Source organism: Oryza glaberrima, chromosome 9 (genome assembly GCF_000147395.1).
Source record: "Oryza glaberrima chromosome 9, OglaRS2, whole genome shotgun sequence".
NCBI classification, from domain to species: Eukaryota; Viridiplantae; Streptophyta; class Magnoliopsida; order Poales; family Poaceae; genus Oryza; species Oryza glaberrima.
Window position 1 is genome coordinate 5,805,272 of NC_068334.1, and position 72,089 is coordinate 5,877,360.

The 72,089-nt window shown below is 43.2% G+C and overlaps 2 protein-coding genes across 3 annotated transcripts; both read right to left on the bottom strand.

The window, feature by feature from the left end:
• Window positions 1-15,535: 15,535 nt before the first annotated feature.
• Window positions 15,536-19,164, bottom strand: LOC127785358 (uncharacterized protein At3g52155, chloroplastic). Of its 2 annotated transcripts, none has more exons than XM_052312789.1 (5): window positions 18,756-19,164; window positions 17,669-17,768; window positions 16,997-17,176; window positions 16,773-16,890; window positions 15,536-15,756 (listed from the first exon to the last, which is right to left on the bottom strand). In XM_052312789.1, exons 1-5 carry the CDS (start codon window positions 19,051-19,053, stop codon window positions 15,700-15,702), a joined length of 753 nt encoding a protein of 250 aa, XP_052168749.1. In that variant the 5' UTR covers window positions 19,054-19,164; the 3' UTR covers window positions 15,536-15,699. The 2 variants fall into 2 exon arrangements, with proteins under 2 accessions (XP_052168749.1, XP_052168747.1); XM_052312787.1 differs by lacking the exon at window positions 15,536-15,756 and adding an exon at window positions 15,806-15,948.
• A 608-nt stretch (window positions 19,165-19,772) lies between these two features.
• LOC127785359 (ycf20-like protein) lies at window positions 19,773-22,137 on the bottom strand. Its single transcript, XM_052312790.1, has 2 exons — window positions 21,923-22,137; window positions 19,773-20,627 (listed from the first exon to the last, which is right to left on the bottom strand). The coding sequence occupies exons 1-2, from the start codon at window positions 22,069-22,071 to the stop codon at window positions 20,186-20,188; spliced, it is 591 nt and encodes a 196-aa protein (XP_052168750.1). The 5' UTR covers window positions 22,072-22,137; the 3' UTR covers window positions 19,773-20,185.
• Window positions 22,138-72,089: the final 49,952 nt, after the last annotated feature.

The following is a 72,089-nucleotide window of genomic DNA, read 5'->3' on the forward strand; positions in this document are numbered from 1 at the left end:
TGTTTTCTGATCGACGCTATCCTAGAGAACGTTGTGTTCTTGGTGGATAAGCATTCGGCTGTCACTTTTGGACAGCATACAGACTTAGGCCCTTTTTGTTCCTTTATGTAGTTTAGGATTCTTAAAAGCAGCTGTTGAGAATCTACAGAAATTAGGAAACTCAGCTTATGGTTTCTAGTTTATTTTCTAGATTATACAACTGAATTGTGTTGAGAAGTTTTTTTTTAGCTGGAGATTCTAGAAGAAGTTGCTATATGTTGCTTTTGAGCATCCACATCGTTTTGCTTGGGTGGAAATTTCTGGAATTGCATCGAAGAAACGGTAAGATTGGAGATATATAATTGGTTTCGATCGGCCAAATGGCAAGTGGATGGGCAAACAAGCGGGGGCAGACAGGCAGGGCATCAGGTTCACCGTTCCACTGGATTAGACCACCGGAAGAAGCAGTAGCTAGCGTGCTCCCGAGTTGTGGTGCTGTAATACAACTATAGTTGTAGTTACGGAATTTTTACCGAATGGTCTCACCATTAATTGTTTACTCTATGACTTCTTTTGTAGTTGTCAAAATTTTAATTTTTAAACTTAATTTTTTAAATCAATATTAGATATTCTCAATGTATCTTAATTTTTACATGGGTTTTTAAGTCGCCAAGTATATGAGTTGATTATGACAAGGACTTCGTTTTATCTTATCCATATCTGCACGGATTATAACAAGGGTTGAAAACGATTCCAAAAGTTTTTGGATTTCAGATCCATTTTTGAAGCATCGGTCTGAATATTTTTCACAAATTTTCAAAAAGGAAACGAATCTAAATTTTTTTCTCAAAAACATAACAAATATGGAAGTTTTTCCAGAGGATATTTATTGTCTGAAAAGTATAAAAAGTTGGACAAAGTAATCTGTGATCTATGATATTTATCGTTATGATATAAAAATTGGTATGGTTAGTTGCTAAAATTTGAAATTTTCAATATATTGTTTTTGAAAAAAAATTATAAATGGAAAAGAAAAAAAAAGGTACGGTTAGGGTTAGGTAGTTTTGTTTTTGGCAGATAGGGGTTTGTCCAAACCTTTTTATTTATATGCTTTATGGCACATGTCCCAAGGTAAAACATTTTTATTATTAAAAGAGTAAAATTCAAGGAACTGCAAATTTATTTGCCAAATTATCAAATGACTGCATACATACATGCTTCACCATGCATGTATCGATCACACATACATGTACAGCACCGTACATGCATGCATACCTGCACGCTACAGTACCTTGTGTACTGTAGCACCATATACTACTCCAACTTTACAATTCCCTTCACGAACACCGGCACTTGCACGCACACCTCGTGAAACCCGTTGCGAAGATCTCTCCCACACGATGTCCATCCACCGTATGCCATCTTGTATCCAACTTCGTCACCCGGTATCCTTGACCGTCTGGACCTCAACTCTGTGAAATCATTGTCATGTTTAATATTTGTGATGAACAATTGGCTATGCAAATGATTTAATCAAAGAATTGGTTTGAGTGTTTGTGTGAATGTTGGTGTGAGTGCGTGTGACTAATGTGGGTCAGGTTGTGATATTTGTGCCCAGAAACGGTTGTTTTGTCTAATTGTGTGCAGGTGACTTGAGGTCAGCCTTGGTCAATGGTGGGGACCAGGACTATGCTCAGGGAGGAGCAGAGGTCTATTGCGGTCTGGATACCATGTGAGAAGGTGACTAGAGTCTGGATTCTTGGAGGTCAACTTCGGTCAACGATAGGGATTGGGACTAAACTCATGGAGGAGTTTGTAGGATCGAATCACAAGAACTAAGCCAACCAGAGGGGGGGTGAATGGTTGGTATACCCAAAAACCGAAAACTTTTAGCGGAAATAAAAGTTACCCTCGAAATCGATGGAAGTCGGTCTCACCGAGATTGATCTGCCGGTCTGACCGAGTGGATGCCGTCGGTCTGACCGGTGTTGAATCTCCGGTCTGATCGCCGAAGTTGCCTGCCGCACCTGTCGCCGCTGCCGGTCTGACCGCCTCGCTCCCGCCGGTCTGACCGCCGCAATGCCGCCGGTCTGACCACCGGTGAGTTGCCGGTTAGACCGCCGAAACCCGGTGAAACACAAATCGAAGAACTCTTAAAGTGGATGACGACTTTATTACTTCTCTCTGTGTTTACAAAGTGCAACAACAGCACTCCTTACAAAAATTTCGACTAAACTTGAAACCCTAAACCAAAACTCAACTCTATTGTTCTCTAAAGCGATACAGGAAGCCTCACGCTCCCTCTCTATTTATACCACAAAAACCCCTACTCAAAATAGGTGTAGAACTCCTATACACAATAGGACTCCATTCTTTAGTTTCCATACGTTTTACAATTTCCAAACGTGCAGCAAACAACCGGCCGCACCAGAAATCCAAAACGGATTCGCTCCCAAGCTGACGTCCACGCGTGACCGTCTCCGACTCGCTGCCAGCTGGGCCCTCGCTTCTCCTGGGCCGACTTGGCATGCCGCCAACAGCCACCGAAGCCCACCGAGCCGCTCTCCTGCTGCTCGGCCAACCAGTCATGCACACATACATGCTTCACCATGCATGTATCGATCACACATACATGTACAGCACCGTACATGCATGCATACCTGCACGCTACAGTACCTTGTGTACTGTAGCACCATATACTACTCCAACTTTACAATTCCCTACGCGAACACCGGCACTTGCACGCACACCTCGTGAAGCCCGTTGCGAAGATCTCTCCCACACGATGTCCATCCACCGTATGCCATCTTGTATCCAACTTCGTCACCCGGTATCCTTGACCGTCTGGACCTCAACTCCTCCATGAGTTTAGTCCCGATCCCTATCGTTGACCGAAGTTGACCTCCAAGAATCCAGACTCTAGTCACCTTCTCACATGGTATCCAGACCGCAATAGACCTCTGCTCCTCCCTGAGCATAGTCCTGGTCCCTACCATTGACCAAGGCTGACCTCAAGTCACCTGCACACAATTAGACAAACAACCGTTTCTGGGCACAGATATCACAACCTGACCCACATTAGTCACACGCACTCACACCAACATTCACACAAACACTCAAACCAATTCTTTGATTAAATCATTTGCATAGCCAATTGTTCATCACAAATATTAAACATGACAATGATTTCACAATCTCCCCCTTGATGAACACATTGGCAAACTTATAAAAAATGTTTTGGTGTTTGGAAAAATAAAAACGAAAGTGGTAAAAAGCACACTTCATACAATTGTACACATCGTGCTCAAAAATCCAAAAGAAAACTTCTCCCCCTTTTTAAAAGAAAGAAATTTCCATGCTCTTTTCAACAACTCCTCCAAAAATTCAATTTACACATCGTGCTCAAAAATCCAAAAGAAAACTTCTCCCCCTTTTTAAAAGAAAGAAATTTCCATGCTCTTCTCAACAACTCCTCTAAAAATTCACCTTGCTTCTCCAAAAGTTTTCACAATTACTTCTCCCCCTTTTGACAATGATTTCATCAAGCATAGGAATTATGTTCATTAATGTTCAAGAGCTTAGCATACATATAGCATATCAAGTCATGTGTTGCAATAAAAAGAAGATAAACCCATCTATAAAATAACAAGCATGCATTAAAGTATAACCATGAACCAAAGATTTTACAAATAAGCTTGAATCAACAATAAAAAATTCATGATTTCAGACGATTTATAATGCAACATCTTAACAGGCACATAGGTTGAAGAATAAACACTAAACATAAATACCTATTGTATTTATCACTCTTTCTCAAATAACCTTTAGCACAAAATAACTAAGAGAATTTTTTTCACTTTTTCTTTTCTCGAGCCTTTTTGCTCATATTTTTTTTTCTCTTTTATTCCGGGTACGTCCCTGTCGTCAAGACTGTTTCCAGGGATTCGGCACCCATTATTTTGCTCACATCGAATACGTCCTTGTCGTCAAGACTGTTTCCAAGGATTCGGTATTCATTTTTTTATATTTTTTATTCTCTTTTTCACAATGAGCAATTAAAGGTATTTGAGGAATAACAAATCAATAAAGCATATATATAGAGCATTTATAAATCAAACCATATGCTAGCATCAACATTGCATATTTTCTTAATTCAAGTATAGAATTTATGTGTCATGCATCATCTCCCTTAAAAGCAAAATCTAAATCTCATGAAAAGACTAGAATACATACAAGCTATGCTAGAGACAAATAAACATTCAAAGTATTGCTGGCATGCACAAGAAAATACCATATGCATAAACAAAGCTCTCTTTTCTCAATTTTTTATCATATTATTGCTTGATAAAACCATGAGGTACAAACTCCCCCTCAAACCATGCCAAAAGGATGAATGACACCCAATTCACCACGAAGAAAAGCAAAGCGATTAGAATCCAAAGGTTTAGTGAAAATATCAGCAATTTGCAACTTGATGTCCAAAAACTGCAACTCAACATCTCCTTTCTCAACATGATCCCTCAAAAAATGAAAACGAATATCAATGTGCTTTGTGCGTGAGTGTTGAACAGGATTCTTAGCAATATTGATAGCACTAGTATTATCACAAAAGAGAGGTACTTTCTCAAAAGTAAGACCATAATCTTTCAAAGTAGATAAAAGCCAAAGAATCTGTGAACAACAACTAGCAGCAGCAACATATTCAGATTCAGCAGTTGATTGAGCAACACTAGATTGTTTCCTAGAAGACCATGCAATCAATGATGTACCAAGAAAATGACATGTTCCACTAGTACTTTTCCTATCAATTCTACAACCTCCAAAATCAGCATCCGAATATCCACTTAAGCATATAGAAGATGAAGTAGAATACCAAATTCCAAACTCAAGTGTATGATTCAAATACCTCATTATTCGCTTGACCGCTTGACGATGTGAAGCACGACGAGAAGCTTGAAAGCGTGCACACAAACACACAGCAAATTGTATGTCTGGCCTAGAAGCAGTTAGATACAACAAAGATCCAATCATACTTCTATACTCCTTTTGATCAACAGCTTCACCATCTTCATCAGGATCCAACACAGCTGTAGAACCAATTGGTGTTGAAATTGGCTTGCAATTCTCCATCTTGAACCGTCGCAAAAGATCCTTCGTATACTTCGTTTGATGCACAAAAGTACCTTGAGGTGTTTGCTTAATTTGCAATCCCAAAAAGTACGATAACTCACCCATCATGCTCATCTCAAATTCCCTGCGCATAGTCTCAGCAAAATCTACAACCACAGCGTGAGTCGAACAACCAAAGATAATATCATCCACATAAATCTGAACGAAAAGTTGATTATCACCATGCTTAAGAACAAAAAGCGTTTTGTCAACCTTTCCCATTGTAAAACCTTTCGCAAGCAAAAATTTCTTAAGCCTATCATACCATGCCCTAGGAGCTTGTTTCAAACCATACAAAGCTTTAGACAATTTAAAAACATGGTTGGGAAAATCAGGATTTTCAAAACCTGGTGGTTGTTTGACATAAACTTTCTCCTGTATAAAACCATTTAGAAAAGCACTTTTCACATCCATTTGATACAATTTAAAACCTTTTGAAGCAACAAAAGCCAACAAAAGTCTAATTGCCTCAATTCTAGCAATAGGAGCAAAAGTTTCATCAAAATCCAAACCCTCAACTTGAGTAAAACATTGAGCAACAAGTCTAGCTTTATTTCTCACAATCAAACCATCCTCATTTTGTTTATTTTTGAAAACCCACTTGGTTCCAATAATATTATGTCCAGAAGGTGGTTCAACTAAAGTCCAAACTTTGTTTCTCTCAAAATTTTTAAGTTCTTCATGCATGGCGTTAATCCACGATTCATCAGTTAATGCATGTGACACATCTTTGGGTTCAAAAGAAGCAACAAATACAGAATTTGCACAAACATCATGAGTCGTTACCTTAGACCTTGTAGTCCGCTCACCTATATTACCAATAATTTGTTCCGGCGGATGTCGTCGTTGAATATGCAAAGGAGCAGCAACTTCTGAAGTTGATCCATGTTCTGTTTTAGTACTAGTCGAAGTTGAATTCTCTGGAGGACCATCTCGATCAGCATCAACAGTACCCGAACCCGACGAACCTGGCCGGTCTGACCGCTCCTCATGAGCCGGTCTGACCGGAGGTGTGCCGGCGGTCTGACCGGCCTGGCGCCCGGTCTGACCGGCCGAGCCGACCTCGTCATCATCGTCGTAGTCGCTCTCATCTTCAAAAATACGACCATCCTCCCCCTGAACCTGTGACAGTGTACCTGCAATATCGGGTCTAGTACTAGGACTAGCCTCATCAAAAGAAACTTCGCAAGTCTCAACAATTTTGTTAGTCCCTAAAATAAGTACACGATAGCCACGAGTGTGTGCGGGGTAACCAAAAAACAATCCATCGGTAGAGCGTGCCTCAAACTTATTCAAATTTCCAGATTTCAAGACAAAGCACTTGCAACCAAAAACACGCAAATGTGAAACTTTGGGTTGACGACCAAATCGAAGTTCATAAGAAGTTTTTCCAAGTTTAGAACGCAAGAAAACTCGATTTGAAATATAGCAAGCAGTGTTAATCGCCTCGGCCCAAAATTTTCTAGGAGTTTTGTATTCATCCAACATCGTTCTAGCCATCTCAACCAAAACACGATTTTTTCTTTCAACAACACCGTTTTGTTGAGGAACACGAGAAGAAGAAAATTCATGTTCAAGACCTCTTTCGTTGCAAAATTGTTCAAATGAAACATTTTTAAACTCTCCACCATTATCACTTCGAATTCTTTTCAAAGAATCAGGAAATTCAAGCTCTAATCGAAGAAACAAACCACGAAAGTGTTGAAAAGCTTCGTCCTTAGTTGCCATAAAGAAAACCCAAGAATATCGAGAAAAATCGTCAACAATAACCAACACATACCACTTTCCTCCAACAGATTGCACTCTAGCTGGACCAACAGTGTCCATATGTAATAGCTGTCCCGGTGCATCCGTCATCACAGAAACAATAGGTGCATGTGAAGTAGAAACCATCTTAGCATGACGACACGGTGTACAAACCAAATCAAGATCTTTCTTAAGTTTAGGCAAACCACGAACAAGATCCAAACCACTTAACCTAGTGAGATGATCAAAACCAACATGTCCAAGTCTACGATGCCAAAACATCACATCTTTATCAAACTTAGCAACCAAACACGTTATCACAGGTGAAACAGGATTTTCAAAATCAGCTTTAAACACTCTTCCATAGCGAGAAATATTCAACACAGAATCACCACAAGAATCAAAAACTTTACTTCCAGTTTTCTTAAAGTGAACTTCAAAATTTTCATCAACAATTTGTGAAACTGAAAGTAAATTGTACTTTAAGTCCTCAACCAAAGCTACATTCTTCAATTCAAATTTTTCATTTACCTTCACCAAACCTGTAGCGACAACGGCACTAGTAGAAGCATCAGCAAAGACAATTGATTCAGTCTTGGATGCCTTTTTGAGGGAGGAGAACCAATTTTTATCACCGGTCATGTGCCGCGAACAACCGGAATCCACGATCCACACGTTCTCCTTCCTTGCCACAAAAGCCTACACAACAGCAGAAGTCGAAGCCTCAGTACTGGGGTTAGATGATAATAAAAATTTAGGAATCCAGTACTGAGACACACGACCAGAAGATCCAATAGGCATATATCCATGTGCAAAATCAATTTTAGAATTTTCAGAAAAATTCCTCCGAGGCCGGTCTGACCGAAGTACAGTGGCCGGTCTGACCGGAGGCCGGTCTGATCTCCTCTGTACCGCCGGTTTGACCGGTGTCCGGTCTAACCGCGGGACCCACTGCGGTCTGACCGGTTTCCTCGAGGGAAAACCAGATTTTTGCCACTTTGATTTTGCAAAAGCAATCTCTCTCTCCTTTTTCTGTTTATGAGCTAATCTGAAACAAAAATCAACAATATGTCCATCTTTTCCACAAAAAGAACAAGTATATTTTTCACGTTGTTTAGACACATTGTTAGAGCAAGAAGATTTAGCAACACAAGCAGAAACAGGAGGTTTTGCATGCACAACATTGGATTTTGAAGAAGATGCATTCATGGTAGACATGATACCAGCAGATTTAAACACAGTTTTATTAGTATCATGTTTAATCAAAATCTCACCACCTCTAGCACCAACACCTAACACAACAGGAGGATGTCTAGAGTGATGAGCATAAGGATCAAAACCTAAACCACGATTATTTGTGCTAACCTTTGATTGATCCAAAATCATGTTGAGGTTCTTTTTACCATCAGAAAATCTTAGTAAAGAATTTTTCAAATAAGAAACCTCTTTTTCCAAATTAGCACAATTTTCACAATCTACCATGACACCTTTGCTTTTACGACATTTGGGGCAAGAAAGCACTTCATTGTTTTTCCCAACATCTTCCATGTACTCAACACGACCTAAAGCATCTTTCAATTTCAACTTATTCAAATTACATGTTGAGCAATCCAAAACATCATGAGGATGTTTTAACTTTTTAGTAGAAATCATGTTAAACATCAAACTAGCATGAAAAGCAATTTGATATTTTTGCAACAATTTTTTAGTTAAAAACAACTCATCCAAAGTGCGTATGTGCAAAGCAAAACAACAAGCAAGAGAAGATCTATTTTTCAAATCATGTGCAGAATTAACATCTCTAATTTTTGAAATCTCATTCATTAAAACCTCACAATTTTCACAATCATCATTATTAGGAATAAGAGATTTTAACCTATCAATTTCATATTTAAGAGATTCAATGATAAATTCCTGTTTTTTATACATCTTCTCACACTTTTTATTTTTAGCACTGAAAATATTAATAGCTTCTTCAAAAGCACTCACCTCATTATCTTCATACTCTGTGTCAGATTCACCACGCGCCATGAAGCAAACATCGGAGACATTCTTTCCCTTATCATCATCTCCACTTTCACCATCTACATCACTTAGTGGCTCAAAAGCGGCGCAAACTTGTTGAAAAGCCTTCCTAAGATTCTCCATCTTCCTCCCTTGGTTAGAACCCTTTGACTTGTTGTAGTTGTTGGGCTTGTTGTTGTTGGTCTTCTTACCATCTTTGTCTTCTCTTTTGCCTCTCCCAAGCTTAGGACAATGCGAACGAAGATGATCAATTGAACCACATTCAAAGCAACGATTTGGACCACCTCTTTTCCTGTTCCTGGCATTATTCATAGCTCGAGCAATTCTGTTAGCGACCAAAGCCAAATCCTCCTCCTCAATTTGTTCGAGTTGATCATCGGATGTGGCATTAAAAGCAGCAAGAAAAGAAGGCATAGATGAAGAAGCATCAACAACCAAAGAAGAAGAAGAAACCAAAGCACTCGATTTAGAATCAACTTTGCGAGAAAGAATATTCATCTCATGTGTTTTCAATTTAGTATAAAGTGAATCCAAAGTCAAAGTAGACATGTTAACAGACTCCTGAATAGATGTAACTTTCATCTCCCAAATAGACATGTCGAGACCATTCAAAAAGTGACGAGAAATCTCAGACTGTGGATAATTATCATCATAAGAAGAATCAACAGATCTAAGATCACTCAAAATTTTATTAAATCTAGAAAGATAGTCATCCAAAGCCTCTCCAGATTTCATCTCAAATTTAATGTACTCCTTTTTAAAAAGATCTCGACGAAGCTCTTTAATATTATTTGTTCCTTGATGAAAGTTTTTCAAAGCATTCCAAATCTCATGAGCAGTTTCAAGATATGCAACACGATCATAATCAGAACGAGAAATCCCACTCAAAAGAATATTACGAGCTTTGCAATTATTTTCAAACTCAGTTTTTAAAGCATCAGTATTAATGGCTTCAGGAATCACATAAGGATGAGAAACTTTCCTCCAAATATCATAATTTTCAGCCATAAGGTAAGATTGCATCTTACTACACCAATGAGAAAAATCAGTTCCATCGAAAATATGAGGCTTAGTTGAAAACCTAGCGGGAGTAGCCATGGCAAAAACTTTAGATCGATAAAAATCCAAGAAGAAAACGAGGCTCTGATACCACTTGTAGGATCGAATCACAAGAACTAAGCCAACCAGAGGGGGGGTGAATGGTTGGTATACCCAAAAACCGAAAACTTTTAGCGGAAATAAAAGTTACCCTCGAAATCGATGGAAGTCGGTCTCACCGAGATTGATCTGCCGGTCTGACCGAGTGGATGCCGCCGGTCTGACCGGTGTTGAATCTCCGGTCTGATCGCTGAAGTTGCCTGCCGCACCTGTCGCCGCCGCCGGTCTGACCGCCTCGCTCCCGCCGGTCTGACCGCCGCAATGCCGCCGGTCTGACCACCGGTGAGTTGCCGGTTAGACCGCCGAAACCCGGTGAAACACAAATCGAAGAACTCTTAAAGTGGATGACGACTTTATTACTTCTCTCTGTGTTTACAAAGTGAACAACAGCACTCCTTACAAAAATTTCGACTAAACTTGAAACCCTAAACCAAAACTCAACTCTATTGTTCTCTAAAGCGATACAGGAAGCCTCACGCTCCCTCTCTATTTATACCACAAAAACCCCTACTCAAAATAGGTGTAGAACTCCTATACACAATAGGACTCCATTCTTTAGTTTCCATACGTTTTACAATTTCCAAACGTGCAGCAAACAACCGGCCGCACCAGAAATCCAAAACGGATTCGCTCCCAAGCTGACGTCCACGCGTGACCGTCTCCGACTCGCTGCCAGCTGGGCCCTCGCTTCTCCTGGGCCGACTTGGCATGCCGCCAACAGCCACCGAAGCCCACCGAGCCGCTCTCCTGCTGCTCGGCCAACCAGTCATGCACACATACATGCTTCACCATGCATGTATCGATCACACATACATGTACAGCACCGTACATGCATGCATACCTGCACGCTACAGTACCTTGTGTACTGTAGCACCATATACTACTCCAACTTTACAATTCCCTACGCGAACACCGGCACTTCCACGCACACCTCGTGAAGCCCGTTACGAAGATCTCTCCCACACGATGTCCATCCACCGTATGCCATCTTGTATCCAACTTCGTCACCCGGTATCCTTGACCGTCTAGACCTCAACTCCTCCATGAGTTTAGTCCCGATCCCTATCGTTGACCGAAGTTGACCTCCAAGAATCCAGACTCTAGTCACCTTCTCACATGGTATCCAGACCGCAATAGACCTCTGCTCCTCCCTGAGCATAGTCCTGGTCCCTACCATTGACCAAGGCTGACCTCAAGTCACCTGCACACAATTAGACAAAACAACCGTTTCTGGGCACAGATATCACAACCTGACCCACATTAGTCACACGCACTCACACCAACATTCACACAAACACTCAAACCAATTCTTTGATTAAATCATTTGCATAGCCAATTGTTCATCACAAATATTAAACATGACAATGATTTCACACAATATTAGCCAGCAATTTCACATCGATGTAATTTTAGTAAATACAATTATCATGAAAATACAATCTTATTATCCCCGAAAGGAGGAGGCATCGCTTCTCCCAACCACAGCATTACAGCAAGATGGCAGGGGAGGGAATAAGGGGAGGGGAATGGAGAAGTGCCGCTGCCGGACTGCTCGCTAATGTTCCATCAGATGATCATGTCAGTAATGTTGGGAGTAACAAAAATACAGTTATGTGATAATTGTATTCATTAATGTTGCATTTACACGAAATTGCTCGCTAACATTTCATTTATTTAATTGATAGTTTAGGAAATAAAGTTGCAGTTACTTGAAATTAAAACAAGAGCTTGTTGCTTAAAAAAGTTGTACCAATTTTTGGTAAATTCAATGCTAATTAGTATTTTTATCAATATGTACTTTTATATCTGTTTTTTTTTTAATCAGAGCGGTCCAGCATGCTTGGGCATGAAGAAGCTTCTGGAAACGATAAGATCGATCAGCTAGCAACTGTAGCTTTTGGTAGGCCCCAGGGAAGCAAGTGTGGACATGAAATGATCAGGTTCAATGAAGGAAGGAATCCTGCCAATAACTTCTCCCTGCCTCTCTCAAAAAGTGAAAAAAAAGAACATAAATATCTTTGCCTGATCTCGGCCATCTTGGGAGAAAAGAAATCTGGTAAATATGGAGGGGACAAAGGCAAGCTGTAACGCAAAATAGAACCACTTGTAAGAGTGGACTAGAGATCATCTATAGTCCCGGTTCAAGCCGTGTCAGATATTGTCAGGGCGCCGAGCATCTTTAGTCCCGGTTGGTGTTACCCACCGGGACTAAAGATCGAAACATTTAGTCCTGGTGGGTAACACCAACCGGGCTATATTTGGGATCCTTTATATATGGGTCTTCTTCTCCCTCCAGCCCGAGCATGCTTCAAAATTTCTTGAGGAGGGAGAGGTGCTGCCAAAATTTCTTGTGAATTTGTTTTGGTGATAATATATAAATTTAAGGTGTCTAAACGGTTAGCAACTTATTCCTCCAATGTTTTTTGCTTAGCATTTATATTTAGAGATATGTTTTGCATACATTATTGCCTCTAGAAACTTAGATGAAAGATGATGAGAGAGAAAACTTGTGTAGGGAAGAAAGAATATAGAAATTTTGTTTATTTAGAATTTTATAAAAATTTGTGATAAAAGAGATGAGAAGGAAAAATATACAAAATTAATCTAAAAGAATAGAAAACAAAGTTAATTTAAAATTAAAATAAGTACAACACATTAAATATTTGTTTACAACTTCAAAAATAATTAAAACATCAATAATATGTGGGATTATTTTATAATTATTGTATGAATAATTATATATAATTATTGTATGAATAATTATATATAATTATTGTATGATTGTTTAATTGGTTTGACTTTCGTGGATTATTTTTTATGATTTTTGTGCATTTCATGTAAATGGATCGGCAATGGATGTACAAAGCGGACCGACGGTCGAAAGAGTTTATTGACGGCGAGCATTATTTTTTGAGAGTGGCCAATGTTAACAAGCATAAGGGTTTTATCTGTTGCCCATTGAACGTGCTGATGAAGCCTAGAGGGTGGGGGGGTGAATAGGCTGTCCCTGAAAACTTAAAAACAAATCGCAGCGGTAAAATTCAAACAGACCCGGAACTTCCTAGTAAGGAACTCCGGAACTTCCGGCCTGCCAGACCCGGAACTTCCGGTGTTCTTAGGACAGGAACTTCCGGGTTACAGATGAAAGATGAAATTCAAATTTCGAAACAGGAGACTAAGCCAATCTTCTCAAGATGATGCACATGTATTCTAAGCAGGAAATAGATCACAGAATCATCCACAGAAACATCACAGAAAGAGGCGAGCGATTTTTTCCCGAAGTTCGGATCTTGCGATCCTACTCTCTGTTGAGGAGCTCCAAAGAGCTGGGTCTCAATTAACCCCTTGCCTCACTTGTGCAAAAACCCCAGAGGAAATCCACAGCCTTCAACCCCAAACACCCCTAGGCAAATTTCTAGAATTGAGTGACCACCAAGATCCAACTCAACCTACTTCTAGAAATCCGCCACAAGTGTGGGTTGCTCTACTTGGAAAGCCTCTAGAATCTCAGCACAAGAACTTCACTAACTTACCTCGTTCCCTTTCGGAGGAGAGGAGATCCTTCACAAACTTACCCTGGACATCCACAATATGCAACGGATTTTCGCGGGCGACACCTAACCGTCTAGGAGATCATCTCCAAGAGTTATAAGCACCGAGATGACAGCCCACGAGATACTCCAAGTGCTCACCCAAGATCCTAGTCTTCACACATCTCCAAATCTTCCTCTCTCCCTCTCAATCTCTCAATCTCACAAGAATTAGGCTCTAGATTGAGTGAAGAAGGCAAAAAACACTTGGGAGAGGTTAGCAACAGCTCTAGGTTCGAAAAGTGAAAGTGGAATGGTCAAAGAACGAGCTGGAAACGAGTTGTATATGTATAACAGCTAGGTGACGTCATCTAGCCGTTACTCACAATTTTGAACTGGAAACTAGATAGGAAGTTCCGGACCTAGAAGACAGGAACTTCCGGACTACACTTAGGAAAAATCTTTTTCACAAGACCGAAACTTCCGGACCTGGAAGACAGGAAGTTTCGGACTTGCACTTTTGGACATATGGAGTATTTGCAAAAATAACTCCTAGGGAAACTTGACACTTGGTTCACACTAAGAGCACTTGAGATATCTCAGAGCATCACCTGGAACCCCTCTTAATAGTACGGTTTTTCCTAAAAACTCGATTGCAATAAATAAACTATCCTATGCACTTCTCGAGTTCCGGTCCGCTTTGATTTTATACTTTTGGGGGCTCTCCAAGCATCCATCTTCCACACCTTGGACTAATGCACCTGAAAGTTACTTAATGAACTCATTAGTCCCTTAACCACATTTGTCATTAATCACTAAAACCCACTAGGGGGATTAATGCACTTTCACCCATGAAATAAGTGCAAAAACCAGAAGGAGTATTCTGCATTAAGAACCATTCATTTCCACTTGTTTGAGTCGGAGTTCATGACTAGCTATAATTGTTGGACCTCGCTCGGAGAGCTAGGGGTTCAAATGGAAGAAGATGAAGTAGAAGACGAGAACATTTCGGATTGGGCTCAGTACGATAATTGGGGGTTTATATTTGAAGATAAAATTATATCAAAATTCCAGTGAGGTGAACATAATGAGTGGCATCTACATGAATTACCCCAAGAAGTGCCTCAAGGCCTACCACCGTAGGTCCAGGGGTGCCTGCCTTCCCACACCACCCCCACGCCCGACTGTCATCGCTGCCCTTGGTCGATCGCCTCCGCACGCTCCTTTGTTCCCCTAGATTCACTCACCGCGCTGGCGCCATACCAAAGGTGGAAGAGGAGGTGACATGGCTAGAGGAACGGCGCCTGGAGGCCATGCATCGCCGCCTGGCTCTCTCCCTGGTGCCCACCACCGACCACCTTGGAGAAAAAGAGGAGAAGAAAAGAGAAGTGGAAGGAAGAAAAGGTTTTACGTGGATGTGGAGCGCCAACGCCGCCGCTCTAGCTCCCGCCCTGCAGCTAGCCGCTGCCACTTCGGCCTCACCCACCGCCACCGCTCTACTTCCTGCTCCCCACGGACGGCCAAAGGGAAAGATAAAGGGAGAGAAAGAGAGGGAGATAAGGGAGAGGGAGGGAGGGAGGGAGGAGGGAAGGAGAGAGGACATGTGAACCCCACATGTCAGTGGATCCCACAATATTGTTTGTGTGAATGACAAATGATCTCATGTATATTCTTTTAATTCTAATGCCACATAAGCATCACGTGGAACGAAGATAAGATCAACACCTCCATGTAGGTGCTAGTAAGCTAAACCGTGTTTCAAAACCACTGAGAAAGATAAATTACATTGGTTTTAATAATTGGGTTTTAATAATTGGGTGATCAGATTCGGTGACTAGTCAAGGTAGCCAAAGTGAACTTATACCTATAAGATAGAACCAAGCATTTTTTTGGCCGCTCTATAAACTTGGCTTTATCAGATACAGTACTGGTATTTAATGCATCTAGAGGTTTTCATTTATCTCATCTATCTATTCATGTTATTCCTTCGGTGAGATCTAACGATTGTTACAACTTATACAAGAGGAAAAATGACCAAATGAGGATTAAGAAAACAGCTACAAAAATGGCATCTATCTTTAGTTACAACGATTTATGGCTTTACAATGCCATGAAGCTTCCATCCCCCAAGCCCAGCCAGCGAAAAGGCCTGCATACCATATTGCAAAGAGATTTAGCAAATTTTCTAACACCAAACGATTTAGAGACTCAGTATTTAAAAAAAAAATATGTCGAGCAAATTGACGTGTTTACAGAACTATGGCCTTTCATGCCTATACTTATATGTGTGCACAGCATGCACGCGGTGGCACGTGTTTTTGTGTGTGTTTCTGCAAAGGTTCTGCAAAGGTTACAATAGGCGTATTATCAATTTTGGAATTCAATTTGCAGTGTAATAATTGGAATAATAATTTCTTGTACTAAAGGATAGCGTTGACATGCTTTCATACGAGTCATCCCCCCCCACCCCCCTAAGAGAATACATTTGCGCGTACACACTAATCATTGTTCCTACGCGTCATAGACTGAAATTATTGCGAAACTTAGCCACACTTCTAGCCAACAAATTGCTAGCCTCACTTTGTGTGGCATAACACACTTGTGACAAAGTGAGGTGTGGTAAACTTAGCCATCAACAAACAAACCGAAAACATTGGATGAGGCCAAGTCACCTCATGAATCTCACATAAGACCAACTTCCACATGACTAACCAAGTTGCATAAGCTACTGAAACTTGATCAACTAATGGTTATATATGCTAATATTTCCTCATCTCACATACACATAACACATTAACAACTGTCAAGGTATGGGCCTATGAAAATTTAGTTGCATTGCCAAATTTGTGTGTCCCCATTAGTTTAGTCTTGAGGGTTCGAATTTGTCATACATTGATTTCCTCGAAATCAAGCAGTACATCATATGTTATATGTTATAGTTGGATTTCTAAATTGCCTTTTAGGACCACTGTTACATGATGCAAGGACAACAGAACTACATTTCAATGGAGGTTCAATAACAGCTCTAAGAATGTAACCCGCCGTAAGATTCAACTGACAATTCACAAGTAATCCAAATGATGGTATGGCATCAGACACAAAATAGAAGTGTAAAAAAACTAGGAAATAAAGGAATCAACTTTTGGTCACAGGAATAATACTAACCTCAACCCATGATTTTCCTTCAGCCTCAAGCAATGCAGCATTACATGTCTTAAGCACTACTGAATCACCAGAGAACATAGAGGCTGCTTCTTCCCATCCTTTATTATGTCCCATACACCTGAATATTTATTCTACAAAAATGTCATGATCGGAATTGAAGAAAAAAAAAATCTGAGCATGAGATTCAAAGCATAGGATGATTGGAAACAAATTAGAAGACTTACATTACAGTTAGGATTTCATCACTTGAATATTGACAAATTGCCTTTTGCAAATGTTCAGCAGTTTGACCATCCATTGCTGCAATTGAATAGAAACTTGGGATAAAGTGAACGATTGCTTCAGACAATCCCTTAACATGGTCTTGCAAGATCTTAAGAGTTTCCTTTGTACGAGTTGCATCACTGTATTGAAGAAGGATAAAAAAAAATTAAGGTGGATGGCCTATTCTATTTATATGCATACCAGAAAAACAATTTATGTGATTTTAGGCATTTCAGAGACATAAGTTCAAATAATTGGATGGGCAAGATGATACTTATAATGAATAATAGAGAAGTATTCCAGGCATGTACATTCCACTGAAACAAGATATCACCAAAAAGAACTCGGTAGAGTATATATGATGAACCACTACACATCCAAGGCAATCATAACTCACATGGCAATACCATATCAATTATGGCGACACAAGATCTACTCCTACCTGAAAAAAGAAAGAGCAAAGAAAGGGGGAGGTAGAGAAAAAGCTAATGTGAATCTGCACCCTGCTGAACGGAAAGAAGTTCCAGAAAAACACTCATATTGCATTAGCAGCCTTTCAAGCTTTTTTGTCCATTAGCAGCCTTCTACATAATCAATGTATACAGATTTTCTTACAAAAGCTAAGTGGTTACCTGCATAGGACGAGCTCAGGTATCCATCCCATCTGTTGTAGCTTGTTAGAAACACTGATTGCAGCAGCTCTCCCTGCTTTGCTTAGAGGTCTGTCATGATCTGACATTGATAGCCATGCCAAATGGTGTTTAGTCTTTTAGAAATAAATGCAAGAGCCAGTAATTATCAACAACAAAGACATCCGGGATTATCATACTACTGCATGGCTACCGAAATGGTGCGTACTAACTAGCACATCGAACAAACAACAAATGAGCATATGGCGATTTTGACTCTTTCTCACCCGGTTCCCTTTTCTCACATCTATACTTTCTATAAAGTTATAGCTCAACACACAACCATGCCACATCATCACTTGCAATAATTACATATTTAACCTCATGCAAACATACAACATTATTTACAATTTATTTAATTGTACAAATCAACATGCAAGCATATCCAATCAGCACCCCTCACATCATTTGCATAATATTTTAATAAGTATATCTATCATTTTTATAATGTTTAACATATATTTATCATCAATATGTTTCACAATAAAGCACGAGTATCATTTGTTTGTTTCACAATAAGTACTGATTAACCCTGATGTTTTTTTTTTCCCGTTATACTCCTAGCTTGACTGTCAAAAAAAAAATATTGAGAATCGCTTACTAATTCCCGCAGCAAAGTGCGGGGAATCACCTAGTTTATTCAAAGAGTTGGCCGTTAAACTAATGTTGTGAAGTATATAACACACAAATGGTAAATGCATTGGAACCATTTCTTTTGATAACTGCAATAGCCCTTTTGTTGAGTAGTATATGTAGCAACATTTCTCTAGAATAAGTACATTGTTTCATTTCATCGGACCATTGTAATTCTGCTGCAAGCAACACTAGTAAAGAAATGTGTCAAACAGCATAACAAGTGCACTATCTCATCCAATCTTTTGAGCAGCCAGAGCATAGCAAAGAAATGTACATCATATTCCCTATCGCAAGAAAGAGAAATCGCCGATGCTCCTATCCACTGTCAGGTGTAAACCATCCGATTTCTCGAAAGAAAGGAAGGCAAGAGAGAGAAGGAATGGGGGCCCCGTACCTCTGGTGAGGCGCTCCCCGGCGGCGCTCTCCCCGTGCCGGAGGAGGATGAGCCGTCGCCGCGGCGGCGCCGCCGGCGCGGGGGCCGCGTCCCCTCGCGCGGGCTCCGCGGCGGCCGCCGTGGGCGCGTCGACGGCGGTGGAGACGGAGACGGAGCGAGCCGCCGCCGCCGCGGCGGGAGGCATGCGGCAGGCGGCAGCGACCGTGGGCAGCGACGGCGCGAGGGAGGAGTTGGAGAGGAGGAGCAGGTGGGGAGGCGGGGAGGCGCGGCCGGAGAGCGGCGCGGGTGGAGGTCTCATCTTCCGCCGCCGCCGCCGCCGCTGCTGGTGGTGGGTCGTCGTCGTGGAGGTGGTCGGTCGCTTGTCATGGACTCATCGGAGAAGAGAATGGATGGATAGGGAGACGATGACTCTAGATGCTCCTGATTTTCTTTTAAAAGTAAATTTCAGAAAAAAAATAGGTAGAAAGTTGCAGAAAATCACAGGGTTTTTTTTTGTCTCCGTGTATCATGAAACCCTACATTTATTCAATTTTTGATAATTTTTAAAACTTTATAGGTACTCTATATTTTTGAATTTTGCCTTAATCCGTGCTCAAAAATGCATAACAGTGGAATTTCGTGAAACATTTAAACCATAATACCTAGAATTTAATGCCAAATGACATAATATTTGTGGTTTTTTATAGCTTGTACCCAAAACATGGGATTTTATGAAATTTACACTTTTTTTCTCCTTCTGTTTTCTTTTTAGTATTCCACATGTTTTAAAATTTCAAATAGTGACAACAATGCCACACAATTTCTCTGTTTTGACCTACGTAGAACACATTAATTTGACAAGCCAAAAAGAATATTTAGACATAGGTCTTCTGAATTCATGCAGTGAATTTTATAACAGGACAAAAAGGATTCTAAATATAGGAAAATTTTCGAATTTAGGCCAAAATTAGGCAGTGATGTATACATATGTCCTGGTTAGCACTATAGCTCAAAATAAAATTATTACAACTAACTAAGTGAAATTCAAAACAGAAGCGACTGTATACATATGTCCTGGTTCAGTCATTGTTTGAACAGGAGAGACTAGCTAGCAAGAAAACATAACCTTTTGGAAAATAGTCAATAAGACAAGTAGCTAATTAAATAGTGTGCCTGGTGTGGACATAGCCAACTACAGAGTCATCTTACAACAGGCTTCATTATTTGTCTATAGGAACAGATGCGCATCAAACTAGAGTATAATATATCTACATGAATTTCATACAAGACAAGACTACATCATATGTACATTTTATAGCCGAAGTAAAGTTCACAGCATATCTATCTGCATACAACACCACAGGAACAGCTTCGACCCTTGGAGTTCACTCGTTGTATCATTGTCAGCTGAATGAATCTTGTAAGTACATATAAGAAGGTGATTTGGAAACTCAGCTTCCCACTTTGAACGCGTCCACAAAAAAGCCCAGACATACGCCGGCTTTCCAGTAGTTCACCATTGTGATCATTGACCAAAATCGTCCAGGAGGCCTACTGGCCGGTTTTCTGTACATGAGCATGCCAATTCCCTCAATGGTAGCCACTACAATAGCAGCAACAAAAACATCCCAGTCACCAGTCTGTCCCAGGACTGTTGCCAATGCATTGGCGGTATAGAAGCCAAGGAGCACAAGGAAAATCTTTGTGGGGGATTTGTTCCTGGCAGAATTCAGTTTTTCAAGTAGTTCCCTCGCAGCAGCCTGGATGAGTCTTCCCAGCCTTGTTCTGCCAAGAAAGCCACCATCATCTTCGAAATCTTGGTTGTCAGCGTTAGATGGTCCACCTGTTTCCAAGGCAAAGACTGGCTTCCATCTGGTTCTTTTCATCTGGCAACTACAGAGTGGAGATATTGAGTCAAAAGTGCCAAAGCTTCTACAGGGTAGAGATTTTAAGAAGTTGATTGCGCAGCGCCAATCATGTTTTTTTTCCCAATTTGTACAAGGCTTCAGTTTTGAAGCTAGCAATTCGTCTACTCCCATCCCCCAGAGAATATGAAACTTCGAATTTGACTAGTTAAACATTCCGAACTTTTATTTTGTGGGGAAACATTCTGAACTTTGACCACTACAACATAGAGAACTATCTTACATTTCTCATGTCAAAATAATACAATTAAGTGACTAAAAAATGTTTTGGCAACACAATGTATTACAGTTATTTTGACGGTCAAATTTACACACTAGCGATCTTATCATGTCCAAAGTGTCATATATTTGTTGACAGATGGATTAGTTCTATTGTTTTATTTTGTTTATTCAAAATGGTATAAGCATACAACACGGTAGATACCATATAAACTAAAAATGGGTACTATCAGTAATAAGATCTAATGTATACCACAAATCAATATTATATAACGATTACGTGCCGAATTCTTATATTTTGTATGGAACCTAGTGGCATAATCACAATACTGTTTGAAGAAGGTAAATGCAATACTTTGTCGAAAGTCTGCATCCATGTCACCTTCAAGAGCACAATCTGCAGGCGTGCATTTCCTAACAACATGCAGTGCAACGCAATTCCCTTTATTCCATCCTTTTTGTTTGGGTGAGCCCATATTATATTCATTTTAAACAGTCAAACCCCCAACTTACATCAGCCCAGTGCCTAGCTTTACATTAACCTATATGCTTCTTAACTTCAATATAATCTGAACAGACAATATAATCGGACTAACAGTCAGCAAAAAATGTGCTAAATCCATGAACATCCCGACTATGGACATGGTTCAGGTAGCACGAACTCATCATAAACATAAACAACCAGATATACTAAAAGTGCCACGGAACTGTCGCAGCACACACCCCCAACTAGAAATATGTGCGCAAATGAATTGGAGAAGGTAAAACTGCTGCTCCCCCAAAATTCCCCCAATCCATACGGGCTCGAAAGAAACTGGTACAAGGTACATATTCAAAAGTGACAGTAAAAATTGACGCCCAACCTCCCAATAGCTCCGACAATTTAGTTCTGAATTAGTCTTAACCCCAAGTATCCCAATTTCTGATGCCCCTAGTACTGAACTTAGTCTAATTGGAACCCAATTGCCAATTGGTGTTTCTTTTTTTTTTATTTTATAACAAAATTCAAGTAACGGATAGAAGACAACAATGAGCAGAGCTAACCTGAGGCCCAAGGCTCGGCCAGTTGTTCCCGGCGGCGACAAGCAGGTCGGGTGGAGAAGCGCGGCACCACGGCCGCCGCCTCCGCGGAGGCTACCGGCTGCCGCCCGCGGGGCGCTGAGAGGGAGGGCTCCGCCGCGCCGCAGCGGCATGGGCGGCAGCAGGGGGCACCGCACGGAACGAGACCTCTGCGCTGAGCCGCTGAGGAGGAGTGAGGACTGTGTCCGCCTGTGGCTGTTGTTGAGTCTTCCGTGGATATATGCAATTTGTTCCATTGGGCTGTTACTGGGCTGGAGATTATGGACAGTGGGCTCTTTGTGTTTGGTTTATTAGAGAATCTCTACGAGCGCTACCAACAATAAGTTCACTTTCACTCCTTTAATTAGTGCCCAAATCTGATTCGTATCCCTGAACCACAATACCATATATCACGACCCCTGATTATTGAAACCAGTATAATTTGACTCTTTCAACGGTTTTGGAGAGTGGTTTCGCTGACGTGACGCTTACGTGGCATTATAATTAAAAAAAATGTGTGCAACCCATTAGTCATTCACACAAAAAAAAAGTGTGGAGCCCACATATTATCCTCTCTATCTCCATCCTTCTTCCTCCTCCCGCTCTCGCTTCTCTCTTCCTCTCTCCCCATTTCTCTTCACCTTGGCCGGACTGCCAGGGCAGCGACGACACGTCTTGTGGGTGGTGCGGCCGAGGAGGTCTTTGCCCTCTTGGCGTCTCGCCTCTCCAGCTGGAGGAGGAGCTTGTCCTTGGCGTCGACGGTGAGGTTGGCTCGCCCCTTCACCTTCAGGACGCCCTCACGGAGGCCGACGCTTGCCCGTCTCCTCCTCTCTCTTTCAGCTCTTCTCGCCGCCGACGAAAGAGGCACCGAGGTGCCGCCGCTCGCACAGCAAGAGCCGGACGACGATGCTAAAATGCGAGGGCGGCGACGAATGAGGAGACGGGATTAATTAAACAAATGACTAAAATGGCCACCAAAATCAACAGTGGGATTTATTCTTACTACACTAGTACACCCACCTGTGGGAGGTACAGTAAAAACACCCTTCCAATGGCTATATAGTACATTCAAAAAGAAAACCAGATTATTTCTTCATGCGATTGTTACAATGCTGGGAGACGGTGGATTATTTGAGATTGCTAGTTAAACTGCATTTTCCTCGTGATTTGAAGGAGGAAGAAAAGGTGGCTGCCATCGCCATGGCAGGGTGTAGAGGAATAACTTGAAGCACATTGGAGAAGCTCATGGATTCTAGCTCCAGGGACAAAAACAAGGAGACATTCTGCCTCCCCAGCGCCACCCCTGGGGGCGACGCAGTCTCTAGGCTTAGGTGAAGCACACCGCGCTACCACGTTCGTGTCGATCAGGTCCACCTGGTGCTGCTCCATGATCCAACAATCAACGCGTATTGTCGTCGTCAGTCCGGCTGCGTTGCTGCAAGCATGCATTGCCATACCATCTCTTCCGCTTGTGGACTTTGTCGGCGAGATCGGGCAGGTCAGCGTCTCTTTTGTCGAGGCTGCTGGCAAGGGCGGCAAACAGACAGCATGTATCCCGCAGAGTGCTACGATGGGTGTTCACGTGGTTAGCCATGGCCTCCAAAATCCTGAGCTCATCGGCCCTGGACCACAACGCTCGAATGCCGCCACCAGCTTTTTCTTGTTGTTACGCTTCTGAGACGAGGTCGGGGCTGGCTTTTTCTTTGGCTTGCCGTCGCTGAGCTGCAGTTGCACCTTCGCCTTGGATACCTTGGGCATGGCCTTTCGCGGTGAAGGACGATTCTTGCTGGGCGCGGGCTGTAGCTGCGATTGCGAGGGTTCGGCTTGGGCTTGGGCTTTGGCCGGCCCGCCCTCCTGAGGCTTCTTCGTGCGAGCGGTTTCCTGGCAGCGTGCCCCTGCTGCTGCTTGTTGAGCTTGAGGGACGGGAGGGGAGGAGGAGGTGCCGGATCCGGAGGAAGCGTCGGCTTTGCTGCCCCATCTATTATCCAACGAGGAGAAGAGGCGGCGCCATGACCACCATGAGCTCATTGCTGTTGCGGCTTCTCCGCTTCTTGGTGAAATGATTGGGGGAAAATTCATCTTCATGGTGAAGAAAAATGAGTGGAGTGGGTGGCACAGTGAAGTAGTAGTAGTACAAGTACTTGTGTGATTTTTTTTTACCGTGCACTGCAGCTACCACATGAGAGTTGGTAGCACAGTAGAGTTTGCACTATTAATAAAGTATGCAATTCAAACATGATCTGAAAAACATGCATGTTTTGTTTTGAGTTGTATCTTGCCTCCGTTTATGGAAACATACTATATATATGGGATAATTCTTTATATGACTATGTTTCGAAGCCTAACCTAACTACTAATCCGACCTTTTTTTGTTTGCTTATTTGACTCTGCTTTTCAAAAAGAAATGAAATATAATAACTTTTTATAATGATGAGAATACCCACGAAGCAACCCTATCCACATCTAATTCTATCTATTCAGATTAACCCTATCCATTCATCTCTCGTATCCCGTCTCTCTCTCTCTCGGCAAGTGGCGGCGGCGGCGCCAGCTCGTTGTAACTCTAATACGCTGAAAATGCTAGATCGGGGAGGAGCGCCTGTAATTAGTGCCCTGGAGATGTAGCCCTCGGCTGAACTCCGGTATCAAATATCGTGCGTCAGTGATGTCATCTTGTTTGGATCTCCTATGACGTTTCTTCCGCGCTCAGCTATCAATGTTGATTTCGGGGCTGGTTTTATAGTAGCCGCTTCGGACAATGATTGGCGTCGATTGTTGGCAGCGCTGTTGAGAAGGGCGGAGTCGCCATGTGCCCGTCCCCATGTTCACGTGAAGAAGGGAAATGCGACCGTCGATGGCGGACGATGCCCAGGAGCGATACGACGACCATCCTTCTGCTTCGTGAGCTTAGGACTGAACGCTGTTGGGCTAGGTGGCTGGCAAGCATCGGCCTATCATACAAATATAATTACTTAATTGTCCTTCCACCTTATTACCAAAATCAATGGTGGGATTTATTCTTACTATGCTAGTACATCCACCGGTGGGAGGTACAACCAAAACACCCTTCCATTGGCTATATAGTATATTCAAAAAGAAAACCAGATTATTTCTTCATGCGATTGTTGCAACACTGGGAGACGGTGTATTATATGAGATTGCTAGTTAAACTACATTTTCCTCGTGATCTGAAGGAGGAAGAAAATGTGGCTATCATTGCCATCCCCGAGTTTAGAGAAATAACTTGATGCACGTTGGAAAAGATCATGGATTCCAGCTCTAGCGACAAAAACAAGGAGACATTATGCCTCCCCACCACCACCATCAAGGGCGATGCTGCCTCCAGGCTCAGGTGCAGCACGCCGTGATACCACGGTCGTGTCGATCAGGTCCACCAGGTGCTGCTCCATGATCCAACAATCGACGCGTATCGTCGTCAGTAGGGCAGCGTTGTTGTAGGCGTGCATTGTCATACCTCTCTTGAGCTTGTGGACTTTGTCCGCGAGATTAGGCAGGTCGGCGTCTCTTCTGTCGAGGTTGCTGGCAAGGGCGGCAAAAAGATCGCAGTTATCCGGCCCTCAAAATCCTGAGCTCGTTGGCCCTGGACCACGTGTTAAATATGTGATCCGAATTTTGGGCCCACAATATATTCGGATTAGTTTCCTAGTAGGAGTCCTATTAGGTGTCTTTCTATTATCCCCTATATATACTCTTGTAAGCCGTACGGGAAGGGGTGACGTTCTCATTGTGATTCCCCTATGTTTGTAATCATCTCCTCTATAGTGATCATTGCCGGTCGGCGCCCGTGGTTTTTTCCCGCAAGGGTTTTCCATGTAAAAATTCGTGTCTCCGTTGTGCATCTATTTTCATAACAAGTGGTATCAGAGCATTGGAGATCGATCTACTATTCCCGACCACCGGCGATTGTTTCCCGATCGAAGAAATCGATCTTATCGGCTACGGCGGCGGCTCCCGTCGTCTCGTCGATTCCCAGTCCGACTCAGTGTTTCCTGTCCTCGCGCAGAGGAGAAAAGCCGCGCAAGCAATCGAAGCAGCAGCAGTCGGCCAGCGAAGCAGGAGAAAAGCGAAAGCAGAGGAGTACTACTGCAGCGCACGCGCACCGAGGAAAAGTACAAGAGTATCAGCCGAGAGGTCTGTCCATTACAGGCTGATTTTTCCTAGAGGCGAATTTGCTATACGCACCAAGCTTGTGTACCTAGGAGATCTACATACTTCGCTACGTGCACACGAGAAGTGTACCAGGTTTCGCGTTTTTGCTAGGTTTACCCTAATTTCTTACTAGCAAATTCAGGATTAATTCCCATGGCGAGTTTGAAGTATGATCTACCGCTCCTGGACCGAGACACAAGATTCTCACTTTGGCAAGTGAAGATGCGAGCCGTTCTTGCACAGCAAGACCTCGATGATGTGCTTTCTGGATTTGACAAGAGGACTCAAGATTGGTCCACCGATGAGAAGAAAAGGGATCGTAAGGCTATGTCATATATTCATCTTCATCTATCTAACAATATTTTGCAGGAGGTGCTTAAGAAGGAGACAGCCGCTGGGCTGTGGTTGAAGCTGGAACAGATATGCATGACTAAGGATCTGACCAGTAAGATGCACCTGAAGCAAAAATTATTTTTGCACAAGTTGCAAGATGATGGGTCTGTAATGGACCATCTCTCCGCTTTCAAGGAAATTGTTGCTGACCTTGAGTCTATGGAGGTAAAGTATGATGAAGAGGATTTAGGCCTTATTCTATTGTGTTCATTGCCTAGCTCATATGCAAACTTCAGGGATACTATTCTTTATAGTCGTGATACTCTAACTTTGAAAGAAGTTTATGATGCTTTGCATGCCAAAGAAAAGATGAAGAAGATGGTACCCTCTGAAGGTTCAAATTCACAAGCAGAAGGCTTGGTTGTTCGGGGCAGGCAACAGGAGAAGAACACAAACAACAAATCAAGAGATAAAAGTTCAAGTAGCTACCGTGGGAGATCAAAGTCCAGGGGCAGGTATAAGTCATGCAAATACTGCAAGAGAGATGAACATGATATATCTGAGTGTTGGAAGCTACAGGACAAAGACAAGAGAACCGGAAAATATGTACCAAAAGGTAAGAAAGAAGAGGAAGGTAAAGCCGCAGTTGTTACTGATGAGAAGTTTGATGCAGAATTGTTTGTTGCTTATGCTGGTTGTGCACAAACTAGTGACCAGTGGATTCTTGATACTGCATGCACCGATCACATGTGCCCGAATAGGGATTGGTTTGCCACCTACAAAGCTGTTCAAGGTGGTACTGTTTTGATGGGTGATGATACACCATGCGAGGTTGCAGATATTGGAACAGTTCAGATCAAGATGTTTGATGGCTGTATCAGAACATTGTCAGATGTGCGGCATATTCCAAATTTGAAGAGAAGTCTCATCTTTTTATGTACTGATCGCAAAGGGTACAAATATTCCGGTGGAGACGGAATTTTGAAGGTAACTAAAAGCTCTCTTGTTGTGATGAAAGCTGATATTAAATCTGCCAACCTGTACCATCTGCGAGGTACAACTATATTAGGTAATGTTACTGCAGTTTCTGATTCATTATCTAATTCCGATGCTACTAATCTTTGGCATATGCGTCTTGGGATATGAGTGAAATTGGTTTGGCAGAATTGAGCAAGCGAGGATTGCTAGATGGACAAAGCATCAGGAAGCTCAAATTTTGTGAGCATTGCATCTTTGGCAAGTATAAGAGGGTGAAGTTCAACACATCTACACGTACTACTGAAGGTATTCTTGATTATGTGCATTCTGATTTATGGGGGCCTGCTCGTAAGACATGTTTTGGAGGTGCTCGTTATATGATGACTATCGTTGATGATTATTCGCGAAAAGTTTGGCCTTATTTCTTGAAGCACAAATATCAAGCTTTTAATGTGTTTAAAGAGTGGAAAACTATGGTTGAAAGACAAATTGAAAGGAAGGTGAAAATCCTTCGTACTGACAATGGGATGGAGTTCTGTTCTAAGATATTTAAATCATATTGCAAGTCTGAAGGCATTGTGCGTCACTACACCATTCCTCACACACCTCAACAAAACGGCGTAGCTGAGTGTATGAACAGGACAATTATATCAAAGGCCCGTTGTATGTTGCCTAATGCAGGTTTGCCTAAACAGTTTTGGGCGGAAGCCGTTTCCACTGCTTGTTATCTTATCAATCGATCACCCAGTTATGCCATTGATAAGAAGACTCCAATTGAGGTATGGTCTGGTTCCCCAGCAAATTATTCAGACTTAAGAGTATTTGGTTGTACTGCTTATGCTCATGTCGATAATGGTAAATTGGAGCCTAGAGCTATTAAGTGCATTTTTCTTGGTTATCCGTCTGGTGTGAAAGGCTATAAGTTATGGTGTCCTGAAACTAAAAAGGTTGTGATTAGTAGAAATGTTGTCTTCCATGAATCAGTTATGTTACATGACAAACCTTCTACTAATGTTCCTGTTGAGAGTCAGGAGAAAGCAAGTGTGCAGGTGGAGCATTTGATCAGTTCAGGACATGCACCAGTAAACGAAGTTATTGCTATTAACCAAGATGCACCTGTTATTGAAGATTCAGATTCTTCTATTGTTCAACAGTCTCCAAAACGTTCTATTGCAAAAGATAAGCCCAAAAGAAATATTAAACCTCCTCGAAGATATATTGAAGAAGCGAACATAGTTGCTTATGCTTTGAGTGTGGCAGAAGAAATTCTGAGGCTATTGTTTCTGATGATTGCAATAGATGGATAACTGCTATGCATGATGAGATCGAGTCGCTTGAAAAGAATCATACTTGGGAATTGGTGAAGTTGCCAAAGGAGAAGAAAGGAAGGTATATCTCCAAGTGATGAGGCAAGATACAAAGCAAGGTTAGTTGCTAAAGGTTATAGCCAGATTCCAGGTATTGATTTCAATGATGTCTTTTCCCCTGTTGTGAAGCATAGTTCAATTTGCACTTTACTCAGTATTGTTGCAATGCATGATTATGAACTAGAGCAAATAGATGTTAAGACTGCATTTTTACATGGGGAGTTAGAAGAGGACATTTATATGGAGCAACTTGAAGGTTTTGTTGTTCCTGGAAAAGAGAACCTAGTCTGTAGGTTGAAGAAATCTCTTTATGGGTTGAAGCAGTCACCTAAACAGTGGTATAAGAGATTTGACTCTTTCATGCTTTCTCAGAAGTTTAGAAGATCCAATTATGATAGCTGTGTTTATCTTAAAGTTGTTGATGGTTCAGCTATATATTTGCTTCTTTATGTCGATGATATGTTGATTGCTGCAAAAGACAAATCAGAGATAGCAAAGTTGAAGGCACAATTGAGTAGTGAATTTGAGATGAAGGATTTGGGTGCAGCAAAGAAAATTCTCGGTATGAAAATTACTAGAGAAAGACGTTCTGGCAAGTTATATCTTAGTCAGAAAGGTTATATTGAAAAAGTTCGTCGTCGTTTCAATATGCATGATGCAAAACTAGTGAGTACTCCTTTAGCTGCACATTTCAGATTATCTTCAGATTTATGTCCACAGTCAGATTATGATATTGAGTACATGTCTAGAGTTCCTTATTCAAGTGCAGTTGGTTCACTTATGTATGCCATGGTATGTTCTCGTCCTGACTTATCACATGCATTAAGTGTTGTCAGTAGATACATGGCTAATCCTGGCAAAGAGCATTGGAAAGCTGTTCAATGGATTTTCAGATACCTACGTGGTACATCTAGTGCTTGTTTGTAGTTTGGGAGATCTAGAGATGGACTTGTTGGTTATGTGGATTCAGATTTTGCTGGAGATTTGGATAGGAGAAGATCGCTCATAGGTTATGTTTTCACTATTGGAGGATGTGCTGTTAGTTAGAAGGCAAGTTTGCAAGCAACGGTTGCCTTATCTACTACTGAAGCAGAGTATATGGCTATTTCTGAAGCTTGTAAAGAAGCTATTTGGTTTAGAGGTTTGTACACTGAGCTTTGTGGAGTTACGTCTTGCATTAATATATTTTGTGATAGTCAAAGTGCAATATGCCTTACAAAGGATCAGATGTTCCATGAGAGAACAAAGCACATTGATGTGAGATATCACTTTATTCGAGGTGTGATTGCTGAAGGTGATGTCAAAGTATGCAAGATAAGTACTCATGATAACCCAGCTGATATGATGACAAAGCCACTTCCTGCTACTAAGTTTGAGCTTTGCTCAAGCTTGGTGGGTGTTACAGTATAGTCCTAGAGACTATTTGGCGCGCGGTGATTTTACCTACATGAGGTATTTTTGGTGATTGATGTTTTTATGCTACAAGAGGAAATTCGTCTCAAGGTAGAGATTGTTAAATATGTGATCCGAATTTTGGGCCCACAATATATTCGGATTAGTTTCTTAGTAGGAGTCCTATTAGGTGTCTTTCTATTATCCCCTATATATACTCTTGTAAGCCGTACGGGAAGGGTTGACGTTCTCATTGTGATTCCCCTACGTTTGTAATCATCTCCTCTATAGTGATCATTGCCGGTCGGCGCCCGTGGTTTTTTCCCGCAAGGGTTTTCCACGTAAAAATTCGTGTCTCCGTTGTGCATCTATTTTCATAACACCACGAACGCTCGAATGCCGCCACCCACTTTCTCTTGTTATTGCGCTTCTGAGATGGGGTTGAGGCTGGCTTCTTCTTAGGCTCACCGTCGCCAAGCTGCAGCTGCTCGTTCGCGTTGGACGCCTTGGGCGTGGCCTTTTGGGGTGAAGGATGATTCTTGCGGGGCGAGGGCTGTGGCTGCGATTGCAATGGTTTGGCTTGGGATTTGGCTTCGGCCGGCTAGCCCTCCCAAGGCTTCTTCGTGTGAGCGCTTCAACGGCGAGGTGCCCCTGCTGCTGCTTGTTGAGCTTGAGGGACGGGAGGGGAGGAGGAGGTGCCGGATCCGGAGGAAGCGTCGGCATTGCTGCCTCCTCCGTTGCCCAAGGAGGAGAAGATGCTGTGCCAAGTCCACCATGAGCTCATTACCGCTGCGCTTCTCAGCTTCTTGTGGAAAAGATTGGGGGATATTCGTCTTTAGGGTGAAGAAAAGTGAGTGGAGTGGGTGGCACAGTGAAATAGTAGTAGTACTTGTCTGATTTTTTTTACCGTGCTCTCGAGCTCCCACGTGAGAGTTGGTGGCACAGTAAAGTTTGCACTATTAATAAAACTATGAAATTCAAACATGATTTGAAAAACATGCATGTTCTGTATCTTGCCGCCCTTTGTGGAAAGATACCATATATATGGGAGAATTTCTTATTTGATCTATTTCGAAGCCTAATCTAACTACTAATCTGACCCTACTTTTTTAGTTTGCTTATTTGACCCTGCTTTGAAAAATGAAATAAAATATAATAACTTTTCCTAATGATCAGAATATCCTCCAAGAAACCCTATCCACATCTAATCCTATCCATTCAGATTAACCCTATCCATTCATCTCTCGTATCTCGTCTCTCTCTCTCTCGACTAGTGGCGGCGGCGGTGTCTCATTGTAACTCTGATACACTGTAATATGCTGGATGGTGGAGGAGCGCCTGTAATCAGTACCCCGGAGATGTAGGCCTCGGCTGAACTCCGTTATCAAATATCGTGCCTCGGTGATGTCATCGTGTTTGGATCTCCTATAATGTTTCTTCCATGTTTAACTACCGATGTTGATTGCGGGGCTGGTTTTATAATAGTCACTCTGCGCAAGGACGGGTGCCAGTTGTTGGCAGCGCAGTTGGGAGGGGGGAGCCGCCGTGTGCCCATCCCCGTGTTTACGCGAAGAAGGGAAGTGCAACGATCGATGTCGGACGCTGGCCAGGAGCGTTACAGTGACCATCCTTCTGCTTCGTGAGCTAAGGACTGAACGCTTTTAGGCTAGGCAGCTGGCAAGCATCAGCCTATCATAGAAGTATAATTACTTAATTATTCTTCCACCTTAATACCAAAATCAACGGTGGTATTTATTCTTACTACACTAGTACACCCGTTAGTGGGAGGTACAGTAAAAACACCCTTCCAATGGCTATATAGTACATTCAAAAAGAAAACTAGATTATTTCTTCATGCGATTGTTGCAATGCTGGGAGATGGTGGATTATATAAGATTGCTAGTTAAACTGCATTTCCCTCGTGTTCCGAAGGAGGAAGAAAAGGTGGCTCCCATCGCCATGGCATGGTGTAGAGAAATAACTTGATGCACGTTGGAGAAGCTCCACTGCCACGCCCGGCGGTGACGCTGCCTCCAGGCTCAAGTGCAGCACGCTGTGCAACCACCTTCGTGCCGATCAGATGCAGCTGGTGCTGTTCCATGATCTAACAATTGACGCATATCATCATGGTCAGTCGAGCAGCATTGCTACAGGCGTGCAGTGCCATATCATCTCTTGAACATGTGGACTTTGTTAGCGAGCTTGGCCTGGTCGGCATCTCCTCTGTCGAGGCTGTTGGCAAGGGCGGCAAAGAGATCGCTGGTATCCGGTAGAGCGCCGCGATGGGTTTTGGCGTGGTTGGACATGTCCTCCAGAATCCTGAGCTCGTCGGCCCTGGAGCACGAGTGCTCAAATCTCGCCACCCGCTTCCTCTTGTTGTTGTGCTTCTAAGACGGGGTCGGGGCTAGCTTTTCTTTGGCTCACCGTCGCCGAGGTGCAGCTGCGCCTTTGCCTTGGACGACTTGGGCGTGGCCTTTCGGGGTGAAGGACGATTCTTGTGGGGCACGGGCTGCGGCTGCGATTGAGAGGGTTTGGCTTGGGCATCGGTCGGCCCGTCGTCCCGAGGCTTCATCGTGCGAGTGCTTCGCCAGCGAGGCGCCCCTGCTACTGCTTGTTGGGGAAAAGGGATGGGGGGGGAGGGGGAGGACGAGGTGCTGGATCCGGAGGAAGCGTCGGCATTGCTGCCCCCTCTGTTGCCCAAGGAGGAGAAGAGGATGAGCCAAGACCACCATGAGCTCATCGCCGCTGCGGCTTCTCTGTTTCTTGGGGAAAAGATTGGGGGAAAATTCGACTCCAGGGTGAAGAAAAGTGAGTGGAGTGGGTGGCATAGTGAAGTAGTACTAGTACTGGTACAAGTACTTGTGTGATATTTTTTTTTACTAACAGTTGGTGGTACAGGAGGGTTTGCACTGTTAACAAAGTATGCAATTCAAACATGATATGAAAAGCATGCATGTGTTGTTTTGAGTTGTATCTTGCCGCCTTTTATGGAAAGATACCAGATATATGGGACAATTCCTTAATTGACTCTGTTTCGAAGCCTAACTACTAATTTATCCTACTTTTTTAGTTTGCTTTTTTTGACCTTACTTTTCAAAAAGAAAAGAAATATAATAACTTTTCATAATGACCAGAATAGCCTCAAAGCAACCCTATCCTCATCTAATCCTATCCGTTCATATTAACTCTATCCATTCATCTCTTGTATCCCGCCTCTCTCTCTCTTGTGGCTTCGCTAGCTCGTGGAGGGAGGGAGCAGTGGCAGCTCATGGAGGGAAGGAGCGGCGGGGGCAGTGGCGGGGGGCAAAGGGAGGGATTTGCCTTGCCAGCTCCCATAGCGTCACCTTCCAGAGCTGTGCTGGAGCTAGACACGGAGGATGAGGCGTCTGTCGTCTATGGTGAACAGCCCGATCACGCCGGCCATCTCCATGGCTTTGAAGCTCCGTTCTTTGTTGTACACCTCTGACACCCGCAGATACCAACCTCGGTAGCTCAACTAGGGATCACGAGGGATCGTTCCATCATCTTCGTGTCGAGCGCCACCAGGCTGCGGGTAGTGCGAGGACAGGGTGTAGACTACGTCACCAGCATGTACCTGGTGGCGTTGGTGTCGCGGCTGCACCACCTGCCACTCCTTGGTGGTGGCGTACTAGTAGTAGTAGTGGCAGTGGTCGAATCTGACCGGCCGCTGATCCAGCTTGGCCTTCCGTACGTCGAGCAGGTACACCTCGTACACCCGAGCGTCATGTAGTAGACGAGAAGAGCATTTACTCCCTCCATCCCATAAAAAATCAACCTAGTACTGGATGTGACATATCCTAGTACTGTGAATCTGGACATATCTATGTCCAGATTCATCGTATTAGAATATGTCATATCCAGTTCTAAATTTGTTTTTTATGGGATGGAGGGAGTACGTTGTATGAGCGTGGCACCCGTGACCTGTGTGCACATGTCATAGCAGTTCGATTCAGTGAGTAATATAATGTTTCTCTATAGCAGTTAAGAAATGTTTGACAATATATACAAGCTAGCAAGATGAAAATAATCTAAAATGTCCTGTATGGATATATATTCCATTATATATATGAGAAAATGCCGCAATGATATTCCATTGTCTATAAAATTAGATATATCTATACATATATATTAATGATGAATGGTGTTATATATTTTTTCTATTTATTGTTTCTGTCAGTTGTACTGATTCAGTTTAATCAAATATTTTAATCATTGTGCAGGTCTTCCCATATATAATTCATCTAAAAACATAATTCGTATCCGCGAACACGTGCATATGATTCCCATATATAATGAAAAGGTATTCCGTATTCCTCTGGAGTTAAATATTCCAAGCTGCAGTACAGTTTGATGAAATCTTGCCCCTGCTAGGAACACGTGCATCAACTGATCACTGTACAGAAAGAACGTGTGGGAATCAGTATCAAATTTGGAAGGGGAAAATTATGCAGAATACAATGTTCGAAACACTGTTGTAGCATGGCACCTTCTGTAGAATGCCTGGAACTTTATGGAATCATAACCTTTCCAGTATCTAGAAAATATTGAACTTCAGGCTTTGAGCGAAATTTATGATTGTAATCCTTGTGGCGGTAGTACTGCAATGTGAGCAAAAAAATAATTTCATTTAACATATGAACAACAAAATAAATTTAGTATATATATGTATATTTTACAAATAACCAACATGCATTTTTTTTCTTTTTTCTTTGGTTGGAAAGGGATATGGGAGGGAAAAACTCAATAGATCCCAATACTGCATCACATGTATGACCCTAGCTAGCCACCCAAAGGTGCAAGGATTCACAGTATACAGGTTTTGATCCAAATTAATTTTTTATGTTCTCGCATTCCAATGTTAGAACTTATAAGTGAGATTAATGAATTAGCAAGAGATATATTATTGATATGCAACATACTGTGTTCTGATAGTGATTATATTTGAAAAATAAAAGTCAAATATGTTTTCTGAATGCCATTTGTACTAAAGGTAGCTATCAGAAAATAGTTTGGTTTTGTACATATTACTTTGACTGCACACAAATTATCATGTTATATAAACAAGAATATGTTTTTTAAAAAGGAATGTAACTTTGCAAACCACTCCAATCCTGCCAGATGTCATTACTAGGTAAAGAACTATCCATTCCAATTAATGCTTCCGTGTTACATATTGGCCAGATATGATCATATCCACCAGATATATTCTATGAATGCAAATTGTTTGATTACCGTTATTTAATTGTAGCATGAGAAGTATTTTTGCTAGACGATATGAGATTTAATATTCAGATTTAATGAATGACTAAATGTGGGTAATACTCCCAACCAACAGTATTGTTTAAACACTAAATCTGTTTGTTGGATTTCAATTGTTCCATGTGTCAGGTTTTTATACTGTAGTTATACAAAGTATAAATTTTAAAAGAGTAACACATGTTTGGGTTTACACAAAGAAATAAATAATATATATATAGCTGATTTTTCGATCATGCACCATTCTTTTAGGGTAAACATATAACACATCTTTATGTAAAAAACACTTGTGCATTTAACATTTTCAGCCAATCTCTAAGATTACTATTTCATGTGTACAATCACCGGTACTTTCAGAAACGTTCAACCTGCTAAGATTTAAAATCCTACATATTATTTGTTATATTGGTGACAGGGCGGGTTATCTTTCCCCAAAACTATCTACTCTAACGAAGTAAAACAAAACTGTCGAAACAAGATTTCGGCAATAATAAAAGTGGGTGGCTATCAAGTTAGAAAAGTGGATGGGTTTGAAGACAAGGAATTTTATACAGGTTCAGGCCTTCTTATTCAAGAAGTAATACCCTACTCCTGTCCGGGGATGATTCCGCCGAGTATATTATTGATTGTATAATCTGGGAGAAAAAAGTCGTCACGAGAGGAACCCGTACCCCTCCTTATATAGGGGAAGGGGTCCGTATTACAAAATACAGTCCATATCCCTAACGGAATATGTGATTACAGATAAAATACAATCGTAACCGACTAGGATCTCGGGTATTTCCTTGTCATACAAGTTAGAAACGAACCCGAGTCCTCATAAAGAATTCTATCTATATTTGGTACCATATACCCAACCAAACTATAACTGTCGTGTAGATATGGGGTATCCATAATCTCTAAAAAACATTTTTAAAAAAAACTTTGTGATACACTCATAAATTTGAGAATAACTCTTAATAAACAAGTCATCTCAAATCAACCCAAATAGCTTTTGCAGCCTAATAAAGCTTACAAAAACAGTATAACACCTTTCTGTCGGGTACCTTTTTATTTGCATCATGGCAATTTCAAAGAATTACCAAACTGCGTTAAAAAGGATTTTAACAGCATCGGGTCACATCATTGTGAGCACAAATTGCCAAAGCAAAAAGCGCCTAAGTCCCTAGGGATCACAACGGGCCACGCTGGTAATAACATTGGGCTGAAGTACTGTACAGGACCAAGCCCATTAGCACTCCCGATACTCTAACAAAACACCGAAGTCCAAGCGACGCTTCGTCTTCCCCGCTGAAACTCTCGCCATTTCCCCACTTCTTGCTACAGTTCAAAACCGTGCCGACGAAGCTAGGGTTCATCAATCCGCCCCAATCTAATCTTAAAAATCCACAAAACTTCTCCACGCGTCCACCGCACCAATTTCCCATTCCTCTCCAGCTATTTCTCAGACCGAATCAGACCATTCGACTTGCATCCATGGTGGAAGAGAGAGAAAGTTTCGAGAGTCAGTGGGCGCCCTCCGATGTGACAGAGGAGAATCTGAAGGAAATGGTGGCGCACGGCGTTCTTCCGGCGAAAGAGATCATCGGGTGGCGACCGGCATTCGGCGAAGCATTCCCAACCCAGATACACACGAGGTCGTGGTATTCTCACTTCTTTTATGGTGGATTTTCTCTCCCAACTTCAAGATTCTTCCGAGGAATTCTGAGCTTCTATGGAATTAGTCTGCATCATCTGAATCCAAACTCCATAGTGCACATTGCCAATTTCATTCATGCCTGCGAAGCTTTTCTGGGCATTAGGCTTCATTTCGCCTTATTCCGCCGAATCTTCTTCCTCAAGCCCCAACCGAACAAGAGCAAACCATGCGTGGTTGGGGGTGCTGGCTTCTAACTCGGAGGAACACTAAGCCAAAAGTATTTCTCCATGCCCTTCAAGACTTCAAACAAAGGAAGGCACGCAAACTGGTTTTACGTTCAAAATCCTGAACCTGCACTCCCCGAGTACTCCTGTCTTCCTCCAGTTTACCAGGACACATGGAATTCATTGCCTACGGGAGATGAAGCTGCTCAGGCGGTGGAGTTGATGGAACGTATGCTAAAGCTGAAGGAACAAGGCTTGCAGGGAGAACAAATCACTCGGCACTTCATCAAAAGTCGATTAGCTCCAATCAAAGAGAGATCCCGCACGGCCTTTGAGTTTGACGGCAAACATGATCCAAATCGTGAAGATCCAGACTCCCTTGACTTCAAGGTCATGAAGGAAAGAATGTACAAGATCTTCTCAAATGCTATTGTCGTCAGCTATTCACATCTGCTGCCAGTTGTGCCATTCAATGCATTCAACCCCCCTCCACCGGTATGTGCTCAAACACTTCAATCTTCCTCGAAATATAATCTTGTCTTTTTGTTAAATCAATTGATAGTGGGAGATATTATATCTAGGAATTTGCTCTGATGAAGTCAGATCCCCCAATCGCTCAGCGCCGTTCACCTCGCCGTCACACTGGTCAGGGGAGCGGGGGACCAAAGATCCGGCCTGAAACCCAGCCCAACACCTCTAATCCAGCCGGCCAGTCAGATTCCCGGCTGAGGAAATTAGTGCTGAGTGACGACGAAGTCGACGATGTTGAAAAGCCTGGAGGTAGAGAAACAACCAGAAAATTGCCAAAACAAGCTATTCCAAAGAAGAAAACATCTAGTCGTCCTACGCCGAAGATCAGGAAGTCTTCCAGGTACAACTCATATAACAATATTCCTTGTATTAATGCGCACCCAGCATGGAAGTAATACTGATAACAAAAACTTGCTGGAAACCATCTGATATAGATCCTTCCGGAAAGGACTCTGATCCGGCTAATATGAAAACAAGCTCTTCCAAAGAAGCCGGGCTGACTGCTAAGGATCATCCGAGTGACAATCAGCCGGCAACCGACAATGTAGAATCCGGCGATCAAACCCCGACTAGAAGCCAATCGGCCGAAGCTGAAGCCGGAGTGAGTTGAGAGCCCTCGACTGGAAACCAATCGGACCCAGGGCCAAGCCAAGAGATTCCAGAAGTTGAAGCCCAAGCAGACAGCCCTCGCGGTCATGATGCCAGCAATGATCGGAGGTCTGGATCTCCTTCAAAGGCATCTGAGCCCACTCGTCCTCGTCTAGAAATCATCACGGGTAAACACCTTGCCTGAAACCGTATTAATCCAGCCAACTTTAATTGATCGTCTGACCTTTATCCATGGATACATCACGACCAATGATTGGTGAGGAAGAGGAAGTTCCTCGAATACGCGCGGCTGAAGACTCGCGCCCTCCTATTCTGGTCAAGTGGTGGGATGATAACTTGCAACCTCAAGGAATTGTAATAAACCGGCAAAAAGAAGACGAAGAGGTTTGCCTACTGAAAAAGGCACTCAGCCAAGCAACTCGTATTGTAAGCATGAGTTCCTTGACACCGGACCTCAGCCCTCTTGTTTGCCATCTAGCTTGAGCACCGATAAAACCGTTTTGCAGAGGATTCACCTTAGGAACGAGGCAAAGACCGCAACCCTAGAGAAACTAGTTCCTCATCTTGGAACCCTGGAAGCTGTCAGAGATCAACTGCACAAGGCCAGAGAACTAGCCAAGAAAACCGAGCACGATCTAAGAGATCGAATTGCCCAGCTCCAGGAGTCTAACTTCGAACTAAGTGGCTCGTCAAAAGGTATACACAAAATCTGTCTGACTAACTTATGTTGTCATCTTTGTAACTTCAATTAATTGGAGTCAAATGCAGTGCAAGCCGCCAAGATATCTCAATTGGAGAAACGAATTCAGACTCTGGAGAACGATAAAGTAGAGCTGGCAAGTCAGAGGGACTCAGCTTTAAAGGACGTTGAAGGTACTATCAATTGATACTCCAAAAAGCCATTGCCTTCTGTATGCTGACTTGTTAATATGAATCTATTGACGCAGACCGTAAGATCAAGTCGCAAGCCCAATTCGACTTTCTGGTTTGCAAAATCAAAAGACTTGGAGGGGCCATGGATGAAGTTGCTAATGTTGCTACCCCACTCGTCCAAGCGATGTTCTTCAATAACAATGGCCCGAGTACACTTGATGCTTCCAAAATCTTCGACAAGCTGAGAGTTGCTCCGGATACATATTTCAAGAACATCAAAGAAGCTGGAAGTATGGGACCAAGTCTGGCATTGGCGATGACCAAATCCCAGCACTCCAATATTATTATAATAGCCCCCGACTGATAACTTGAAGGGGAAGCTTGATGTTGTCAGTCAAGACAGGGAAACACAGAAGCAAACTTAAGCATAAAAACGACGAAGATGTTCGATATTCCAAGAGATGTCGATAGGTGTACCGTCTTCACGCTTGAGTCGATAGGAACCTGGCCGAGTGACTTCAGAGATGATAAATGGCCCTTCCCATAAAGGGGAAAGCTTATGCCGATCCCGTGTAGTTTGAATTTTCCTCAAAACCAGGTTGCCAACTAAGAAAGCTCGCGATCGGACGTTACGATTATGATAACGACGCAAACCTTGCAGGTATCGGGCCGACTGAATTAAGGCTGCTTCACGGGCCTCTTCCAGTCGGTGTAGGTCATCCACTCGGTTGTCTCCGTAGCGCTCTTCACAAAAGTTGCGAAAACGCAATGATTCAAATTCTACTTCACTAGGCAACATTGCTTCTGCTCCATAAACCTGGAAGAATGGTGACTGACCCGTAGCCCGACTGGGGGTGGTGCGCAAGGACCAAAGTAAAGATGGCAGCTGTTCCACCCATTTGCTGGCATAAGGATTCAGGCGATCAAAAACTCGTGCTTTTATTCCTTGGAGTAGCATGCCATTGGCTCGTTCAACTTGCCCATTGCTCATAGGATGCGCTATGGAGGCATAGCAAATTTTGATGCCGAAGTCTTCACAAAAATCTTTAAATACTCCGCCAGTGAATTGAGTGCCATTATCAGTAATAATCCGATTAGGCACCCCGAACCGATGCACAATGTTGATGAAAAAATCTCTAGCTTTGTCTACCGTGATCGTGATGACCGGTTTAGCTTCAATCTACTTGGAGAATTTGTCGATAGCCACAAAGAGATGTGTGTAACCGCCGACTGCCTTTTTGAACGGGCCGACCATGTCAAGCCCGCAAATCGCAAATGGCCAGGACAGCAGGATGGTTTGCAACTCTTGGGCTGGCAGATGAGTTTGTCTGGCGAAAAATTGACAACCCTCATGTCCGCACAATCTTGTCGGCATCGGACACAGCGGTGGGCCAGAAAAAACCTTGCCGGTACGCCTTACCGACTATGGTACGTGCAGCAGCATGGTTGCCACAAATACCAGAATGTATGTCCTTCAGCAATCGTCTCCCTTCTTCTAAGGATACACAGCGTTGCAGAATTCCTATAGACTTTTCCTATACAGCTCGGTCTCATGAATAATATAAAGCCTGCTACGCCTGGAAATCTGCTCGGCTTCATCTTTATCTTGAGGGAGTTCTTGGGAGGTTAGAAATCGTATGAGAGGCTCTCCCTAGTCGGCTTCGACCATAGCTATGTCTTGAATGTCCGCGTCTTCACCCGTTTCTCTCTTGGGCACTGTTGGCTCATAAAGATGTTCGACGAACACATCAGAAGGGGCCGCTTCGCGTTTGGATCTAAGATTCGCTAGTCTGTCGACTGCTTCATTATTGTGCCGAAGAACGTGAGTGAGTTCGAGTCCATCGAACTTATCCTCCAACTTTCGTACCTCTTGTCGATAAGCGATCATATTGTCGTCGAGGCAAGACCACTCTTTCATAACTTGATTTACTACTAACTGTGAATCTCCGCGAACTATTAGACGCCTGATTCCCAAAGAGATCGTGATCCGTAGTCCGTGAAGGAGTGCCTCGTATTCTGCCACGTTGTGAGATGCGGAAAAATGTATCCATAGCAAATAGCTCAGTCTTTCTCCAGTTGGGGAAATTAAAACAACTCCGGCCCCAGTGCCTGAAAGTCTCTTTGACCCGTCAAAGTGCATAGTCCAATACTCCATCTTTTCCTCGGGCGTGTCCTCTTGGCACTTGGTCCACTCGGCGACAAAGTCGGCTAAAGCTTGGGATTTAATCGAAGTTCGCGGCTTGAAAGATATATCCAAAGACATCACTTCTAAGGCCCACTTTGCGATTCGCCCGTTTGCTTCGCGACTACGGAGTATATCGCCGAGAGGAAACGATGTAACCACCGTGACCGAGTGGCCTTGGAAATAGTGGGATAATTTCTTGACGGTGATTAGAACACCATACAACAGCTTCTGAACCTGAGGATATCTCGTCTTGGAGTCGGCCAAAACCTCGCTAACGAAGTAGATCGGTCAATGGACCTTCTGAACATGGCCTTCTTCTTCACGCTCGACAACCAGGACCGCGCTCACAACCTGAGAGGTGGCCGATATGTATAGTAATAGTGGCTCTTGTGGGTGTGGCGAGGCCAAAACTAGTGGAGTAGTGAGAAGTTTCTTGAAATCTTGAAAGGCTTTATGTGCTTCGGGTCCCCACTGGAAATTGTCTGTTTTCTTTAACAGTTTGAAGAAGGTCGTCCCCCGCTCGCCGAGTCGTGAGACAAACCGGCTGAGCGCCGCCATGCATCCAGTCAGCTTTTGAACATCTTTCTGAGAGCTCGGCGGTTTCATGTTGAGGATGGCGTTGACTTTCTCCGGGTTGGCCTGTATGCCTCTGTGAGACACCATAAATCCAAGCAGCTTCCCTGACGGTACTCCGAAGGTGCATTTTTTAAGGTTTAATTTCATCCTGAAAGCGCGGATGCTCGCAAAGGTTTCTTCCAAATCCGTAATCAAATCATCCTTCTGCTTGGTCTTGACGACTACATCATCCACATAGGCTTCAACATTGCGACCAATTTGAGTCGAGAAACATCTCTGGATCATGCGTTGATAAGTTGCTCCCGCGTTCTTCAATCCGAAAGGCATGGTGATGTAGCAGTAGGCCCCAAAGGGCGTGATGAACGAAGTCTTCAAGCAGTCGGATTCTTTCAATCGGATCTGGTGATATCCCGAGTAGCAATCCAAAAAACTGAGCAGCTCGCAGCCGGCGGTCGAGTCGACTACTTGGTCAATGCGAGGCAGCCCGAAAGGATCTGTGGGGCAAGACTTGTTGAGGTCAGTGTAATCGACACACATGCGCCATTGCCCAGTCTTCTTCTGAACTAGGACTGGGTTAGCCAGCCAGTCGGGATGAAGGACTTCTTTGATGAAGCCTGCTGCCAACAGCTTGGTCAATTCCTCCTTGATCACGTCCTTCCTGTCTTGTGCAAAGCGGCGGAGTCGTTGTTTGATAGGTTTTGTGTCTTCCTTAACATGCAAAGAGTGCTCAATCACCTCTCTAGGAATACTAGGCATATCGGATGGTTTCCACGCAAAGATATCTTTATTGTTTCGAAGAAAGGTGATGAGCGCGCTTTCCTATTTACAATCTTACTCGGCGCCTATTACAGCAGTTTTAGTAAGGTCAGAAGGATCTAGGGGAATTTTCTTGGTCTTGGCTTCGCTTTCTCCACTCTTTGAGATCTTGGCCATAGGCACTTCTCCTTCGCTTGCCGTGGTTGCAGCCAGTCGGATGTCTTCTCGAGCAATCGCGATCTCGCGGGTTTGAGCCATCTCGCAACTCTCCTTGTCACATGTGACGGCTTGCTTGATGTCGCTCCGTAAGGATATGACTCCTCGAGGACCAGGCATCTTCATCATCATGTAGGTGCAGTGAGGGACGGCCATGAACTTGGCTAACACCGGGCGTCCGAGTATGGCGTGATACGCTGTCTCGAAATCAGCGACTTCGAAGCAAATGTTCTCTGTGCGGAAGTTCTCCCGAGTACCAAAAGTGACTGGAAGAGTGATCTGGCCGAGTGGCGTAGCGGATAACCCTGGAATGACTCCGTGGAAGGGTGCGTTACTCGGCTTTAACTCGGTGCGAGGGATCTGCATGTCATCCAGGGTCTTGGCGAAGAGGATATTGAGTGCACTGCCACCGTCGATGAGGGATCTGCGAAGCTTGACGTTTCGAACCACTGGGTCTAGTACCAGGGGGTACCGCCCCGGGTGGACCACTCGGTCGGGATGATCCGAGCGGTCGAACTTGATCGTTATCTCCGACCACCAAAGATACTGGGGCATATCAGTCTGGACAACATTGATCTCCCGTTCAGTCAACTTTTGCTTTCTTTTAGACTCGTAAGCTAGAGGGCCGCCAAAGATGTGGTTGAGCTCCTTGCGGTGGTCTTGAAAACCTGTCGGGGCATCATCATCATCATCTATCTTTTTTGACATGCTTTGTCCTCCGTCAGAGGTCTTCTGTGCATTCTTAGCATATTGCTCTGCAAACTGCTTGTAGACGAAGCAATCCTTAGCTGCGTGGTTGGAGTTGGGATGATGCGGACATTGGGAGTTCATGATCTTGTCAAAAGTGTTGACACGCGAACGTTGTCGGGAGGAGTGTGTAGTAGTCGTAACAAGTTCCTCGGGCTTACGTTTGCGGTCCTTGTGATTGTTACTTCCACCCCCTCCCGTAGTCGGCACATCTTTCTTTGGCTTCCAAGTAGGACCCGACTGCTTGGATGCGGCAATGGCGTCTTCGGCTTTGGCATACTCATTGGCTTTTTCAAACATCTGTTTGACTGTCCTGGGAGGTTTGCGCCCGAACTTGCCGACTAGTTCTTCGTGGCGAATTCCTTTGGTGAAAGCGGCGATGATAACATCGTCGGTAATGTCGGAAATCTTGTTGCACTGTTCAGAGAAGCGTCGGATATAATCTCGAAGGGATTCTCCAGACTTCTAAATGACGTTGTAGGTATCAAACTGTGTGCCGGGGCATTCAAAGGTGCCCTGGAAGTTGGCGATAAAGTGGTCGCGCAGTTCCGCCCAAGATCCAATCGTGCCACGGGGTAATCCATGGAGCCAGGACCGGGCAGAATCCGCTAGGGCCACAGGTAAGTAGTTTGCCATGGCCTTACTGTCTCCTGCTACGCGGATTGCGAGACCGTAGACGGTAAGCCAGGACTCTGGATTGGTGGTGCCGTCATACTTCTCGATTCCAGTCGGCCTGAAGCCGGCCGGCCAATCCACTCGACGCAGGTCGTTAGTAAAGGCAGCTACTCCATCCACGTCCTCGTCATAGCGGTCTGGCGTACGGCGGTGACCTCGTGTTGCACGGCACTGGTTGATCGTATCGCGAAGATCGATGGGACGCTGACAAGGTAGGGAACGAGGCCGTTCAACTCGGCGCTCCCTGTATCGTTCAGGAGGCGAGTGAACAGATCGCTCGTCGTGGCCTCTGCTCCTGCGATTGGATCCTGTGCCGACGATGCTGAGGCTTGGCTGGTGATAATCATGAGATCGAAGATGGGGAGCCCGGCTGCCAGTCGGTGTGCGGACACTGTCGGAGTTAACCGGGACCGAAGCGGCGATCATGGTCTTGGTCTGGCTCAAGATGTTGATGACGTGGTCGGCTTGATTAAGTGCGTCTTCCGTGAGGAGGGTGTCGAGAAGGGTGATCGTAGCAACAGCGTTCTATTGAGGGGTGCGGAAAACTGCTGTCCCCTCGACGTCTTGCTGTCCGATGAGATCTCACGCTCGTCGTCCTGCGTCCAAGGCTCGTTGTCGTCGGTCCTCGGCCTCCTTTGCAGCCCGTTCGTGATCTTGTTGTTCTCGCCGCAACCGTTCTTGCTCTTGTGCTTGGCGCTCCTCTTCCAGTCGGCATCGCTCGGCTTCCTGCTGTAAACATCGTGCATCTGCTTCTCGGGCTTGGCGTTGTTCTTCCATCTCGTTGTCGGCCATGAAGACGCCGAAGTAGAGAGGGGTGTAATTGTCTTCAAAGCTTTCGTCGAAGTCGTCGAGGTCGCGGTTGTCATAGCGGTAGCCGAATTCGTCGTACTCCACGATCTCGGTTGGTCATGAGTCGACGCTGGGGGAGCTGAGGTAGCCTTCCAGTTGATCCGTCAAGATCGTGCCGAGTGGCTGGAGTATGACGCCGACTTCCCTGGAGCTAGGCATGATCAGTGTTGAAGCCGACTTCCGCCTAGGCCTACGGGGAGAAGACGCCCTTGTAGTGAAGACGGCGACCAAATCGTCGGGGAGTTTCATCAGGATTGGCGGGTAGGCCCCATCATCTTGATCTGGTGGTGTTGGAGTAGATGGGATCTCGTCTGAGTGGTTTGGAGCCGACTCGATCGAGATAAGCTTGGAGTATATCTTGGCCGAGTTCGGAATACCGAACGGGGCTGAGACCTGGTTCTTTCCCGACTGGTTTGGATCCGAGTCGAGGAGAGAGATCTTGCCGAAGTCGTTGGTGATGAAGTCGAGGCTGCCGAACCGAAACGCTTGCCCGGGAGGGAAGACGAAGTCGTCGATGCCGGAGACGGAACCGATCGCACTAATCGGCGAAGAACTTGACGCTACCCCTACCTGGCGCGCCAACTGTCGAAACAAGATTTCGGCAATAATAAAAGGGGTGGCTATCAAGCTAGAAAAGTGGATGGGTTTGAAGACAAGGAATTTTATACAGGTTCAGGCCTTCTTATTCAAGAAGTAATACCCTACTCCTGTCCGGGGATGATTCCGCCGAGTATATTATTGATTGTATAATCTGGGAGAAAAAAGTCGTCCCGAGAGGAACCCGGACCCCTCCTTATATAGGGGAAGGGGTCCGTATTACAAAATACAGTCTATATCCCTAACGAAATATGTGATTACAGATAAAATACAATCGTAACCGACTAGGATCTCGGGTATTTCATTGTCATACAAGTTAGAAACTAACCCGAGTCCTCATAAAGATATTCTATCTATATTTGGTACCATATACCCAACCAAACTATAACTGTCGTGTAGATATGGGGTATCCATAATCTCCACAAAAACATTTTTAAAAAAAACTTTGTTTGTGATACACTCATAAATTTGAGAAAGAACACATGTAACTCTTTCAATCAATCATGAAAATTTATGGAACAAATATAATTGATCAACATATAACATTAATTCACAAACCTTATCCTTGGTCTTCTGATCATTTCGAAGATGGATCTCGATGTCTCATCCAGTTGGATCAACCTGATCTTTTCTTGGATGAACATTCCATGATCCAGGAATATCCTTAATGTTTTTCACTTGTGTTTTCCCTTAGGACCACAGAAACATCCCAGAGTCTGCATCTTGTCGTTGACCACTCTAGACAAGATTCGCTCCATAACTGTTGTCACCGCTTAGAATCCTCTGAAAGTATATAACCATGGTGAGAATCTTAAACAGTACAACAATACAAGGTCTCGTAAACGATTTAAACTAATTCATGTGATAGGAAATACACACACACAGCACACACACACACACACATATGGCTCAATCACTGTGCTGCTCTAGGATGCACCGGATTGCATACAATTTTCTAGAAACTACAAGAATTATTGTATCTTTATTCAAATTTACATCTATAATAAAGAATACCAATTTCAGAAAAGATGTTGAAATATATGTTGTATTGTTGGACTGTTTAACAAAAATAAGAAAGGAAGTAAAAAAACCCCATGGAGCTCAATCATGTTGTGTTAGTTACAGAGAAAAGGTGAGGTTGAAATTAATAGATTACAGTTGCTATTTTTCCAGGTGATTGTGTTCCAGTACTTAAAAATCTGTTATAATTTGTTATGTTACAACACTATTTATTGTAATCAGGAACAAGAAACCTACACGCAAGACAATCAGATTGAACTGGATTTCAAAAATAACTGAGATAAAGCACCGTTTGTGATATTCTCATCAAAACTAAGGGATTGCACTCGTATATTTTTTGATGAACCATAAAAAGATCATGGAGTCAAGAACAATCAGGATATGATAGAAATTCATGAACGTCAGGTTGAAACACTACATTCTTCTGCCTTTTTCCTGGGAGCAACTCAGAGTCCACATAGGAGAAATGGCGAGAATTACTAAAACTATTTGCGATCTTCCCAAAGCTAGCACCTTCAGTTCTCTCGCTATCAGTTTCTGAATCTGCCTCATGGTGATTAGCCGTACGAGAATCCACCTCCTGATCACCATAACCACCAGGATGCACGATTATTCCGAATTCAGCTGTGACTGTTCTCTCGCTGTTACTAGTGGTATTGCTTCCATCAGAGCCATCCCCCGAATACCACGGATTAGCTCCTGCTATTGCTACACCATTGCCTTTGCCACCACCAGAAGATGGAAGACCAGATGGACCATGGCTACATACCCCTTCTGGTGGTGCCCTGGGTCTAGAAGTAGGAAACCTGCAAGAAGAGAAGGAGAGACAGAAGAGAGGATTTGGAGAAGAAAAGAGGATTGGAGTAGGGGTAGATCCAGGAGAAACGAGGTAGATGTTCATACATATCTGTGCTGAAAACAGGTAGCTCCAGAAAGGCTGTAAGCTTTAATTAGGAGATATGCACATTAGCTGTAAACTACCGTTCTAACTAGAAAAGAGCTAAATGCCAAATAATAATGTTGCCAGCACAAGAAAACACATTTCTTACTGTTGCTGCCAAAAATGTATTTTGGGACGCGTTCACACACAATATACTCTGCTTAAAATAGCTTTTTTTTATTGCCGTGCATTATGGGATGGTGTTTACACAATACTACATATATAGCACTTAATTTAATTATACACCCTCCATCTAACAAAAACCACTTCTGATGATTAGATAAAATTTGGCATTTTAAGGACACAGGGAGTATGTATTTTGTTAAAACCAGTGGCGAGGATATCATCAACCTCCAATGGTTTCTCCAAAACCCCTACCCCGTAACAATGGAATTTAAACTTTCCTTGGAAATTATGTATTGTGCTGAGTGCACAGCAAATGCAATTAGGAGATAGCAAACTCATATCAAAGTACGGTTACATAGTTGCATGTGAGGCTCCTAGCTAATTAATTTGGGAGATTAATCCTATTGAGGCATATGGATTAATTTGAGTATGAGAGAAGAGATGGAGATATTTCTGCATGCATTAGCTTGAAGGGCACCAAATAAACTTTTATGTGATATGCTTTGACTAATTTCAAATCATCTCCAAAATTATAAATATGTGCCATACACACCGCTTCCATTCAAGTGTACATGCAACGATTTTTTTTCTATACAGAGGGCGTCAGGCTAAAAAAGATAAATTTAGAGGACAATCCCAAAATAATTAAACAAATAATAGAATAATATATCAATAAGTGGATTCACATTTTGCTTCAAAAAGACTGAAGGTTAAAGGTAGTGCTGGTTATTGTGCACGTGCAATACACATCACAGTCAGACGCGTCCGTGGGAGTAGGAGGGAGCTTAGGACACTACTAGAAAACTGATATTTGCAGGGTCGATCAAAAACTACAACAGTCCCAGTTGTAATAAAAACCGGGATAAAAAATATTTTTAGTCCCGGTTAAAAAGATCTTGATCTTTAGTCCCGATTGGTGTTACCAACCGGAACTAAAGATGATGTTTAGTCCCTGTTCATTCTCTGTTAGTGGCTTGTCAGGGGACCGAGGATTTTTAGTCCCGGTTGCGGCGCCACCAACCGGGATTAAAGATTACCACTTTAGTACCGGTTGGTAATATCAACCGGGAGTAAAAGATTATTTATATCTTTAGTCCCGGATTGTCGGATTGTATTACCAACCGGGACTAAAAATCCATATGCAGTATATAATCCCTACGACTTATCCTCCCAACTCCTCATCTTCTTCTATCTCTTATACTTATCCTCTCCTTCTCCTCATTTTCTTCTCTCTGTTATCCATCCTCCCCTTCTCTTCAACTTCTTCTCCCAACTTCCCCTTCAGACCGAGGAGCGGTCCGGCAGAGGGCCTGTGGTCGGCGGCGAGGCCGCGCGGAGGGCGACTGGCGGTGGCCGGCCGCGCGGAGGGGCGGCGAGGCCACGTGGCAGGTGGCGGCGGCGGCGCGGATCGAGACATATTTGATTTTTTTCTTTTTTTAAGAATTTCTGATTGGATCTGAGATGTATTTGTGTGATGTGAATATGTGATTTATTTGCGATGATTTTTTTTGTAGAACTTGTGATGTAATTTTTTTAGAATTTGTGATGTATTTGGTGATGATTGATTTGAGGATTTGGAGATATCTTTTTGTGCTGTGATATGTGTTGATTGATTTAGGGTTGATTTGTAGATGGAGTGAAATCATTATTCGATGTTAAAAACAATAAAAAAAAGGAAAAAAGGAACCTGGCGCCTGGCTACACCCGGTTGGTAATAACAGCCGGGACTAAAGATCCATTTTTACTCATAGTTATTTTAACCGAGACTAAAGATGGGCATCTTTAGTTCTGGATTGGGTATCCCGGTTTGAAACCCGGGAGTAGAAAGGGTTACAAACCGGGAGTGAAGAGCCTTTCCCCAGTAATGGGAGTAGATAATAGAGGACTATACTCCCTTCGTCCGAAAATAAATCATCTTGATACATTTTAAACTATGTAGAGACACTTTTTAGAATGACAATGTGTACTAAAGGACTAAATATAAGTAACTAAAGGCACAAACATATAAGTAATGACATGGAGTTGAGTTGGTTAGTGCACTGAAGATAAAAATGATTTGTCCAAGAGATCTTGAGTTTAAGACTTGTTAAAACCAAGGAAACTATTTTATTCTCCTTTTTGACTAGTTTCATATATTTGTAGTATAATTTAATGTCTCTAGAAAATGCCTCTACCATCTTATAGACATTTTATAAAATGTCTCATCGTTTGTAGAGACAATTCACCATACGATACTTATTAGACATTTTCTAAAATGCCTCTATAATATTGTAAAGGCATTTGAAAAATACCTCTACAGTACTAGAAAAAATGTCTCTGCAAAGCATTTTTTAGTGGCAAGAAGATTTATGGCGCCAACAGTTGGTAAACTGGCCATGCACTAATAATTGCAGAAGAGAGAGGTTTAGTGTGGACCAAGTCCAACCAGGTGGCACATGGTAAACGATGGTCTACATTGATAGAAACCGACCGGCCGGCCGAGATGGCATCCCATCTCACAGGACACATGGGATGCCATAGAGGACATGAATGTGTAGGTGGCGCTTACATCACAATGCAATGGCGGCCATGTCAGCAGATAACCTGGTCATCTATGTGGCGACAACACAGCGTGGTGGCGGACAACAAGAATGGGACAAGTGGAATGAGCTAGATATGAGGACCTCACCTATCTCAACAACCATGGCCGGTGAAGACAGAAGGTGCGTTCATGAGAATGAAGAATGGCTGAAAATGGCTACTCCCTCCTTCCCAAAATATAAGCATTTTTTTACTCTGACACAGTCTCCGAGATGTTACTTTGACTAACAATATCTATAAAAGTAAGATGTTTAAATAAAAAGAGTTATATGTTATGATAGTTTGTTTAATGATAAATCTAGTACCATCAATTTTACATGATTGATTTTTTTAATTTTTTTTGTTATTAATGGTCAAATTTAAAAATGCTTGACTTGTCACTATGCTAAAATGCTTATATTTTGTGACGGAGGGAGTAACATTTACTACGGTGAGCAACGAACAGGTTCTTCCAGAAAAGCAATAAACTTTAGAGTAAATTGCATTGGTGATACAGAATCTTGTTAGGTGAGTGTAATTTAGTATATAAACTTGTAAAATATTCGTTTCAGTACACGAACTTGTCTAGTTTGTGCGAATGAGACCAAAATAGTTTGGCAATGTTAATTTTACGAAGTTGATGTTGATTAGCTAGGATGTGACGTGCATATGTGTAGTGAGTATGCATAATACATGCAATATTTATAAATTTGGTCTCTAGTTTATCCTTCGTCATGGAAATGATGAATTTCATATATTTTTAACCCTGATATCAGTGCTCATTTTTTTTAAATATTTTTCTACGATCACTATATCCCATACTATTTTTTATTGATGAGGTGTATGTCTAATAACAACCTTCTTAGATATATGTTTACATAGTATCCTAATCAGCCCCTGATTCAATAAGATTAGCCATATAGTGTCTTTTTTGCCTTTCTCGGCACGCACAAAACAAGTTTATGCATCACAACGAGCATTATATAAATTCGTGCACTAGATTACACCCACCTGTCATGTTCGTTACCAGTGATGCAATTTACTCTAAACTTTAATTAGAACATATGCATACACTGCTGGAGAAGTTATCTTTAGTCCTGGGTTACAAACCGGGATCTCGAATCCAGGACTAAAGATGTCCATCTTTAGTTTTCTTTCTTTTTTTCCGTTGTTTTTTTGCTACTTGCATCACCAACGCCATCATGCCAAATCCCTACAAATCATACACACAACAAAATCATCGACAATTCACAGGTCCATACACAAAATCATCCACAATCCACAAATCATTCACAAATTACATGCCCATCCACAAAATCATCTGCAATCTACAAATCATCCACAAATCTAAAAAAATCTACAAAAAAAAAATCTAAAAACAAATCAGGAGGGCCCGCACGGCCGCCGCTGCTTCTGGCCTGCCACCGCCGGCCACCACCACTTCCGCCGGGCACCAGCCTGGCGTCACCTGCCACCTTGTGCGCTTGCCGGCACCTGCCGCATCCCCTTCTGCTGGATCCGGCGGAGGGGAGGGCGCCGCCGCCCGCCATGGAGATGAGAGAGGGAGAGGGGAAGGGGAGGAGGGGATCAGAGGAGAGAGGGGAGGAGGAGGAGGAGAATAATTGGCATGAAGAGGGGATGAGGAGGAGTGGATAGGGCGTGCGAGCGGCTACCAATGCCGAGATAAGGAAGAGAGAGCGAATGACGTGGGAGAAAGATATTTAGTCCCGGTTCGTGATACCAATCGGGATTAAAAATATGATCTTTAGTCCCAATTGGTGTTATTGACCGGGATTAAAAATGATCTTTTAGTCTCAATTGGTGTTATCAGCCGGGACTAAAGATAAAAAAATATTGCTGGGCTTTTCAATTAGGATTAAAGATATTCTTTAGTCCTAGTTCCTATTCAAATCGAGACTAATGCGAGTTTTATCATGCGGACAAAGATCAGTTCTTCAGTAGTGATATTTGCTGTAAACTTCCGTGCTATTAGGAAAGAGCCAAATCTCAAATGTATAAAGTTGGAACCTCTTTATTCTTGGTGTGGTATCCAGTAGAAGAAAACAGTTTTTTTATTGCTACTGCCAAAAATATATTATGTATAGTACGTGTTCACACAATACATGCATACAGCCTAAAACAACTTTCTTTATTGCCGCTACCAAAAATGTAATATGTCCCATATATGTACAGATACATAGATAAATTTTGGTTTTTTTAAGAATGGAGGGAGTACATATTTTGTTAAACCGGCAAGCACATCATCAACCGCCAACAGTTTCTGCAAAACCACTATCCACTATAGTACAGTTTAAACTTGTCCATGGAAATTATATATTGTGCTGAGTGCACACAAAAATGCAATTAGGAGAGAGCAAACTCATATTAACGATTACATAGTTGCATGCGTCTCCTAGCATTTTTCGGGATTAATCCTATTAAGTCCCATATTTCGAATTATTTTCTCTTAATCCCCTCCAATGCTCTCCGATCCCCTACAAAATAAACAAGGCCTAAGGCGAGGAGACACATGCAACTATATCCAGCTCCCTCAGCTTCACTTTCCTGTGCTGCGTCCACTCCTCGGCGTGCTGGAGCCAGAAACGGAGGATGAGGCGTCTGTCGTCTAGGGTGAACAGCCCAATACCGCCGGAATCGCGTGCTCCATGACTGTTAAGCTCCGTTCTTTGTTGTACACTTCAGCTGATGGCCATAGATACCTGGGTAGCTCCACTAGCAATCGCTCCATCGTATTGTGTCGAGCATTGGTGATTAACTAATCATTCATTTTCATTTAATTTCCAATAAAATGGCCTAGCATTGATCTGAATTGGCTCTTATCTTTATACATTAGATGTTCAATTATCATGTCTTCATGCTTACGAGGTTTGTTTTGTTTAGCAAGTAGCATAGTTGCAAAAGAAAAAGAGTTTCTTCCACTAAGAATATCTATACTCGGTATACCATTATTGGTGAGATTTATTTAGTTTTATTTTCCCATGCACATTGGTGGGATGGAAGTTCAGCACTACTGGTAATCACTGTTTAATGTTTTTCTTGATGAAATGTAATCTACAGGTTTATCACATATTCATATATGTCTAGATTGACACCATGTTATGTTAGATTCAGTAAAGAAAAAACCTACCGGGTAAACTAAATTGATTCACACGGATTTCAGTTCATGTACCAAACCTACTGGGTAAACTAAATTGATTCACATGGATTTCAGTTCATGTACCAAGGTTCTTTAAGTGAAATTCTGTGTTAAATTTGGATATGGGATGTGGTACCTTTTTTCCTAGAGAATACTTCAGTATAATAGCTCTTTTTAAAATGAGTTAATTAATGATTATCAGAATAGTTTTTTGCTTTCCTAAAAAACTTGTCAGTTATAGATAACGCGTGCATGTATGGAGTTGCAAGTTGCAGCGAGCAATTGTCTGAAACTGACAACAAGGCATACTGAAGAATTCAAATTTCAAACTGCTAAGCCTATTCACCAAAAAATAAGATATGCTACAAATTAATATACCCACCGTCCATTCCTCATGTTCAACAGCGAAAGGAAAACAAGGTTTAACTGTTGCTTTTGTTTATATATTAGTATCGTAGCTTCCATTTATATATTAGTATCGTAGCTTCCATAATATGGCTCTTCTAGCATATGTACTAGAACATACGAGCTATACTTTTTCTGATGTGCTGATCTGGTTGGCAAATGTTCTATACATCTATAAATTGATTAAAAAACAGGGGGAGGAATGTGCCATATATTCCATAAATATTGGCTTTGGATTCCTCCCCCCCCCCCCCCCCCTAATATGTGCACAATTTGTGCTGCCTTTAATTGGATGACTTAGCAATATTTCGGACATAATCGTTATTTGTAAAAAAATGAGTTTTACATTTTTTTAACCATTACTAACAAATTTGGGACAAATAAAAAACGATCAAAACCCTAATCATGCCATAGTGACCATTTTAATTTAGTGTTTATAGCAAGCAATTCTTTCTGAACAATTTGTTAGTTTTGATAAATTGGACCATGAAAACGAAAACCTAACTTTTGTATAAGTAGTGGGCTACAAAACCCTGCATTTAGATGCTAATTAATTATCCTACCTTAAAGCATATGTTGTCACTAGTTTGCACATGCATCAATCCCATAGAATCAACACTGCTTTGACGATATTAATTATGTCAAAATACTGAACTCCATAAATTTCACAAGAGAAATTAAAAAAAAATGTATTTCTTCCTCGAAATACCAAACTTGTTCACAGAAGCAAATGACTGAATGTCCAAGGAAATCTTAACTTCTTAATAATACCATGAATACTTTGTGATTATGAATTAGTTTTTAAAGAAAAAAATAGAGCCCAAACACATGATCTAGGGAGCACATCAATATCTTTTCTAAAGATGCATCTTCGAGTAGTCGCATTGTCGAAACAAGATTTCAGCGATACTAAAAGGGGGTGGCTATCAAGCTAGAAAAGTGGATGGGTTTGAAGACAAGAAATTTTATACAGGTTCAGGCCTTCTTATTCAAGAAGTAATACCCTACTCCTGTCCGGGGATGATTCCGCCGAGTGTATTATTGATTGTATGATCTGGGAGAAAAATCGTGTCCCTAGAGGGACCCGGACCCCTCCTTATATAGGGGAAGGAGTCTGTATTACAAAATACAACACATATCCCTAATGGAATATGTGATTACAGATAAAATACAATCGTAACCGACTAGGATCCCGGGTATTTCCTTGATATACATGTTTAGAAACTAACCCGAATCCTCATAAAGGTATTCTATCTATATTTGGTACCCTGTACCCAACTAAACTATAACTGTCGTGTAGATATGGGATATCCACAATCTCCACAGTAGCCCCCGAGACCTTTCCAATCGTCGAAATAGCAATAATCCGAGTGCTTCAATTCCTCCTGCTCTAGCCTGCCGAGCATTAAAATCAAAGACTGTGAAGGGCGAAAATAAAACATGGTGCATCGGGTAGATGCACCTAATTAGGTGTAGCCCCCGACTATGTGGTTTGTTAAAAAACTAAACATGTAGTCAAGAACCGAGTGGTTTTACAACCATACATTATATAGCAGAGCACGCATGGTATTCAGTAAAATACCTAGCCGACTGCTCCTCAGCTTTAATATATCAAGAATAAAAATATGAAAAGGCCCGAGTGATAAACACTCAAAAGGTCCACAAAAAGACATATTTGGCAAGAATCCGAGTAAGAAACTCTTAAAATGATCCACCAAATATGATAAAAATCATGGTAATTAAGAAGTTTAATAGCCTAGGCTATAACTCTTACCATAATCAAAATAAGCATATAACATGCCAAGAGAATGACTCTTAATAAACTAGTCATCTCAAATCAACCCAAACAGCTTTTGCAGCCTAATAAAGCTTACAAAAATAGTATAACACCTTTCTGTCAGGCACCTTTTTATTTGCATCGTGGTAATTCCAAAGAATTATCTAACCGCGTTAAAAAGGATTTTAACAGCATCGGGTCACATCATTGTGAGCACAAATTGCCAAAGCAAAAAGCGCCTAAGTCCCTAGGGATCACAACGGGCCACGCTGGTAATAATATTGGGCTGAAGTACTGTACAGGTCCAAGCCCATTAGCACTCCCGATACTCTAACAAAACACCAAAGTCCAAGCAACATTCGTCTTCCTCGCCAAAACTCTCGCCATTTCCCCACTCCTTGCTACAGTGCAAAGCCGCGCCGACGAAGCTAGGGTTCATCAATCCGCCCCAATCCATTCTCAAAAATCCACGAAACTTCTCCACGCGTCCACTGCACCGATTCCCCATTCCCCTCCAGCTATTTCTCAGACCGAATTAGACCATTCGACTCGCATCCATGGCGGAAGAGAGAGAAAGTTTCGAGAATCAGTGGGCACCCTCCGACGTGATGGAGGAGAATCTGAAGGAAATGGTGGCGCACGGTGTTCTACCGGCGAAGGAGATCATCGGGTGGCGACTAGCCTTTGGCGAAGCATTCCCAACCCCCGATACACACGAGGTCGTGGTATTTTCTCACTTCTTTTATGGTGGATTTTCTCTTCCAACTTCAAGATTTTTCCGAGGAATTCTGAGCTTCTATGGAATTAGCCTGCATCACCTGAATCCAAACTCCATAGTGCACATTGCCAATTTCATTCATGCCTGCGAAGCTTTTCTGGGCATTAGGCCTCATTTCACCTTATTCCGCCGAATCTTCTTCCTCAAGCCCCAACAGAACAAGAGCAAACCATGCGTGGTTGGGGGCGCTGGCTTCCAACTCAGAGGAACACTAAGCCAAAAGTATTTCTCCATGCCCTTCAAGACCTTAAACAAAGGTTCGCACGCAAACTGGTTGTACGTTCAAAATCCTAAACCCGCACTCCCTGAGTACTCCTGTCTTCCTCCTGTTTACCAGGACACATGGAATTCATTGCCTATGGGAGATGAAGCTGCTCAGGCGGTGGAATTGATGGAACGCATGCTAAAGCTGAAGGAACAAGGTTTGCAGGGAGAACAAATCACTCGGCACTTCATCAAAAGTCGATTAGCTCCAATCAAAGAGAGATCCCGCACGGCTTTTGAGTTTGACGGCAAACATGATCCAAATCGTGAAGATCCAGACTCTCTTGACTTTAAGGTCATGAAGGAAAGAATGTACAAGATCTTCTCAAATGCTATTGTCGTCAGTTATTCACATCTACTTCCAGTTGTGCCATACAATGCATTCAATCCTCCTCCACCGGTATGTACTCAAACACTTCAACCTTCCTCAAAATATGATCTTGTCTTTTTGTTAAATCAATTGACAGTGGAAGATATTATGTCTAGGAATTTGCTTTGATGAAGTCGGATCCCCCAATCGCTCAGCGCCGATCACCTCGCCGTCAAACTGGTCAGGGGAGCGGGGGACCAAAGATCCGGTCCGAAGCCCAGCCCAGCACCTCTAATTCAGCCAGTCAGTTAGATTCCCGTAAGAGGAGGTTAGTGCTGAGTGACGATGAAGGCGACGACGCTAAAAGCCTGGAGATAGAGAAACAACCAGAAAGGTGCCGAAGCAGGCTATTCCAAAGAAGAAAAAATCTAGTCATCCTACGCCAAAGATCAGGAAGTCTTCTAGGTACAAATCATATAACGATCTTCCTTGTATTGATACGCACCCAGCATGGAAATAATACTGATAACAAAAACTTGTAGGAAACCATCTGATATAGATCCTTCTGGAAAGGACTCTGATCCGGCTAATATGGAAACAAGTTCTTCCAAAGAAACCGGGCCGACTGCTGAGGATCATCCGAGTGACAATCAGTCGGCAACCGATAATGTAGAATCCAGCAATCAACCCCCGACCGGAAACCAGTCGGCCGAAGCTGAAGCCGGAGTCAATCAGGAGCCCCCGACTGGAAACCAGTCGGACCTAGGGCCAAGCCAAGAGATTCCAGAAGTTGAAGCTCAGGCTGATAGCCCTCGCGGACATGATGCCAGCAACGACCCGAGGCCTGGATCTCCTGCTAAGACACAAGAGCCGACTCGTCCTCGCCCGGGAATCATCACGGGTAAACACCTTGCCTGAAACCGTGTTAATCCAACCGACTTTAATTGATCTTATGTCCTTTATCCATGGATACATTAGGACCAATGATTGGTGATGAAGAGGAAGTTCTCCGGATAGCAGCTGAAGACTCGCGCCCTCCCATTCTGGTCAAGTGGTGGGATGATGACTTGCAACCTCAAGGAATTGTAATAAACCGGCAAAAAGAAGACGAAGAGGTATGCCTACTGAAAAAAGGCACTCGGCCAAGCGACTCGTATTGTAAACGTAAGTTCCTTGACGCCTGACCTCAGCCATCTTGTTTGCCATCTAGCTCGAGCGCTGATAAAACTGTTTTGCAGAGGATTCACCTTAGGAACGAGGCGAAGACCGCAACCCTAGAGAAACTAGTTCCTCATCTTGGAACCCTTGAAGCTGTCAGAGATCAATCGCGCGAGGCAAAAGAGCTTGCCAAGAAAACCGAGCACGATCTAAGAGATCGAATTGCGCCGCTCCAGGAGTCTAACTACGAACTGAGTGGCTCGTCAAAAGGTATACACAAAATCTGTCTGACTAACTTGTGCCGTCATCTTTATAACCTCAATTAATCGGAGTCAATATAGTGCAAGCCACCAAGATATCTCAATTGGAGAAACGGATTCAAACTCTGGAAAGCGATAACGCAGAGCTGGCGAGTCAGAGGGACTCAGCTTTAAAGGACGTTGAAGGTACCATCAATTGATACTCCAGAAGCCATTGCCTTCTGTATGCTGACTCGTTAATATGAATCTGTTGATGCAGACCGCAAGATCAAGTCGCAAGCCCAATTTGATGTCCTGGTCGGCAAAATTAAAAGGCTTGAAGGGGCCCGGGATGAAGTTGCTAACGCCGCTACTCCACTCGTTCAAGCAATGTTCTTTAATAACAACGGCCCGAGTACATTTGACACTTCCGACATCTTCGATAAGCTGAGAGTTGCTCCGGATACATATTTCAAGAACATCAAAGAAGCCAGAAGTATGGGAGCAAGTCTAGCGTTGGCGATGACCAAATCCCTTTACGCGAAAATCGACATTGATGCCGTTGATGGCTTTGCGGACGGGACGAGCGAAGAAGCTGCTCTCGATCTTATCAACGATGCGCAGAAAGCCGCTGACAAAATAGCAGTTGATGTAGTAGAGAGATTCCAGGACACCGATCTTCGACCGACTAGTCCTGATGGCTCTGATGATGAAAGGACTGATACTGATTGATGTTTGATGATGGAGGCACAATTTGTACTATACTGATAAATTTATGCTGTGCTTGGTGTTTCATACTTAGCTTCTGATTTCTTAAAAGCCTTTGTCAAGCCTTATTGAGCCTAAAGCCCGCAAAAGCTAATAAAAAACTTTCAGTCCTCATGGACTAAGTCGAAAAATCAAGCAAGGCAATGATAAGTCAAGTAAGCAAATTGAATTGATAAAAACCACACTCCATTATTATTATAATAGCCCTCGATTGATAACTTCAAGGGTAAGCTGATGTTGTCAGTCAAGACAGGGAGATACAGAAGCAAACTTAAGCATAAAAACGACGAAGATGTTCGATATTCCAAGAGTTGTCGATAGGTGTACTGTCCTCACGCTTGAGTCTATAAGAACCAGGCCGAGTGACTTCAGAGATTATAAATGGCCCTTCCCATAAAGGGGATAACTTGTGCCGATCCCGTGTAGTTTGAATTTTCCTCAAAACCAGGTTGCCGACTAAGAAAACTCGCGATCGGACGTTACGATTGTGATAACGACGCAACCCTTGCAAGTATCGGGCCGACTGAATTAAGGCTGCTTCGTGGGCCTCTTCCAGTCGGTGTAGGTCATCCACTCGGTCTTCCCCATAGCGCTCTTTGCGAAAATTACGAAAATGCAATGATTCAAATTCTACTTCACTAGGCAACATTGCTTCAGCTCCATAAACTAGGAAGAATTGCGACTGGCCTATAGCCTGACTAGGGGTGGTGCGCAAGGATCAAAGTACAGATGGCAGTTGTTCCACCCATTTGCCGGCATAAGGATTCAGTCGGTCAAAAACTCGTGCCTTTATTCCTTGGAGTACCATGCCGTTGGCTCGCTCGACTTGCTCATTGCTCATAGGATGCGCTACGGAGGCATAACAAATCTTAATTCCGAAGTCTTCACAAAAATCTTTAAATACTCCACCGGTGAATTGAGTACCATTATCAGTGATGATCCGATTAGGTACCCCAAACCGATGCACAATGTTGATGAAAAAATCTCAAGCTTTATCTGCCGTGATTGTGATGACCGGTTTATCTTCAATCCACTTGGAGAATTTATCGATAGCCACAAAGAGATGTGTGTAACCGCCGATTGCCTTTTTGAACGGGCCGACCATGTCAAGCCCCCAAACCGCAAACGGCCAGGACAGCGGGATGATTTGCAACTCTTGGGCTGGCAGATGAGTTTGTCTAGCGAAAAATTGACAACCTTCACATGTCCGCACGATCTTGTCGGCATCGGACGTAGCAGTGGGCCAGAAAAAACCTTGCCGGTAAGCCTTGCCGACAATGGTGCGTGCAGCAGCATGGTTGCCACAGATACCAGAATGTATGTCCTTCAGCAATTGTCTCCCTTCTTCTAAGGATACACAGCGTTGCAGAATTCCTGATGGACTTTTCCTGTACAGCTCGGTCTCATGAATAATATAAAGCCTGCTGCGCCTGGAAATCCGCTCGACTTCGTCTTTATCTTGAGGGAGTTCTTGGGAGGTCAGAAATCGTATAAGAGGCTCTCTCCAGTCGGTTTCGACCATAGCTATGTCTTGAGTGTCCGTGGCTTCAGCTGTTTCTCTCTTGGGTACGGTTGGCTCATAAAGATGTTCGACGAACACATCAGAAGGGGCCGCCTCGCGTTTGGATCCAAAATTTGCTAGTCTGTCGGCTGCTTCATTATTGTGCCGGAGAACATGAGTGAGTTCGAGTCCATCGAACTTATCCTCCAACTTTCGTACCTCTTGTCGATAAGCGATCATATTGTTGTCGAGGCAGGACCACTCTTTCATAACTTGGTTAACAACTAACTGTGAATCTCCGCGAACTATCAGACGCCTGATTCCCAAAGAGATTGCGATCCGTAGTCCATGAAGGAGCACCTCATATTCTGCCACGTTGTGAGATGCGGAAAAATGTATCCATAGCACATAGCTCAGTCTTTCTCCAGTTGGGGAAATTAAAACAACTCCGGCCCTAATGCCTGAAAGTCTCTTTGACCCGTCAAAGTGCATAGTCCAATACTCCATCTTTTCCTCGGGCGTGTCCTCTTGGCACTCGGTCCACTCGGCGACAAAGTCGGCTAAAGCTTGGGATTTGACCGAAGTTCGGGGCTTGAATGATATATCCAAGGACATAAGTTGTAAGGCCCATTTTGCGATTCGCCCGTTTGCTTCGCGATTATGGAGGATATCACCGAGTGGAAACGATGTAACCACCGTGACCGAGTGGCCTTGGAAGTAGTGGGATAATTTCCTGACGGTGATTAGAACACCGTACAACAGCTTCTGAACTTGAGGATATCTCGTCTTGGAGTCGGCCAAAACCTCGCTAACGAAGTAGATCGGTCGCTGGACTTTCTGAACATGGCCTTCTTCTTCACGCTCGACAACCAGGACCGCGCTCACAACCTGAGAGGTGGCCGATACGTATAGTAATAGCGGTTCTTGTGGGTGTGGTGAGGCCAAAACTGGTGGAGTAGTAAGAAGTTTCTTGAAATCTTCAAAGGCTTTCTGTGCTTTGGGTCCCCACTGGAAATTGTCTGTTTTCATTAACAGTTTGAAGAAGGGCATCCCCCACTCGCCGAGTCGTGAGACAAACCGGCTGAGCGCCGCCATGCATCCAGTCAGCATTTGAACGTCTTTCTGGGAACTCGGTGGCTTCGTGTTGAGGATGGCGTTGACTTTCTCCGGGTTGGCCTGTATGCCTTTGTGAGACACCATAAATACAAGCAACTTCCCTGACGGTACTCCGAAGGTGCATTTTTCAGGGTTTAGTTTCATCCTGAAAGCGCAGATGCTCGCAGAGGTTTCTTCCAGATCCGTAATCAAATCATCCTTCTGCTTGGTCTTGACGACTACATTATCCACATAGGCTTCAACATTGCGACCAATTTGAGTCGAGAAACATCTCTGGATCATGCGTTGATAAGTTGCTCCAGCGTTCTTTAGTCCGAAAGGCATGGTAATGTAGCAGTAGGCCCCAAAGGGCGTAATGAACGAAGTCTTCAAGCAGTCGGATTCCTATAATCGGATTTGATGATACCCCAAGTAGCAATCCAAGAAACTGAGTAGCTCGCAGCCGGCGGTCGAGTCGACTACCTGGTCAATGCGAGGCAACCCGAAAGGATCTTTGGGGCAAGACTTGTTAAGGTCGGTGTAATCGACACACATGCGAACTAGGACTGGGTTAGCCAGCCAGTTGGGATGAAGGACTTCTTTGATGAAGTCTGCTGCTAACAGCTTGGTCAATTCCTCCTTGATCGCGTCCTTCCTGTCTTGTGCAAAGCGGCAGAGTCGTTGTTTGATAGGTTTAGTGTCTTCCTTAACATGCAAAGAGTGCTCAATCACCTCTCTAGGAATACCAGGCATATTGGATGGTTTCCACACGAAGATATCTTTATTATTTTGAAGAAAGGTGACGAGCGCGCTTTTCTATTTACAATCTAACTCGGCGCCTACTACAGCAGTTTTAGTAGGATCAGAAGGATCTAGGGGGGTTTTCTTGGTCTTGGCTTCGCTTCCTCCACTCTTTGAGATCTTGGTAGTAGGCACCTCTCCTTCGCTTGCCGTGGTTGCAGCCAGTCGGATGTCTTCTCGAGCGATCGCGATCTCGCGGGTTTGGGCCATCTCGCAACTTTCCTTGTCACATGTGACGGCTTGTTTGATGTCGCTCCGTAGGGATATGACTCCTCGAGGACCAGGTATCTTCATCATCATGTAGGTGTAGTGCGGGACGGCCATAAACTTGGCTAACGCCAGGCGTCCGAGTATGGCGTGATACGCTGTCTCGAAATCAGCGACTTCGAAGCAGACGTTCTCTGTGCGGAAATTCTCCCGAGTACCAAAGGTGACTGGAAGAGTGATCTGGCCGAGTAGCGTAGCGGATAACCCTGGGATGACTCTGTGGAAGGGCGCTTTACTCGGCTTTAACTCGGTGCGAGGGATCTGCATGTCGTCCAGGGTCTTGGCGAAGAGGATATTGAGTGCACTACCACCATCGATGAGGGATCTGCGAAGCTTGACGTTGCGAACCACTGGGTCTAGTACCAGGGGGTACCGCCCCGGGTGGACCACTCGGTCAGGATGATCCAAGCGGTCGAACTTGATTGTTGTCTCCGACCACCGAAGATACTGGGGCGTATCGGGCTGGATAGCGTTGATCTCCCGTTCCGTCAGCTTTTGCTTTCTTTTAGACTCGTAAGCTAGAGGGCCGCCAAAGATGTGGTTGAGCTCCTTGCGGTGATCCTGAAAACCTGTCGGGGCATCATCATCATCATCCTTCTTTTTCGACGTGCTTTGTCCTCCGTCAGAGGTCTTCTGTGCATTCTTGGCATATTGCTCTGCAAACTGCTTGTAGACGAAGCAATCCTTAGCTGCGTGGTTGGAGTTGGGACGATGCGGACATTGGGAGTTCATGATCTTGTCAAAAGTGTTGATGCGTGAACGTTGTCGGGAGGAGTGTGTAGTAGTCGCAACAAGTTCCTCGGGCTTACGCTTGCGGTCCTTGTGATTGTTACTTCCACCCTCTCCCGTAGTCGGCACATCTTTCTTTGGCTTCCAAGTAGGACCCGACTGCTTGGATACGGCAATGGCGTTTTCGTCTTTGGCATACTCATTGGCTTTTTCAAACATCTGTTTGACTGTCTTAGGAGGTTTGCGCCCGAACTTGCCAACTAGTTCTTCGTGACGAATTCCTTTGGTGAAAGCGGCGATGATGACGTCATCGGTAATGTCGGAGATCTTGTTGCGTTGTTCGGAGAAGCGTCGGATGTAATCTCGAAGGGATTCTCCAGACTTCTGAATGACGTTGTAAAGATCAAACTGTGTGCCGGGGCGTTCAAAGGTGCCCTAAAAGTTGGCGATGAAGTGGTCGCGAAGTTCCGCCCATGATCCAATCGTGCCACGGGGTAATCCATGGAGCCAAGACTGGGCAGAATCCGCTAGGGCCACAGGTAAGTAGTTTGCCATGGCCTTGCTGTCTCCTCCTGCTGCGCGGATTGCGAGACCGTAGACGGTAAGCCAGGACTCCGGATTGGTGGTGCCGTCATACTTCTCGATTCCAGTCGGCTTGAAGCCGGCTGGCCAATCCACTCGACACAGGTCGTTAGTAAAGGCAGATACTCCATCCATGTCGTCGTCGTAGCGATCTGGTGAATGGCGGTGACCTCGTGCTGCACGGCGCTGGTTGATCGTATCGCGAAGATCGACTGGACGCCGGCGAAGTGGGGAGCGAGGCCGTTCAACTCGGCGCTCCCTGTGTCGCTCGGGAGGTGAGTGAACAGATCGCTCATCGTGGCCCCTGCTCCTGCGATTGGATCCTGCGCCGGCGATGCTGAGGCTTGGCTGGTGATAATGTAACATACTGAAAATTAGCTATTTTCTAATCTTGCATCATGCCGGGTTTTATGTTCTTAATAACCTCTTTAAACTTAGAAAAATATAATTAGCGAGACCTCCTAAAGCTAACCTGCATAAAATCCCTCTTTGATATTCAAAAGCCTTTGTGATTTTCATTTAAAATTTATCTCGAAATATTCCTTGATTTGGTTTTAATCTAAAACCTTCTTTCGCCTAAAATTTCCTCTATTTAAATTTAGTTTGAAAAACCCTTTTTACTAGTATGAATTATGGTCCAAGAAACCATCCTATATTGTGCTAGAACCTAAACCAAAGCAATTCTGATTTTATTGGAATTAATTGTTAGCCCATCCTTTGATCTTAAACCCATCCTTTGATTCTCAATCCAAATATCCAAATTCCTCCTTTTGATCTAGCCACCAATTTAATCTCTGTGGCTTGATTTCCTCTTTGGCACCAGAATAATATTGTTACAAATATTGTGAATAATTGATCTTGTGCTAAGTGAATAGACTTTATCGCTCCGTCCCAAATCCAAAACCTTATTTAGCCCATATCTAATTCTCTAAATTTCATACCACATATTTTGTGCTAAAATTTTATTTACTCTACTCCCTCCATATTCCCTCCACATACTCAAAAATATTCAAATCTAGAGCCATATTATTTATGGTGTTGAATATTTTGAATTTCTATTTGAGTGCATTAAATAAACTCCCTCTCCGAAATATTGCACTCAAACCAACTAGAGAAATATTTCTTTTGGAAATTATATTCAAATATAATTTCCTTCTAAACTCTCTCTGAGTCAATTTTCCTTCAAATTCAAATTATTCAAATCCTTTTTCAAAATCTAGCCATCCAAATTCCTCTAAATCTATTATTTGAATCTCTAGGAAAATTAGACTTCTTCCTTTTTAACTTTGGGCCGAATTCTTCTTCTCTCTCGCGCGGCCCAAGTCGGCCCATAGCTGAGCCGCCCCTCCTCCTCCCGCAAGCGCGCATGCCGTGCACGCGCACGCCGCCGCCAACGCCCTCCGTCGTCACGAAGTAATCGGCGCCGTCTTTTCTTCCTTCACGCCAGCATCGCCGTGGTCAAGCCGTCGACCGTCTCCAGAACCGCCTCTCTCCACCGCCTCTCCTCGCCTATAAATAGCCAGAGAAACCCTCCTCCTTTTCCATCCATCCGAGCTATCTCTCTCTTTCTTCTCTCTCCTCCATGACCGGCCACCACCATTGCCACCGGCCGATCTCCTCTTCCACAGCCCTACATCCCAAAACCTTGCGCCATTAGCTCGGCCTCGATGTGGTGAATCCATTTTGCCCCTTTCCCCCTTCTCTCCCCCTTTGAATCAAGCCATCACCACCATCATCCATGTCGGCCGGAGGTAAGCACTTGCCGCCGCCGTTCCGGCCTCTTCCCTCACTCCCTTTGCCAGCCGACTGCCTCCTTGGGTGAGCGTCGCTCGGGAACATGTTTCCCGCCAACGTCTCCGTCCCCCGCCATCTAGAGCACCGGCGCCCCTCCTCTCCCTCTCCTCTGTGTTCGGCTGGAAGAAGAAGCAAAAGGAGAGAGGATACGGGAGGAAGAAGGAGAAAAAGAAAAAGAAAAGATACTGACAGGTGGGCCCCTGCACAGTACTATTTCGCATTTTCTTTATTTAACTCAAAATCCAAACTTTAGAAACCCATATCTCCTAAACCGTAGATCCGATTCCAGTGAAACTTGGACCTAAATATATCTAAATTCAAACCCTACCTTTTGATACCAAATTTGCTATTTTAAGATTTTATTTGAATTTCTTTAATTTATTCAAATATCATTTGAATAAATATTTGATTTAAACTTATAATTGAAACTTATATTCACCTTTCAAATATTTACTTTTATTTTCAAAATACCGTTTAGCCACTAAACAACCATTGGTTGGAACTTTACGCCTTCCATGGGGACGTTCGCACGGTTTTCTGACCCCGACGTCGAACCATTGGTTGTAAAGTCCGACAAAACCCAAACCTAAGGTCGAAGTGTTGCTTCTGACACCTTACGCCTCAATGCGTATAACGAGCAGAGCTTCACTATTTCTCTCGACCTCCACAGCATGCCGCACAGTTAGCTTTTAAGCTCTGTGTGATCCTAGCCGCTCCGCTGCCACTCACGGTTGTCGGAGTAACACTTCCACCCCGCTAAACCTACACAAACTTCCTATCCCTCTAGCCATTATATTGTCTATTGACGTTGGCTAGACACCAAACCTAGTCGTCATACTACCCAATTCTAATGACGACTAGCAAACACCCAAATCCCAACCGATAGTCATCCTACCTCGATATCAGCTTAATCAAATGAAACCCAAGCCAGCCTGCCATCCAAACTCCATATCAGCCATTTACCCTCCAACTACCCATAGTTTAAATATGAAATGCGAGCCGATATGCTATGCTATTTCAGCATCGACTCGAGAACAACTAAACCCTAGCCACTATTCCACCAAAGCCTAATCTTGATCCCCTCTCCAACCTAATCTCCAACCCATTAGAGCCTACGCATAAAATACTATCTCAATAACCCATTAAGGAGATAGTTATACCCCAAACCTATCCTTTCTCGCTTTTCATCGCTTTCTTGCTATTTTATGGCTTTTATTGAATTTGGTTCTTCCTCTTCTTAAATAGAGTCTATTTTATTCTGGATGGCAACCTGTGGTATTTCGAGCATCGGATAATCAGGTTGCCTATCTCGGATTTATTTGCGTTGGAGCAAGGCAAGTTATTATTCCTCTCCTTTGAGCATAATTATCCTATACTCTATAGCTTTATTCTATGTATTACTAATTCATGATTTTGAATGCATAACCTGAACATATAGCAAACCAGATATATGCTAGATTTTGCTTAGCCATGCTTAGTTAGAATATGCATAAAATTTAATGAACTTAGATTGGGACAGTACGCAAGATTTGGTTGATTTCTGGGTGGCTAGTACTGTCTCGATCGATATAATTGCCACCAAATACTTATGTCAAACGAACGAGTATGACCACAGCTTCTAGAATGGGGACAGACCTAATTATTGGGTTAATTAACAATGTGGTACCTCTGTACAGTGGTTCTTATATAAATCCTCGCGAAGGAGGCAAACTTATGCCGTGAAGGGCAAATGTGATATTTACCGAGGCGCAGGTAAATATCTTGATTATATTGCGATCGCTGTGTGTGTATATTGTGAAAACCTGGTTGAGATGATGTGGGGTCTCTCATCCAGTTCTCTCTAAAAACCCCGGAAACGCCAGAACTCCTCTCGCTGCTGATAACGTTACGTTCAGAGCGCATGGGGACTAGAGTTCATGGAACAGGTGCCACTATTGTTAGTAACCTAATACTGGGCATGACTAAGCTAATGAATATTGGCAAGTCGTGGACTGCGGGTAAAGCGTACATCTACTGCAGTAGAGTATTCATGAAACTATTCGAATAGCCGTGCTCACGGAATTGAGTATCGGGATTCATATGGTATTTGGTTAGAAACTTAACTCAAGATTTTACTAAATACTGTTGCATAAAGACATCCGAGGCTTTCTTCCTCTTTATTCTTAGCTTTCTGCCAGTAAATCTAGATCTACTTAAATACTACTTCATGCATTCATTATTTGATATAATAGCTTGCTGAGTACGTTGTACTCACCCTTGCTTCAACCTCCTTTTTCAGAGTCCATTTGATGTTCTTGCTGAAGTCAGGAGTTCAATCACATAAGTTAGTTCCCTTTTAACTTAATCTTCAAGTCTAGGTAATTTAAATGGTTTAAGTCTATAGTAAAGCAACGGAGTTAGGTCATTTTAAAGCTTCTGCTGTAATAGTTAGCCACAATCTCGTAAATACCCTATTACTTTATGTAATAATATCTCCTTCAAAGCTATGTCTAAACGTATGCAAAGACGATCCAGATTGTTGAAGCTGTATCAACCTACTGATCCAGGGCTTGATACAGTTAAACATGTCAATTTCCGAATCATTAGTTTTGGGACCCGACAGATAATCATGAGATCGGAGATGGGGAGCCCGGCTGCCAGTCGGCGTGCGGACGCTTTCGGAGTTAACTGGGACCGAAGCGGCGATCATGGTCTTAGTCTGGTTCAAGATGTTGACGACGTGATCGGCTTGATTGAGTGCGTCTTCCTTGAGGAGGGTGTCGAGAAGAGTGATCGCAGCGACAGCGTTCTGTTGGGGGGTGCGGAAGATCGCTGTCCCCTCAACGTCTTGCTGCCCGATGAGATCTCGCGCTCGTCGCCCTGCGTCTAAGGCTCGTTGTCGTCGGTCCTCGGCCTCCTTTGCTGCCCGCTCGCGTTCTTGTTGCTCTCGCCGCAGCCGTTCTTGCTCTTGTGCTTGGCGCTCCTCCTCCAGTCGGCGTCGCTTGGCCTCCTGCTGTACGCGTCGTGCTTCTGCTTCTCGGGCTTGGCGTTGTTCCTCCGTCTCGTTGTCGGCCATGAAGACGCCGAAGTAGAGAGGGGTGTAATTGTCTTCCAAGCTTTCGTCGAAGTCATCGAGGTCGCGGTTGTCGTAGCGGTAGCCGAATTCGTCGTACTCCACGATCTCTGTTGGTCGCGAGTCGACGCCGGGAGAGCTGAAGTAGCCTTCCAATTGATCCGTCGAAGTCGTGCCGAGTGGCTGGAGTATGACGCCGACTTCCCTGGAGCTAGGCAGGATCGGTGTTGAAGCCGACTTCCGCCTAGGCCTACGGGGAGAAGATGCCCTTGTAGTGAAGATGGCAGCCAAATCGTCGGGGAGTTTCATCAGGGTTGGTGGGTAGGCCCCATCATCTTGATCTGGTGGTGTCGGAGTAGATGGGATCTCGTCCAAGTGGTTTGAAGCCGACTCGGTCGAGATAAGCTTGGAGTAGATCTCGGCCGAGTTCGGAATACCGAACGGGGCTAAGACCTGGTTCTTTCCCGACTGGTTTGGATCCGAGTCAAGGAGAGAGATCTTGCCAAAGTCGTTGGTGATGAAGTCGAGGCTGCCGAACCAAAACGCCTGCCCGGGAGGGAAGACGAAGTTGTCGATGCCGGAGACGGAACCCATTGCACTGATCGGCGAGAAACTTGATGCTACCCCTACCTGGCACGCCAACTATCGAAACAAGATTTCGGCAATACTAAAAGGGGTGGCTATCAAGCTAGAAAAGTGGATGGGTTTGAAGACAAGGAATTTTATACAGGTTCAGGCTTCTTATTCAAGAAGTAATACCCTACTCCTGTCCAGGGATGATTCCACCGAGTGTATTATTGATTGTATGATCTGGGAGAAAAATCGTGTCCCTAGAGGGACCCGGACCCCTCCTTATATAGGGGAAGGAGTCCGTATTACAAAATACAACACATATCCCTAACGGAATATGTGATTACAGATAAAATACAATCGTAATCGACTAGGATCCCGGGTATTTCCTTGATATACAAGTTTAGAAACTAACCCGAATCCTCATAAAGGTATTCTATCTATAGTTGGTACCCTGTACCCAACTAAACTATAACTGCAGTGTAGATATGGGATATCCACAATCTCCACACGCATTGACTACACAAAACCATGCGGAAGTTGTAAGGGGGATTCTGGACCTTTCCCTCCAGAGGCAGACATACCAGAACCTATGTAAAAAAGAAACAAACATATTTAATTGGTGAACAAGAATATAAATCTTTTCTGAAACAAACTATATAGGCCTGCAATATTTTGAAATGAAACAGTGCAACAATCAATTATATAACAATATATATAGATCTAATAAATCGTTGCTTGCCAAAAGAAGATTCTTTATCGCAAAACATCAATAATTAAAGAAGCACACATGTCACAAAGGTAGAACACTGGTCTTTTCAGAATTAGTTGCCAGTGCAACAACTCAGAGGTGGACCAAACACAGGCTTAAACGATTTTAGACATTGCTCAACACAGGAAATACAAACCATCCTAGTGATGTGAGATCCGCCGGCGGACCCACGTAATCGTTCGACCACTTGCAGCTGGTTAAAAAAAAGTTTCATCTTATTTTTGTTTAAAGAGTGAAATTTCACTTTGGGCCACATTTTATGTTACGCAAGTTTCATGGAATAAAATGAAAATATATCATTCTGATTCACTATCCAGAGCTAACAATGAGTAGTAAATATATTTTAAGAAAAAACAACAATGCAAAATTCTGTTATCAAAAGCACATTACCTGAATTTAGGGTCATCGTCCTTGTTGTACGAGGTCTGCCACGACCGCGACCTGTGTTCACATGTCATAGTAGTCCGATTAAGTGAGCAACATTTCTCCTTGGCAGTGACGAAATTTTTGGAGCAATTTTACGGTTTTTGAGGAGGTACCATGTTAAAAAAAAATTTAGTGTAAAATTTGGACTAAGAGGTACTAAATTTACAATAGAAAAAGTGGTACCTCATAGTACCTCCTCAAATACTGTAAATTGCTTAAATTTTTAAAAATATATACAAGCTAGCAAGATGAACATAATCTAAAATATCATGATTGTACATATGTAGATATATATAAATAAATATTGCAATATGTATTTTTTTCTATTTATTGTTTCTGTCAGTAGTACTGATCCAGTTCAATCAAATATATATTTTAATCATACTGCAGTTCTACCCGTATATAATTCATCTAAAACACAACTCATATTCGCCAAATTCAATGATTAGTAAAAATGCAATGGTATTCCTAATTCCAAGGTGCACAGTTTGATGATATCTTACCCCTGCTAGGAACACTTGCATCAGCACATCTCTGTACAGACACAATGTATGAGAATCAGTATCAAATTTGGAAAGAGAGATTATGTAGAAGTAGAATACAGTATTTGAAATCAACTCTGTTGTAGTAGGGCACCTTCTGTAGAATACATGGAACTTTACGGATTATAACCTTTCCAGTATCTAGAAAATATTCAACTTCAGGCTTTGAGCGAAATTTATGATTGTAATCCTTGTGGCGGTAATACAGCGAAGTAAGAAAAAAGTCAATTTCATTTAACATACGAACAACAAAATAAATTTAGTATAAGCAAGTATATTTCAGCAAAATCCAAACTGCATTTTTTGTTTTCTTTTCTCTTTGATTGGAAGGGGATGGGAGGGAAAAACTTATATTGCCATTGCATCACATGTATGACCCTAGCTAGGCACCCAAAGCTAGGTGCAATTAATGATTCACAGTATAGAGGTTTTGATCCAAATTAAATTTGTGATGTTCTGGCTTTTCATATTGTTAGAACTGATAAGTGAGATTAATGAATTAGCAAGAAGATATATTATTGATGTG

Excerpts from the sequence above, each read along its gene's own strand:
- LOC127785359 (XM_052312790.1), bottom strand. The coding sequence starts at position 22,071 with ATGCCGCTGCGGCGCGGCGGAGCCCTCCCTCTCAGCGCCCCGCGGGCG. Across the intron at positions 20,628-21,922 it reads GGCCGAGCCTTGGGCCTCAG|TTGCCAGATGAAAAGAACCA; the intron begins GTTAGCTCTGCT and ends TCCACTCTGTAG.
- LOC127785358 (XM_052312787.1), bottom strand. The coding sequence starts at position 19,053 with ATGAGACCTCCACCCGCGCCGCTCTCCGGCCGCGCCTCCCCGCCTCCC. Across the intron at positions 17,177-17,668 it reads CCTGAGCTCGTCCTATGCAG|TGATGCAACTCGTACAAAGG; the intron begins GTAACCACTTAG and ends TCTTCAATACAG. Across the intron at positions 16,891-16,996 it reads GATGAAATCCTAACTGTAAT|GTGTATGGGACATAATAAAG; the intron begins GTAAGTCTTCTA and ends ATAAATATTCAG.